Genomic DNA, 72,089 nt, shown 5'->3' with positions numbered 1-72,089 from the left:
TCTGACATCTCATTGATTTACCTACACTTAGTAAAAGACGTGATGTCGCGGATGTGTTATTAATTTTTCAGGTTATGAAATCTGGCTTAAGCTCTATCCGTATTTTAAATTAATATTCGAAAAAAACTTTTAAACAAAAGATTCGGTAAAAAAACTTTTGTTTAATGATAGTGTAACATTGTTTCCTTATACTTTAATCATTGTTTCATTGTGTTCTATAGTATCTAAGTTTTAATGAAGAAAATGCGAAAAAAGTATACTATGAGAAAGTACCATCCCAAATTAACAAATTATATGGAATACAAAAAATTAAGAATAACACCTTGACTAATTAGTGAAGAGCAATGGATATAGATTTACAATAGATCCATACCAAAAAGCTAAATTCTAAGTTTTTTGGTGAACAATCTAATATTATTCTCTAACCTGATGAAGTCAGTTAGCCTGTTAAAAACCCTAGAATCTAAATTATCATAAAAGCTTTCAAAATGAGAAGTAGAGGCTCTTGCAATCAAAACTAAATTCATAACATTTGACCTAAGGTTGCAATTTAAAATAAAACGCCGATCCAATGAAAATAGTTTGAGCGTTTTGTAACAGTACAAGTGCATGAAAGGCAATGTACCCAATTTTTTAAAAATTTCAAAGCTAGGACTACGACGAATTCTATGTACTATACTTTTAATAATATATATTTGCAAGTAGCAGAGGTTGGATTCTACTAAAATAAGTACCATCCCAACGTGTGATATACCATATTCCATTTCCCTACCAACTAGAGTGTTTAGACAAACCAAGCCTATTGTCTACAGCTAAACCTACCTATTTACAATTGATTACTGAATATTAAAAGATAAATTTTCACACGAAACTAGGTAATTGAATGATTAAATATTACAGTGCAGACTTGGCAGAATCGGAAATCTTGTACAATTTGGCGAATCATATTTAAAAGCATAATCAATAGAAAAATTCCCGGAAAGACTAAATAACATAAATTTAGTCTTCCCACTAATCTTCAATTAATGAGTAGAAAGCCATAACCTAATTAGTTCTAGAAAGCCATAACCTAATTGTTTAGGGGAAGTGAATTATACGAAAAGGTAGTGTCATCGGCAAAGCCATTTGATTTTTTCCTAAAATCTTGGTTAAAAAGAGAATTAATAAAAATAACGAAAAATACTGGTCCAAGCTCTGATCCCTGGGGCACCTTAATTCCAATGTTTAACAACCTACATGAAGAAACACAAATTTTTACAGTTTGTTACGAAAATCTGCATTGTAAAGTTTGTTCAGAAGTATGGTATGAGAAACGTTATCAAATGACTTTGTTTATTTTTTTATGTATGTATGTATATAAGTAAACAAAGAATCAAACATCCAAGGTTTTAATTTTCTTTTAGAACTATGAGAACCAGAATTTACGATACAATTATTAGAATCAAGGTTCAAAATGTTGCAAAAATTATTGTAAGTCGCAGAAGGATAATCAGAATTAATAACATCATCCCAAAATTCAGAGTTTGACCTATTTTTTAGTTATTAAGATCATAAGTAATGAAATGTGAGCAATAATTGCGACACTTATCGTCAAATGAACCTAAAGCAGGAAATCTCATAACAATCATACAGTGCAGCAGACATAAAAAAGTTTTTTATTAAATTTTTTGTTTACAAAATTTCTATTTTTCATTTTTAAAACTATTAGTACTTGAATATTTTATAATTTTCAATGAAGCTAATTATATTAAAAACTGAAAACTTAAAATTTTCCATTTTAAAAAACTGAAGAGTAAAAAATAAAAGTGAATTGTAAAGGTTAACTGAATAGAAATACAACACCCGTACATGTATATGTAATGATTATCTCTGCTAATGCTAATAATTTTTTTTTTTTTTATATTTAGCTATCAAAATGAAGACGGTTCAAAGCAAAGACAGGATGGTAACTATGGGGAAAAGCGTGGTTATTACACTTTTAAAGCGCCATTGCCTAATGGACAAACCTTTACGGTTTGTTATTACACAAAAAATGGATATCATGCAAAAACAACAATTATTGAAATAGATGACATTGAGTCTTATTGCGATATGATTATTGAGCAAATAGGCAACATCAAAACTGAGCGCAAACCAGTAAATGGTATACTTTTAAAATTCAAATCTAATGAAAATCATAAAGAAAACATTGAAATACAGTCAACACTTGAAGATTCGGAAACTAAATTGTCACGAAAGAATGGAACACTAAATATGAGCTTCACAAATAAATCTCTTACACAAAAAGAAAGATCCCTCTTTTCTTACAGTAAAACACCAAATTTAAGCCGTTCCAACTCATTTACGGTCTTCGGAACTCAGACTCCCGACGTAAAAACCAAGTTAAGTTTATTAAGAAATAGAACAATTGAAAATCAGACTAATTCAAAAGATTTTGAAATAACATTACCAAGCCCTCTTCAAATTCCAAACGAATTACAGAAAAATTCAACTTCTCTTACAACAGAAACATCATTAAGAAAAAAACTTATTACTTCAATAGATGAATCTAACTCTACAAAAATATCTTCTAATTTAAATAATACGAAGATTACAGATACTAAAAACAATATTGATAAATTTTCGTTACCTAATGAGCAATATTTAAATAAGAATTTATTTATGTTATTTAATATTTCAGATTTTCAAATACCAATTGAAAAAAACTATGAGATATTTTGTAACAAGACAATGATTAAAAATAATAATCAGAATAGTGGCTGTAATATCAATGCATTTCCAAATCCAATGCCAAATAAAACTAAAGTTGAAATGCTATTGGCAGAAATTCCCAAATATGGATTAAGAAAAAATGCAGTTGATAAAAATAATACTGAAATTCTTCAACCCTCAAAATTGTTTTTACCACCATACGTTGATGATGACATGGACGTACCGCCTTTTCTTGATTTAATATCGTCGATTAATAATGAAAAAGAAATTGCTCGGGTAAAAGAAAATATTTCTAAGAATTTAAAGAGCGAAGCGCGGTCGCAGTCTTTATTTTTTCAAACAATTACAACCATACCCACACCAGCCGTGATAGTTGAAAAAGAAAGCTTTATTTCACATGAAAACAAAACTGGCAATAGAAAACTTATACCACCTTCTACAAAAGTTCCAGCGGCAGAGACCCTAACCAAAACAAAAACTGTACCATTTTCCAGAAATATATCTTCAAAATTTACAGCTAGCACAAAAATAACAAGAAATCCTAATTTTTCCACAAAAAATTTTATCTCTGAAAATCATTTCAATTTACTTAAAATTAATCGTACAAAAGCAACAGACTACAAAATTAATGACAGCAGTATTAAAAGACCAAGTTTAGATTTAATTCCATTTGACCAACCTAGTTTCAATTTGCTTCCACCACTTGAAAAATTGACAGATAATATTGGAGATATTCCTGCAAACAGAGTTTCAAGATCAGTTCCCAGTGTTTCAAATTTGGAAACAGATTGTAAATATAGTGCGCTTCATACTGATACTACAGGCAAATTTGAATATATAAAACTTTTGAAGAAATTAAAGGGATTCAAAATTTAATAAAGGTTTATGGTTGCAAAAATGTAAAAAACATTTAGATGTGAAATCAATTAAAACTTGTAAGGAATTTCTATTGTCAACTCAATTAATATCAAAATCTTGTAGACTGTATGTCATTGAAATTAACACAAATCGAAAAATGTTATACAGGAATTGAATGCATTGAAGAAAATAAATAAAGGTTTAAGTTGCTACAAAAACTTAAAAGTGCATTCCAAGACTGTTTTTTTAAATGTATTTGTCTTTTTTTACATTAAAAATATTTTGATAATTGATAATTATATGTATGTATGTATAACTAAAATCACTTTAATTTTTTTGTTCGTACACGTTAACTAGTTTTAGTTATCAAAGTTTTAATACTTTTCAAAAGCTAAATTTGTATAATTAGAAGAAAAAGCCTTCGTGCATAAACGATTTTTTAAATATTGCGATATTCGTTTTAATACTAACGCTGTGGTATCAATATTTATAAATTGATATGGCGGAGAAGGTATTTATACTTTATTTTTTTTTTAATTTTCAGTCAATGAAAGTACGTTTTCTCACAGAAATTCGGATTCTTTTTGGAACCTTTTAGTTACCATCTACCGCAATACGGTGTTGCATTTATTTCAAATATCAAAATTCAGATAAAATGTTTATATTTGTAATATTAGTTATAATTGAATTATGGGTTTGATATCTATTACTTCCAAAAAAATTTTAATAAAAACTGCTTTTTCTTCTAAACAAATTTCTTTAAATATATTGCGAAAGTATTTTAATTTTAGCCATTATTTAGCAAGTATTTTCAGATGTAAATATTTTTATGATTAAGTTTGATAGCAACATATATACATAAGAAAAAATAAATTTTATATAAAAAAATTTAAAAAATATATTATAAAAATTTCTTCTTGATTGCCTTAACTTATATATGAATATCTTGACTTTAAAAAATATGGTTTTCTTACAGAAATAAGTATCGAGGGTTATTAATCGAGTGATTCTTACGTTAAGTATAGGTGAATAGAATGAACTATATTTTTAAATCTTTTGCAACTTTTGGCTCCTGTAAAAAAAGTACAAAACAAAAAGGAAAATTTTTTTATGGTTCACATTCACTCCAAATGAAATTTCTGTCAAAGTAGAAATTTCGTCACATACAAAGCGGATATATCTAGCGAAGCTTATTCCAAAAATTTTGATGGTTCGGGTAATTTGAAACTTGACGACGTTGCTTTTTTTTACTTGGTTTTCTAAAAAAAAATTTAAAGTACAGCAAGAGAGGTTATCGTTGGCCAGAACCTTTATTGTCATCTATTAAATTGCTATGTCAACAAAATATAAATGACGGTGTACAATTTCTGTCCACAAACGAGAATAGATATAGTTTACAGTGCCAACTCTGCGAATAAATTATTTTCAATGTCGAAGATAACTGGCATACAGTTTCATACAACCTCTTGCTTTTTATATGTCTAGTGCTATTTTATGTATATGTGACACAATGTAAAATACAATATAAAAAAATCTGATGTGGTCAGCACATAACCGACCGCAATGTGTATTGTCTAGTAAAGTGAGAGTGTTACAGAATATTATAAAAATACCTGTTAAATACTTTTTTTCCAATTTTTAGGGCATTAGTAAGCTTATAGTTAACATACCTTGAAAGGCTCTTAGTAGAGTTTCGCTTTGTGCTACTCCAATTCCCTGAAATGCTCGCCAGTTAGTTTCAGTAACAACCAGAACTCATGTATCAAACTGCAAGATATTTCATCAATTCGTTCCGTCAATATGGTAGAAAATGTAAAATCGGCCCTCAGATCAGTTTCCGAGCCCCTATATTTTCAAAAAATTAATATGTTCATTGTTTTAGTACGGAAAATTTAAATATTAAATTTCAATGAAATCGGTTGATTATTTCTCTTTATATTGGTTTTGCGGACGGTCGAGCGAAGCTTATATATGAAATTTCAAGTGAATCTGTTAAATATTTTTTTCATAATGATCAAAAATGTAAAACAGGCCCGCTAAAAAGTGCAGTTCCCGAGGCCTGATATGCCCCAAAAGTTGATCGTTCCATGCCATAGTCGAAATAAACTTACATATAAAATTTCATCAAAATCGGTTCAATCGAACTTGAGATACACGCGTGCATACACAGACCGAAAGGAAGAGGTACGTTCCAACGGGAAACTCGATATGCAAAATTTGTTGCCATCACATAACCTACCTATTATATACACAATGCGGTCGGTAATAAAGGTGGGTCAAACCAATGGTGTGTAATGTAGCATTTTTCCCTTCAACAAGCGAAAATACTGCTTTTAAAAGCAATTTAAGTTTTCCAAGTATTTAAAAGTTATTTAAGTATATTATTGTACACCATTTTAAGTGTTTGAAGTTATGAAGTGACATTTTATGAAGTGTCAAATAAAAATTCATTCATAATTTTAACATCCATATACAGTTTTACACTTAGTCCTCATTATTATTAAGTTAGAGTCTCCTACATTTAATCCCTAACTTTGTTCCAATACGTATCACATTCCAACACTTATTCTAACCATTGGGGCCATCACTCACACTTTTTAATAAAATGAACAATTTGTATAGAAAATATTATGACATTACAAAAACATTACGACGGGGACTCTTCTTTTTTAACTGTCTGCCACTCACATGAATAAATATACAAAACAACCGACCACATTGCATAAGATTAGGGAGATTAAGTGATGGCACCAAATTTCTTTCGTATGTCAAGTTTTCGGTGAGATCGCACTTCTCTTTAGTAGGGAGTCAACTAACGTCAAGAAACTCTAAGCGTCAACAAACTATTTTAAGAGATAAATCGGTTTGTCGGTCTGTCTGCCTATTTTCTGTACGTCTGTGTGTGCATGCGTATATTTTGAGTTCGGCTGAATCGATTTGTAAGTTTATTTTGGCTATGTCACGGCTTGATCAACTTTTAGAATGTATCAGGATCTTGGGAACTAGACCTTTTCCGGACCGTTTTTACATTTTTGTGCATATGATGTCTCTTGAAATTTAATATTTGAGTTCTAGTTGCTCCCATCAAATTCTTATTTGTATGCAGAGTTTCGGTATTTGAGATAACACAATTTTCTACTACTTACAAAAACAACGACTTATGTACATACTTATATAAGCAAGTACATTTTAGAAAACATTTTGTATCTTTTCACAAAATTTTCTAATAGCTATAAAACGTAAATTATATATACGTTAGACGGCAAAAGCTTTCTGTTGCTTTGTTTTGTAATTTTAACTGTGGCTTAAACTTATATTTAGCGCACCTGAAAATATTTTTTAATAAAAACCATATTTAAATGAATTACGATTTTAAAAACTTTATTTTCAAGATAAAAATAAACAGTTTATATTTCAAATTTTACATAATTTCAATAAAATAATTATTTTAAAGATAATTTACTTAAGACAAGTTTATTTTCCATTTTTTTTTTGAATTTTTTTTTTTTATTTTTTGAATTTTTATTGAATTTTATCAAAATATGCCTTAAAAAATTGTTTTTTTTTTTATTTTAAATTTTTATTCCATTTTTCTTTGTTTAAATTTTTTGTTTTTAATTTAAGTATTTTTTTCCCTTGTATGATTTAATTTTTTTTTGTTTTTATAATTTTGTTGTTATCTGAACCTTTCAATTTTGAAACATATAAGTGGAATTAAAATCAAAAATTAAGTAGTTTTTATTTTCTGTTTTAATCAAATACAAGCATATTATAAATAATGAAATGAATAAAAATAAAATTGTTAAATAACAAATTTTTTAAAAATAATATTTATTAATTATATTAATAAGATAAATATTTTTTTACCATAAAACTAAACATGTTTTTCTTTGCTTTTAGCTTTTAAATATGTGAAATAAACTAGATCGTGACCTTTTTTGCGTCGCAAAAGTTTTTGTACAAAGTTTCCATTGAAAAATCAAATTATGTTTTCAAAAAATTTCTAAATTGATCGAGCAGCATCTCTTTCGGTTATTTTTTTATCTAATTAAAAAAACAAAAAAATTATTAAAACGAAAAAAAATTTATATTATACAAAAAGTATAACTAATTTTTTTTAATTCATTTTTACTATTAATCTTAATTTTCATAAAAATTTTTTTGATAATTATTTACACCGAAAATTTCATATACATATATTTTTTCAAAATTTTATTTTTCCTAAACAAAAATTTAGTTTAAAATTTTAACTCCAAAAGTTTTTTTTAATTTTTTTTAGCTAAAGTTCCAAACATTTTTTTTCAATTTTCTTTTTTCAAAAATAGAATAATAACATTATAATTTCAATATTTATGTAATGGGAAAATAATTTAAAGACATAACAACAAAATTTTCTTATAACTAAAAAAAAAAGGATAATGAATCATTTTTTTTGCAAGTAAAATTATTTTTTAAAAACTCAACACTGTAAAAAGTAAACGATAAAAATAAGTTTAATTTTTTGGATTTAATTTTTTAGTATGATTTTTCCGTTTTATGATTTTTTTTTCTGTGGAAAGTACGAAAGAAAAAAAACAAAAAAATTATTTATAAGTTGGCTTGTGACTTCTTTTTCAGCCATAAAATACTTGTGTGCAAATATTGATTTGTTTTACAAGAATAAAATTATTGAAAAAAGATTAAAGAAATTAAAATTTGATCAGACGAAAGCTTACAATTTTTTTACAATTTCGTGTTTTATGAATAATAATTTTTTTAATGTTTTTTTTAATAATTAATTGTTTTGTATTATTTAATTATGCTTTATTTTTTTTCTTCTGTAATTAGATAAATTACATTTAATTATTTATGTGTTTTCTGTTTTATTTTCTATTGATAGTTTTGATATATTCCGCGGGTTACTTTTTTTTTGGATTTGGTTGCTTTTTTATGTTGTAATTAACTTTCTCGTAATTTCAATATTTTTATTTTATATTATGTTATGTTTTTTTTTGGCTTTTGTTTTTAAATTGTAACATAAAATCTGTTTTATTATTTTTTCTTATTAATTATTACATATTTTATGTGATATTTTGTTTTTTTTTGTTTTTATATTTATGCGTATACACTATTATAATTTACTTTTATTTTTTAAATTTATATATTTATATTTTTTTGGATTTTTTTGAGGTTAATATAACATATAATTATGTTGTATATGATGAGAGACAAGTTTTCCTTTAATTTTCGTTTTAAATAAAAATTTATATACAATTTTATTCTTATATATTTTGGTTTATTATTATTTCTGGTGATACAAAAATGATAAAATATTTAGAAATTCTTTTCTAAATATTAAATAAAATATTTTCTATAACCTATAATATAATAAAATATTTAAAATAAAAAAAACAAATCTTTAACGGAAGCTACAGTAAGTGAACATTTAAATAATAACGAGAAATTAACTCATAAAATGCTTGATTATAAATATATACATAATAATGAATAATAAAACTTTTAATAAAATAACAAACTTTTAATACATATGTATGTATGTATGTACCTAATGTTGTTATGAATTCGAAAGCTTCATTCTCTTTTGGGTTTGCATTTATTAAATTTTTTAATTAACGTATTTTTTTATTTTAAATGTAGTTTTTATATAATATATTAAAATAATGTAAATATAAATACTTGTTGTTGTTATAGTATTTTTACTATTTCAAAATATATACATATAGACTTACACATATTGCTTTAAAAAGTTTGTTACATTAGAAGTTAAATAAATGCAAGTTACATATGTATGTATTATTTATAGTAGATAAATTAAAAAAGCTCATCCATTTTATATTTTAAAAAATTTCCTTACGTTGTAAAATTTAAAATATCTGAATGCTTAAGGAATTCAAACACATATATGAAATAACACGTAGATATGTACATACGTATATGTATGCAAAAATCTTTAAATTTATACTTTTTTTGTATTGCAACTGACTTAACAAATGTTTTCATCAATGATCAATATACTTTATTTTTAATCCCTTCAGTTTCATTAGGCCAAAAAAAATTACAAAATACTTTATAAACTTTTATTGTGACAATCTTAATATATATATTGTAGATGAAATATATAAAAGGTGAAATTAAAGGCTCCAATTATTATATATTATGTATGAATGTATTTATATTACCATTTAAATTAAGAGGTTTTCAATTTCTTAAGATACAAATTATTTTCTTTTGAGATAAAAATTTTTATTTCCTGAGACAGCTTTTTATGAATGCAACGAATGAATAAAAGCTTCTATTGAAATTACAAATTTATCAAGATCGATGAACGATAATTTTGAGATATAGAAAGAAATGAAAATTACAAAGTTAAAATTGCAATTTTTCCTATAAGTACCAATAATATTAAAAAATAATGGTGAGTGTTATATTAATAAGAAGCCTTGGTAGCCTTAAGTTTGAATATCAATTTGACGGATGTTGTAAATAATTGGTTTTACATTCCTTTTCTTTGTCTGCAATTTTTTAAACACAACATAAAATTTAAGAATTTATTTATTTATAAATTTATACCATATGTAAATTAATTAAGTATAATTTTTTAGTTTTTGCTTTTTATTTTATAAACGTATTTGAATATTAAATACATAATTACTTGTACATATTATAAATATATATGGATGTACAATGTTAATTACAGAAAACTTATTTATTATGGCTTCGTTTAAATTTTAATGTTTTTAAAGTTTGCTTTTAATAACTTTGTTAATCAAATAAAAAATTAACATAGATATGTAACGGTTTGCATGTAAAATTGCCAATAATAATAACAAAATATTACAACTTTTAAATCAAATTTTACAACAATTAAATTTTATTTTATAATTATTTTTTGTATTTTTTTGTATTTTCTTTTATTTGAATGATATTTGAATTCATCAAAATTAAATTATATTTAATGAATATTCCCTAAATTATTCATTTAACATTCGTTTTTTCAACTTTTTTAAGAAATTTTTTATTTTATTATCAGCTATAAATTACATACGGTATTAATATTTTATTAATTAGCGGTATTAATAATGTAATATTGATTTCAATTTTACATTAATTTTGTTTTGGGAACATATTGTCGACATTTTTCTTGATCTACCGTCAAATTATCTTGCATAACTAATAATTGACCATTATTTTTAAAATACTTAATTTGACTACTCAGAATTTCATAATTTTGTAAATCGAAATCAATTTAAAACACATTTTAAACAGCAAACATCATTGTTCAAACAACATTTTGTAATATATAAAAAAAGAATTTTTAAAATTGGCACTAAGCAGCAGTAATTCTACTAATTTTTGAAATAGCAAATTTACGAATATTAAAAAATGTAAAATTTTATCAACATTATTAATGAAGTGTCATGTATAAGCTGAGCAAACTTATCAAAGTAAACAATACTTAGTAATCATGTGGATTACAGTACAAAGTAATGTGAAGAACTTTTCGTCAGCAATTTTCTCATACCTCTGTAGCTCAGTTGGTAGAGCGTCCGCATAGAAAGCGGTAGATTACTGGTTCGAGTCCAGATATAGGAGAAAAATTTTTGAATTTTTCTGCCTTTAACTTGTTCCTTTTATTACAATATCCATCTGTTCTGCAGTTGTATGAAGAAATTTCCATTAAGTTAATGTCATGTATATTATGAATTTTACTAATACAACATCATAGTTGCGAAATGCCATGTATATGTAAAATTTAGATATTAAACGTTAAGAAGTTAGTGCTCACTGAATCTTGCAGTATTTTTTGTGACGCTATGCATTATTTTAAGCAATTTTAATTATATTAACGTGATATAGCATGTTAGAGCAGCTCCATAATAATAATGTTTAAATTCCATTAAATAAATCGAAATATTTTTCAACTGCATTGTAATATAGCTTTGTTCTATGCAATTAAATTAAAATGTAAGATGTTTTTTAATTTCTTGTAACTACAATACATTTAAATTGCTTGGGTTATTGTTCATTAAAATCTTACTAAACATACGTAAACAAGATAACAAATTGATATGTTAATCGAGAAAAAAAACAACTTAAATTTTTCCACAAATTACTAAATTTTTCGAAATTGTATTATAGCTCTAACAATATCACAGTTAGAATAATTTTTGTTAAAAAAACTATTTAATAATAAATTTGTATGTAAGTAATTTTTAATAATTGCAATTTTGTCATTTCATTTTGTACAAATGATCTGCCATTTTACAATTTCTAGTGATGCAACTTCTATTTAATTATTTACCTTTTATGCATATATGTATGAATGTATATATTTATTTTAAATTTATTTAAAAACTGCATTTAAAATAATTATAAATTAGCTTTTAAGGTAATATTCGTTTTTAGTTTTTAATAAATTTCTATGCCATAATATATTTAATTATGTAATTTTACAATTTTGTGTATTTGTGTAAATCGTTTTCAATATAAATATTTCAAGTTCAAACTTATAAATAAGTAAATATAGCATGAATCGTATACCATATATGTAATATAAGTAGACTGTAATGTCTCAAAAAATAACAGAATGAAAATATAATTTTGTTTACAAATTTCTGTACTGCCCGAAGAAGATTTTTGTTGGTTGTAAGGTTTTTCTTGTTTACAAATAATTTGTTTTAAATTCAGGTTTAGTTATAAATTATTGAAATTTTTAATAGGTCCGATTCCGCCTTTGCATAATTTAAAATAATCTTTTTTCCAATTTTTAATTTTTAAGTATGTATTTTTTTCTGTTTATTTTCTAACTCTATGACCATTTGTTTTATTTTTAATTTATTATTGATAATTTAGATAATTTATTTAGTTTTGGATCTCTGAATAAAATAAATAAAGTCGATTTTTTTTATTTTTAGCTCTTCCTTTTGGTATAGAGTTGCGATTAATTTAATTGTATGTATGTACATATGTACTTATGTATACGTAGTATGTATATTGTTCCTACATGCTAGAAATCATATTACAATCCTCAGTTTAAATTTTAGAGGGTTTAATTACTTTAATTTGATTTTCTTTTTTTATTATTTTAATTATATGTATAATTAATTATTTGACAAATTTTAAATGCTTTTCAATGATTTTATTAAGATTTAAGTCAAATTATATATACGTATATTCATATGTATGTAGTGTGATATATGTATGTAATACAATTTAGTTTAAGAAAGTAAAACATTTTTTTTAAAAGAAGAGCTAATTAGAAAATTTGAAAACATAAAAACAAATATAGTTAACTGTATAAAATTGATATTCCAAAAAGTTGAAATTTTCGGATATAGATTAAAAATTTAATTAGAAATAACGAAAAATGGAAAACTTTTATTATATACCTAGGAATATTAAAAATAATATAATTTTAATTTAATAATTTAAATTCTCCTCTTTAAATATAATTTTGTTCTTAATCTAAAGTTTTTATGCATTTTGAATGTTTTTTTTTTGTTTTTCTTTTATTTTTGTAAAGACTTATATTAACAATTTTATTTAATTTTTATTTTATTTTTAATTTTATGTAGAAATTGAATATGAAATTGAACTTTATGTGATCGCATTTGTTAAAAAAAAATATTAAGAGAAAACTTTGGCAAGATGAGTGTGGTATTTCTACTTCAATGTAATATAAGCTATATATCGTTTTATTTAGTTGTTATTGCATTGTCATATATACATACTTTTTGTATGTTATATTACATGCATATTGAATACAGATTAAGTATATTTATTATTAAGTATACATTATTAAGTATATTTTAAGTAGTATCTTAATGAAGGTGTCGTATTATAATGTGAATAGCAAGATTCCTCAAATTTACGAAAGTTTTCACTTAATTTATATTATACCAAAAGTAAAACATTGGTTTTTATGAAACTAAATAGAACAACATTGGAAAATTTCACGAATAAATTGTGCCTTTGGGGAGGCAGTAAGTCTATTAAGGGCCCATAGTTTTTTTTGTAGAAACTTTTTTTGTAATTTTTTTTTTCTTGTAAAAAATCAACATATTTTTTTTGTATTCATTTAATTTTTTTTTTAAATTTTTGAAGGCACTTTTGATCGGACGTTTTGGCCCAAGTGTAATTGTGTTTGAGTGTTTGATTGCATTTTTTCATTTTTAAAATTGTCTAGTTTTATTGTTTTATTTTTCATTTATTTTCTTTTTGCAAAAGAATTGTCAACCAGAAAGTGTGATCGTTTGTAGAAAATCTTATCTAATAAAATAACAAATATTTTTATTTATTAACATTTATCATTTTATTAGCTATATATTTTCGTTTTCGAAAACCGGTTATTTTGCCGAAAAAAAATTAAATAATAATATGAATCTATAATATATATTGTAATTTTTTTCCGCATCAAACAAAAATGTTCGAAAAATTTTCCTGTATATTTTTTGTGTTGCCTTCATAACTATTGCGAATTTATCGGATTTGGATGTATGTGGTTAAAGATATTTATGGCTATTTCAGATTTTGAGAGACACTATTTTTTCGTGAATTTTCACAAATTATATGTGTGTTGCGATTTCAAGTTGTATGACAATAAACTTTATTTTGAACCCAACTTCATGTTCATTTAGAAATATATTATGTATATTTATATATACATATATGTTAGTTTATATATTTCATAGGGAAATTTTTAAAAATTTTTGTAGAACTGAAGTATAATTTGAAACAAAAAAAAGTGTTTTTAAAATCAAAACAACATGCACATTTTAGATGAATGGTTAAGTTATCATAACCATATAAAATTTTTTAAATAATTTGAAAATTATTTCTTATTAAATAATTATATTAATTAATCCTAATTTAAATATTTTTCTTTAGAATCAAAATTGCGAAATGGGGTTAAGTAACAAAATAAAATCATTATGCCATATACTTGATTTTTTACAAAAAGTCTAAAATTATATATTTATTTATATAAAAATTTATAAAATATAAATCTAAATAATATTTTATTCGTAAATATTTTTGCTAGATCATATTATTTTTATTGCAAGTGCTTGTAACGAAAGTAAATGTTTTTCAATTTTAAGAGTATTTTGTTATCATATTATTTACGTATTTGTAAAGTACTTCTGGGCTATTGTAGTTTTATATAATATGTAATAATTATGATTTTTTGTTTTCCTTATTCACTCCTAGAAGGAGCATAGGGCTATGGATATCATTCACTAGTTTCATAGCGTCATACAGTTAACTAGGTAGGTGATTAGCCTGCCGTAGTTTCATTTATATTACAATTAGTTGAGGTTATTAATATTTACTGTTTATTTTTCTTAGTTTTTTTTTAATATCGAATATTATGAATATTTGAAAATTACAAATATTCAAAAAATTGTATAATATTTATAAGTATTGTATATTAAGTTATAATAATATTGAATATAGTTTTTAAAGTGACCTGAAATCCTTTAAAGGACCGGTGCCATAACCACTGCACCAATGGTCAGATCAATATTTATGATTTATTGCTGTTTATTTTGATCGATTTTAATTTGCATTTGAATTCTTTGTCCAAATAAAAACAATTTTACCAAGGATAAAAACAGTGTTAACAAAAAAATTGAAATATTATGTTAGGTAAATTAAAAGAGTACCTTACAATTCAAAGTGAATTTATTGAAATTCCACTTTTTCTTTGTTTGCATAAATTATTATTATAATAATTGTCATTATTATAAAATTTTGAATAATAGGATTTAGCAATATTCATGACTTCCTGCAACTTAAGTAAATTAAAATACGACCGGTTCAAAAACTTTTTAATTAACAAAAAACCATGTTTTTTTAAATTCAATATTAATAAATTTAAAATTTCATATTGTAACTTTTTACATTCGATTCTTTATTTTACAACGAAAGCATTGTTTTGTTTTAGTTTTTTCGTCTTTTTGTTAAATAGTTCAGTATTTCAAGGTTTTATTCAATATCATATTCTTAATCTGTGAGTTATAAAGTTTTACTTGAATCCAACAGAATTTTTTTTGTTTACACTTTTTTTTATACATATATCTTAAATTTTTAAAATTTTTATTTAAAATTTTATATTATTATTTTTTATAATTTTAGTTTTGTCTTAATCTTAATTATTTATGTTCTACAATCCATATTAAAAGAATAATACAATTAATTTTCAATGTTGTTTTTATTTTAAATTTTCCCATAAATTTTAATATTTAATTTTGTTAAATTTTTCATAATTTCTTTTTCTTTCTTAAAAATTATAATATTTATAATTATAAATTTTAAACATGTCTCAATTAAGTATTTTCTGCTCCTTAATATTTTTTACGAATACAAAACGTATATTTTTTAAGTAAGGAGAGGAAGTGAAAGCAAAACAAAATTTAAAATTTATTTAGCTATTTTTAAATAGAATTTTTTCGGGTTTATTTTTTAGCTGTTATTGAATTAAAATGCTACTAAAACATAATTAACATTTTTATATACGTTTTTCATGTAAAAATTAAGCAGGCTACAGGAAAAACTAAATATTTTTTTACAAAAAAAGAACAATTCCTTTAATTAATTAAATAATTAATTATAATAATATAATCAATAAAAATGAAAGATTCCGTAACAAATTGTTAAGTTAGTTTTGATATTTGCTTCAGATTGGCTGCAATATTTTAAGTTACTGCTAAAAGTATTTCTAAATTTAAATTTAAAAAAAAATTATTTAAAAATTTTATTTTAATTAAATTTAAGAGAAATAATTTTACAAATGTATTTCACAATTTAATAATTATGTAACTTGATTTTTTTGGTTTTATTGTAGTTTAATTTTATTGTAATAACGTAGAATACACTTTTATTTATTTTTTATCAATTATTTTCTCGCTTCTTCGTGTTCTTCATTTGTAAATGTTTAATATTAATTATTTGAAATTATAAAATTATACGAAAATTTTTAGAATACAAAACAAAAAACTGTTAAACACATATTTTTATGATATTAATGATACATAAACTTTTTACATTTAAATTAAAATTATTATTTTTCATTCTTTTTTTTAGTATCATAGACTAACACATTATTTTCGTCAAAAAATTTCTATTCATTTCATTGAAAAATGCTTTAATATTTTTGATCAACTGTTTTAATTGAAATAATTTCTGCTCATTTCCGAATTTAATGATACATAATGTAAATTAAAAACTTAAATTGCGCATAATATATTTTTTGTTTAATGATTTTTTAATTAAATGAAAGTTAGGGTGAAAAGTATGTAAGTAATGTAATATATGTTTACATATTTATATAAAATTTATATATATAAATACATATAATAACACATGTATAATAATGAATAATATTTTATAATATAATATAAGTATTCTTATATATATATAAATAATATATATATATATAATATATATACTTATATTAAATTTTAATATAATAAATAATATATATAAATATTATATATTAAAATATATATTAAATATTAGTTTATATGTATATTAAATTTTAATATATATTATAATATGCAAAAATGAGTAATATTATAAATTTTTCAATCATTATTTAAGTATGTAAAATACAATGTCGCGTTAGTAGGTTAGGTTTCATTGTAAATAGCTAATACATATATGTATCGTATATTATGATTTGACTTGTATATTATTACGTATGATACGTAGAGGTTAATGTATATATTAAAATAAATTGCTCAAGGGTATGATATTCTAAAAATTAATATAATGTAAAATTGCATTGATCTGATTCTTTTACATTTTTTAGCAAGATACTTACGTCATTTTTTTCTAATAAATACAATATTACATTTGGTAATGCCACAATTTGCGGAGCTTTCTATTTTTTAATTGAAAATTTGGTAATTTGTGAAATTCGCTTTTTTAATAAAATGAATAAAAATTTTTACTTTATAATGTTTAAAAATAAATATAAAATTTTTGATAAAATATATACATAAAATACATAAATGTGAAATAAAATAATTTTTGAATTTGCCATAACACTTATTGTGTATTATTTTTTTTTGCATTTTTGTTTTTGTGTTTTTGGTAAAGAAATCAATTTATAAAATTATGATGCAAAGCTGGTTGGTTGTTTTCTGTTTTATTTTTAAATATTTAATTGAAAGATTGATATTTTATTAAAAAGTCGACACACAAAGTTTGTTTAATTTTATTTTATTGTTTTATATATTAAATATATTTATTAATATTTCGATTGTTGTGGTAGGCGGCTTGTGATTTACTTGTAATGTGGTGAACTGAAAAGAAAAACTTAAAGAAAGTGGGAAAAATATTTTTGGAATGATTATTTTTAATTTTATGTTTTGCTCTAAAATTTGTTCTAATCAAATTGAAAAATTTTTAAAATTTTTTACCATATTTTGTATTTTTGATAAATTTATGTTTACTTAATTGTTTTCATTTTTTTAAAAATTAATTTTACATTTTTAAATTTTTGTTATTTTTTAAATTTTTTACTTTCTTAAAGATAAGGCGCGAAGGTGCTTTAAATAAGCTTGTACTTTTTTCGTGATATATTTTTTTTAATATATATTTTTTCTTTTAATTTTGTATTATATTTTTGTTCAGTTTCTTTTGGTTTTATTAAATTAATTTACCTTTTTTTGTTTTTTTAGTTATTAAAATTTTCGTATTATTTTCAATAAGATCTAAAATAAGTCCGAGACATGGCCAAAACGTCAATTTTTTATTTTTCATTTGCTTTTAAATATTTGCAACACGATATTTTTTTATCTTCTCTTTTCAAATAGTACAAAGTTTTAGTTTTCATTTTAATCAAACTGAAATAACGAAAAATGGATATGGAAAAATTATAATTGTAAAGAAGTATTTTGGAAAAAATATTTGACTTTTAAGTCAATTGGGTGGGAGAGCGGGGCTACAATCTGATTTGTAAACAAAAATTGTTTAAAATACATTTTTTTTGGATAGTTTTTATTAGACTTTTATGTTAAATGACTTTGACTTTTTAACATGGTTAAAATTTGCTGCCTCTTCTTTGTAAAATTAGTAAAAATTTTATTGATTTTTGTTGGGAATACTCTTATGCAACTGAAGTCATTTTTTAGCCTTTTCTTATGTGATATGTAATGCTTTTTGATTGTTAATTTATAATATGTTTCACTCATTATTTTTTTTGATATATATTTTTTAATAAAATTTATATATTTAATTATTTAAAAATATTTATATAATTGTTAGTATTATTTACTAGATTTTTAAGTACACATATGCATGTAGGTATATTTAAATATATATATATATATTTATATATGTTAATTACATATATGTTTACGTATATATGCGTATATATTTACATTTACTTATTTTTGATTCTCTTTAGATTTATATTTTTGTATGAATGTATATGGAGATATAAGTTTTACATACATATGATTATGCTACATTTATTATACAAATTATTTATGTATATATCAGATTGATTTAATTGTTTTTTTTACATTGAATTATTTCGTAAATTATTTAGCCTAAAGTTAGGAACAATACCGAAAAATTTATCCGAAAAAATATAAATATGTATGTGTGTTTTTTCCTTAATTTTTTTTTGTGTTTTTCACGTATTTTTTTTTCTTGAAAACTTTACAATTTATACAAAAGTTTTTTTTGAAAAAAATTAAAATTAACAATCAAAAGACATTTCCTATATCTACAATACATATAATATTAAAATTTCTCACTTTTTATTTATTTTTTATTATTCATTTGTGTGTGTATGTGTGTATTCCTTCAAGAGCGATTAAATGTACATATAATTTTAATTATGTACTTTATTTGTCATTTTATACTATTTTTTAATAAAAATACGATTAAATAATTGTGTTTTTGGTTCTAAAAATTTAATTATGTTATTTACATATACATATATATATATATATATATAATTTATATACTTATGCATAAATTTTTTTTTGAATAAACGATATTTTCCTTATTTTTTTAACTTTAATAATTTGTAATTAAATACAAATTTATCCGCTTGCTTTGTGTTTTTTTAATAACTTGATACATCTCTGTCTAAAAATGTACAATTCCAAAGTCATGTCCAAAGATTCATAATACATAACTATATAAACATTCAAAACCATACCTATCATGAATTTAACTCTCAAATATAAGTAGTATAAAGTAATTTATTTTTGAAAACTATCGAAATTGCTTCCACATATAACATTTTTATTTATTATTCTGTTATATATTGTCATAATAATACGAGTATAATATTGTAGTGTATTATTAATATTAAATTAACTCAATACTCTCAATTTAAATTAAATATTTTTTAGAAAATACAAAGTGAATTTAAAGTATAACAAATAAAATTAAATAATAACTAGTCATTGTTTTATTTTAATATGGTTTTTATCTATGATTGTTACCATGTTTTGGTGATATTCTTTTGCTTTTTATTACCAATTTGTGCATTCTAGGTTATTGCTTTTAAAAAAAAATCAAATCAATTATTATAAAAGTTACATTGTATTTTGAAGTTTTTAATATACATATAATATTTTATAATAAAATTTTAATATATCAGTAAATTATTTAATATATAAAAATTTATATTTAATATGTTTAATATATTTAAATTATTTAATATATCAAAATTTGGGAAAAAAATTTTTAAAAATCAAACTCATATAACAAGATAACTGGGTAAGAGCAGTTTTAATCTAAATAGAAAGATCAGAAGATTCTTTAGGTTTTCTTTTTGAAATAAGAAATTGTAAATTTTATACAATTGGAAAGTAATGAAGAAGACTTCATCACTTCTTCTTCATAAATCAGACTTCTTTTCATAAATTCCATAAATTATAATATTCTGAGATGAGAAAAATAATGACATTTTTTTTAGCTTTTATTCGAAATTTTTAAAATGTACAGGTATTTTTTGCCGAATTAAATTTCCAATTTTTTTAATATTTTCCATTTATTATTTAAATAGGAATACGCAATCTATTTTTTTATTTTATATATTTTTTTTCAATTTTTTCGTTATGCTTTTTATACACTAAATTATTATTTCTTAAAAATTTGCTTAAAAAAATACTATTGATTATAAGTTCAGACACATTGTTGTAGTTCTCTGGCTGTTTACGAAATTAAAAAATAATTACATAAAGCAAATAAAAAAAATCAAAAATACAAATAAAAAAAATAAAAAAATTAATAAAAAAATATGTGAAATGTTGTGTAAAAAAATTGATTTTATTCTAAAATTGTATCCAGATAGGAAATCCAAGTGCCTGTTAAATAGTTTTTGTAATTATCTTTATATTTTATTTTTGTTTTTTATTTTGAGAGAAGGAAAAAAAAATATTTTTATTTCTTATGGTTTATACACTGTAATTTAGTATGGATTATAGGTATAAAGGACTCTTTATTTCTTATCAATGATTATTATTTTTTCATTTTCTTTATATTATTTTTTGCTGAAGGTTTTAATTTTTGTTATAAATTATAATTTTTTTTCTTGTTTATATTAATTTTCTGTTCTCCTTTAATTACATACTTCATTTCGGTGTGCTTGTATTATTAAAAAAAATTATTTTATTTATATTTGTTTATAAATAAATGTATTTTTTTTTCTTATTTCGTTTTAGTTTTTAATCAATACACTTCATAGTTGAAAGTTGTTTTAAATCATTTTGTGCAAAATTTTTTTGTAAATTATTTTGCATTTATTCGTATGTTCTAATCAATACGATTCTATTTCAAATGATGAACACATTTTCCAGAAATTTGATGAAATATTTAGATATTTCAATTGAATATACTTATAAATGCACTCTAAGAAGTGGTGACGATATAAAACTATAGAATTTTTAAAAACGTTAAATTTTGTACTTTTAAACTTTCAATTTTTTTTTTGAAATTAAAAAATGTACAAAGTTATACTTTTTTAAGAAATTCAAATTATTATGAGCTTTTTAAAGTTAATGTCAAAAAAATATGATATTCATATTTTTGAAATTCAAATGCGAAAGCTTTCCATTTTAAAAGAAGAGTCTTTATTTTCAGTTAAAAAGCATTTATTTCAATGCTTTTATTTTGGTTTTTCTATTATTTTATTTACAGAAATATGGTTTTCCCTCGGCTGTTTTGCTTACTTATTAAATATTATTTTATTCAAATATATATTTGGCTTTTAAAAATTTACGATATTCCAATTACTTTTTTTTACATTTTATTTTTATTTTGTTAAGTGTTTTAATTTAATTTCAATTTGCGAAAAGAGAATTTATTAGAAATGTTGTAATGATAATTTTTCATCTTTAACATGCTTATTAAAGATAAAAAAATTTTCATTAGTTTCTACTTCTTTAGAGTATCGGTTTAATTTTTCTTCTTAAATAATTTTTATATTTTTACTTTACATACACACTAACTTTAAAAATTATTTTCTAAAATATTTCTAAAACTCTCGTTTTTACGTTGAGTCGCAGTGCAAAAACTATTGTGGACAATCTCTATTCAATTGTATACTTCGTGATTTCAGAAATATTTTATTTTGTTTTTTTTATATTTTCGATTTTAGTTTAAATATATGTATATATATTTATATGTTATGTATTTATATATATATATATATATATATGTATATATATATACGTATATATATATATATATATATATTTATCTGGTATTACCAAATATATCATTATATACATGTAAATAATGATTTTTCATATTTATAAGATAAATTTTAATTTATATACTATACTATTGTATTTTAAATAATGTTGCATTTATATATAGAAATTTTGAATTTTCATAAATACTGCTTAAATAACATTTAAAATCAATAAAATTAAAAGTAATCAGCATTAAATTTTTTTTGCATATAATTTTAATATCTTACAGTAAATATTACAAAACTGATTTCTTCAAACATTTAAGTTATATTTCCCTTAAGTAGTTTGAAGTTGGAATCCCGGATGGTAAAGTTGCATAACATATTTTTTTTTTTTCTTTTTTTTTATACATTTTTTTTGCAAAATTCTTATGTGTTTCATTTTATTATTTTTTTTTTTTTTTAATCTACTATTTATTAATTTTTCTTTTAATGTTAAATTGTTTGTTTTTTCTTAATTTTTTCATATATTGTTATTTATAAACATATACATTTATAATTTAACTTATAATATGTATACTTTCTGGCACTATTGTTGAAAATAAGGATTTTTGTTAAAACAAATTACAAAAAAAAATGTTTAAAAATTATATATTTTAAGAATCTATATTTCTAGGGCGAATTCAATATTCAGAATAATCATTATAGTTGAATGTCAAACGAAAGAATTTCTATAAATTGATAGAAATTTAATTTTCAAAGCTACATATATTAATTATAAATTTGATATTATGAAATGATTTTAAATTTGTATAAAAAGTTACCTGTTGAAATTTTTGACTAAGTTAGTTATAGAAATATTTTTCAATTTTCATTTTTTGTTATATTATTAGATTAAACATATCTAGGTATAATGGTTTTTTATTGTAATTTACAATTGTACAATAAATTTATTGATAATGTGAAAATTTCACTTGGAGTAATAAAAAATTTAGCAAAATGTTTTCAAAAGAATTTGAATTGTTTTTTTGATTTTTTTTTTGTAATTAAACTTAAAAATTGGTACTATATAATGATATTAAATTCGCCGGGCAAAATATATTTTGAGTTTATAAAAAAATTTTACAAAATTATATTAGAAAAAACTTGTTTTTTTTTCTCTGTTCATATGTATAAGATTTCTTATTTCTTATCAATTTGATGGTTATTTATTATATTAAATAATTTTTTTTGGCTTTTAAATTAAATTTACTCCTTTTTGTGCAAAAAGTTGAATATTCAATGCACACGTTTAACATATTAAAAATTTTTTCTTTAAAACTAAATTCGCACATAATTTGTTGTATTTGATAATAACATTGCTATGAAATGAAACCTTTTGTATATAAATATAAAAAAAATATTTTTAAATATCTTTTATTTTCTTTTTAACTAAGGATTGTAGTTGTTTTTTTGTATTTTTTTTTATAAAAAAAAATTTTTATAGATAACATAGAGAACCCCGAAGTATAATTTTTCAAATACAAATTATTTGGTACCTTTATAATATTTTTAAGATTCTGCAATTATAAAGTTATAGCACGAATTAGTATTTGATACTAATTTTATATAACCGCAGTTTTTGAAATAACGGACCAAATTACAGTACTTATACTTCAAAAACAAAGCGGGTAAATTTCCAGCAAACCAATAATAATATTGTCGTTCAGGTATGGCTTGAGTAAATAAGACATTTCTTTAACATATTTTGAATTATTTATGATTAGACGTACCTCATAAAAATGAAAATTGATGTTAAAATAAGAAAGGTATTATTTAAAGATAGTTGATATAAGATTTAATACATACAAATATGTATAATGTAATAACTTTTATAAAACGAACGAATTACCGTTGACGATATTTCATAATACGAGTGTTCTTTAAAGTTTTAATGTGTATTGACTTATAGCAATATATAAAAAGGTACTTTTTGTATTAAAAACTTTATACAATTCAGAATTTTCGTTCGGGTTGTGCTTATTAATATTTTTGGTGAACAACTTTTGAGAAATATTTTTACAGATATAAAAACAAAAAATTAATTTTTATGTTATTACTAATTAAAATTATTAAATATTAATATTTATAATTACATATTATTTCTTATTTCACTCTTATAATTATTTATATTTCAATTATTAATATCATTTCACCTTATAATTTAAAAAAATACAATCATTTATAAGTAAGGATATTGTATATACAGTATAAATTATCAATATGATGAGGTTCTAAAATTTTCAAAAATTGGGCACTTCAAAAAAGTTTATTCACCAAAATAAAAATCTGGTACTATTGCAAATTATCTGGCATAACTTTAAAATTATTCCGGTTCTATGTATATATATATATTTTATTTTTAAATTACTGGTTTGATTGTTTTTTTTTAACTTTTTTTTGTAATTTTAAAAATTTTTTATTACTTCCATAAATGTAAATATAAAAAAGTTTTGTTTTGATATATATATAAATACGTATTTGTTTATTAATGAATTTGCAAACAATTAAAAGTATTTGCAGTATAGAAATTTGTTTTATTTAACATTTATGAAAAATTTTAAAATTTACTATTTTGTATTAATTAAGATTTTTTTTTAATATTTAGATTTTTGTTATACTTTTTTTTCTAATAAACTTCTTTTGATTATTTATTTCTTGTGTGTTAATTTCTTCATTAAAGTTTTATTTATTTTGTAAAATATATATATTTCATTTTCTATTGTAAAATAAAAAATTTGATTTTTAAATATTTGCAGTCCTATATAATATTCTCCTTTTTGCTTATATTTATTTATTTTTTAAATATTTTGTGTATATATATAAATGTATCTTTTCTTTTAAAATATTTTTTTTTTATTTAGTTTAAGTTTTTAACTAAAGATTTAATAAGAAAATTAATATCAGTTTTAAAAATAGCCGAATATTTTAATCGTTCATTCAAATAAAATCTCCAAATTTACTAAATTAAGTGAAATTTTTTTTCTAATTATAAAAATTTAGAAACTGAAATAAATAAATTTTTTATCGTTTTGATTAAACGCGAAGTACGTTATATATATAATCAAAAATTTTAAGTTTAAAAATAGTGTTTAAAAATAAATTTTATTTGAAAGAAAAATGTTGAAAAAAACAAAACTAATTTTTAATTGTAGTATTTGTCATTTAAATTTACTTTATTTTTTTAAATATATTTTAACTTCATTTTATTTAATCTTTTTTTGTTTCTTCTTTTTTAGTTATTTATAAATTGCATTTTACTTTTTTTTCATTTTTCTAATTTAAATATAAGGTTTAATAATATTATAATATAATAGTATCTGATCACATTTCATTGCAGTCTATTTTATTTAATTTTATTTTAAATTATATTTTTTGTTTTCTTTTTCTATAATTTGCTTTATTTAGATTTTTTGTTATTAAGTTTCTATTACAATTTTATTATTAAAGTGAAATTGGGTTTTATCATAAATTTCTGATATCTTTGTTTTTCATTTCTTAAAATTTAATTTAATTCTCATTTCTTTTTCTTGAATTTCAATGCGTTTATTTGTTTGTTCTTTATTTCATAATATTTTCAATTGCGCTTTTTTGCAGGCGTTTTTACGTATTTACTATTTAATTTGATTTTAGATTTTAATTTGAAAAATCGAAAGTAATTTTTTGAAATTTTAAAAATATTTGCAAATTTTTTCTTTTAAAATATTTTTAGTATTATTTTTCTTTTAAAATATAATGTTCTGCTTTATTAAAATCATTCATTATTTAAAAATTGTTTGTAGTCGCTGTATATAAATTATGTCGCACTGACATTTGTTAAAAAAAAGTTTAAATATTTATTTGGGCTATTGCAGATTTATTAAATTTTTTATTCATTTTCAATTTTATATTATGTGTGGTAAAAAAATTATTACATATTTTTTTTTGAATGATTTTTTTTTCCAGATACATTATGTATTAAAGAACAACATTATAAAAACTATTGACGAAAAAATTTACAATTATTTTAAATAATAATATTTATTTTCTCTTACAAAGTCTCATGATAAATCTTTACAAAAACTTTCATTTGTAAGCAAGCTTTCATATTAAAATGAACAAGAAAATTTATTTTTTCTCTTTTTATATTTTTAATAATATTGTAATAAAATTTGGTTCTATTGTGTTTGTGAAAAATTGTTTGTACATTTGTAAATATATAAAAATAAAATTTAAAAAATATGTTCGGGCTATTGCTTTGTTAACAAATTCTATTGCTTTTTAAATATAAAGATTTATTTATAATTTAATATATTTGTGGTTTACTATTTTTGTATTTTTTAGTATTTATTAAATATCTATTTCTTATTTTTTTTATTTATTTTTTTTTCATTTTTTTTGAAAAGTTCTTGCTCATTTTTAAAGAGGTTTTAGAGTGTTTTTGTAAGAAAAATAATCATAATTTCTATACAACAGTTATAAAAATAGAAATTTTCAAAAAATTACTATAAAATCACGCATTTCTTTATTGTTTTAATTTGTATTTGATTAATTGTTTTTGTGTTTGAATAATTTGCTTATATTTATTCGCTAATTTTACCAAATTAGTATTAGTATTTTATGTATTTATGTAGTCGTCGTCATCGCGATCATTTTGCTGTCGAATCCTACCGTTTATGCGTAGTTGTTTGATGTTTCGGATGCTATATATGCATGTTTTTATTTGGTTTAAATTTGTTTTTTACTTTGATTTTTATCACTTATTTTGAAAATGTATACAGTAATTAGAATTATACCTTAATTTAAAAGTTAAAGAAAAAAATTATTTTTTTCATTTTTTAAATTTAAGTATAATTATAATTACATATGTACATATATGTATTTAACAAACATATAATATGATTGTAATCTTTGAAATGTTACTCAGTTGTTATTAGTTGTTGCTTTAATTTGAAGAGTATGTTCTTTTAAGTTACGTAAATAATAAATATGTGGGTAGTTAAAATTTTTAATATTTTTTTAAATTAAAAGAAATAATGAAATTAATATACTTTTTTCTAAAATAAGGATGTGTTACCGTCCAAAATTATTAGATTATTTGAAAATATTATTTAAAGTTTTGAATTATTTTTATAAATTTCTTCTGCGCTTAAACCTTTCGGATATGCACTTGTATCTTTCTATCAAGCACTGATTTGCGCACAATATGCTTTTACATTTTGTGAATTTCTTGAATTCTTTAAAGATACTTTTGGATGTAGTATCACATATTACTCGTTCAAGATGTTTTGAATTAAAATTTTTTTTAACCTTAATTTTTTTTAATTCATTTTTTTTATTAGTAAAAATGATTTTTGAACGTTTTTTAGTTGTTTATTAAATGATATTTAAGATTTCTTTTATTAATTAGTTTTTAAGCACAACTGCTTTTTAATTTATTTTCTTTCCTATTAATGTTTTTTTTTTGTATAAAAATATAAAGATTTTTATAAAATATTTTAAATTGTTATATTTATTTGAATGTATGTATATGTATATAATGTACACTTATATTTATATATATATATATGAATAATAAATTGTTTTATTTTGGTATTGGCATTGTACTATAAATTATCCCGGTTTTTTTTGGAAATCAGTCGACATTCAAATAAAGTAATTATGAAAACAGTTAATTTTTTCCCCATAGAAAAAACTTTATTTAAGAGGAAAAAAGTAAATGTTTTCTTTTCACTTTTTTGTTATGTGACCAGTTTCCGACTATTGCAAATTAAATGGTTGTAAATATGTATGTGGAAAATAAAAAAATAAATATTGTTCTTACAAATATATATGTAGTTGTATAAATACTGTTATATTTATTTTATTTGAATAAAATTTGTTCATTTTTATAAAAAATGTTTTAAATCTATAAAAACTTTTGAATTCTCATATTTGTTATATTTTATTTGCTGCTGTTGCATGTGGTTGTTATTGTTTTTATTTTTACTTATATAATGTGTATACAGACGATAAAATCACTTGGAAATATATTTAAAAAAAATATAAATTATTTACCGTTTCAGCGTATTTTTTATGATTTTGTTATAATTTTTTGTCTCTGTAATATTGTTATTATAATGTATTAATTATTTATTTTTTTTAATAAACGTTTTTTTTTAAATATATTTTGGTTTTTTTCTATATATATTTAATATTTCTTTTTATAAAAAATAAACTCAGGATGTTAAATTAAAAAGTAAATTTTGTTTTATATTTCGTATTGTCATAATTATTTAAATTACTACATATTAAATACATACTTTCATACTATGTATATATTATAATATATTAAATTATAAGTACTGATACATATTTGTATATAGAGGTATATGTATACATTTTTCTATATAAATGTTTGTGTATATATTTAATTTGAGTGAGTGTATTTCCTTCTTTAATTTTCTAATTTGTTATATATAATATAATGTGTACTAATTATTTATTTAGAATAATTAAAATTATAAATTTTAAATCCCTCAAATTGTATTGTGTGTGCAATAACAATTTGAAGGCTTTATCCTGGCTATTGCTGTGCTAAAATAAAAATAAATGGATTTTATTTGCTATATTTAAAGTGGAACTTTAATATTATTAATCAATTATATTAAAAGTTTCAAGTTTATATATTATTTTGTTGAGTTATTTACTAAAAATAAAAAAAGAATTTTCTGTTATTTTTTTATTTATATTTTTTTTTATTAAAATTTGATTGAGTTTATTTATATAATTTACACCTACTATTTGTATATTAATTTTAATTTATTTCCTTATATGAGCTCATATTTAAATTTTTTTTGGCATTTACTTGAAGTTATTTTTAATTTAAATTTATTTTGTTGTCGTTTTTTACTTATTGATTTCTTTTGATTCACATTTTTTTTGTGGTTTATGCAACCATTTTCTTAGATGGCAAATATACCACTTCTTGAGTAATCTTTAATTATACATCACTGTAAAATTTGGAATTTAGAATGTCTCGAAACAATTATTTTTGTGTTTGACTAGAGCGGGGAATTTTATAAGAAAAATTTACTTTATTCGAACATTTTTCTGAATTTTGAAAAGATTTTAATTCGTTTTCGATTTTTATTTCGTTTTATGTTATTTACAAAGAAAAAAGATGCTTTAAATTGAAATATATATATAAGTCACAAAAATTTCGAAAGTTATTATTTCACAATTATTTTTATTTATATTTGTCATTTTTGCTTTTATATTTCAAATTATGTTTTTGTTATTATTTACTTTTTGATAATAAAAACTTAGTCCGGTTGTTGATAGATCATCTTATACTAAAAGTGAAAATTTTTCAATTTTAGTTATATAACAAAATATATGCTAAAAATTTGTAAAAAAAATCGAGTTTTTTAAAAATGATAATAGAAACTACAATTTGAATTAGATTTTTTTTTAACTTAAAACAATATTGAATAGTTATAAAATATTAAAATTCAAAGAAAATTTCTTTCGATTTTTTTTTATAAATTTACTAATAAAAAAAAATTATGAAAAAATCATAAAATCTTTTTTTGTTATTTTTTCTATGGTTTCTTAGAAGAAGAGTTCTTAAATTAAAGAATAATAATAAGAAGATATAAAATAAATCCTGAAATTAAAGAATTTCGAGTAATATCTATCTGAAAGAATATTTTCAACGTTTTTGTTAGATTTAAGATAAATGTTTTTCCTTAAATTTGAGTATTCAATTAAAATTACGTTATCGTTTATATCATCATAATGTCGAATTTTAAAATTTCATTTATAATAATAAATTTATTTTGAAGTTGGGAATTAAGTGATTTCTATAAATCATAATATTTTAATAATGTCATATAACTTTACTCTTGAAAAATTTTCATATTAACGAACTTATATTCCAGATCAGGGTATCTTAATCCCTTAGTATCATATCTCCCAAAGGAAATATTAGCAAAAGATGGTTGGAGAGGTGCGAGATTTATTTAAAATTTGGTTGAGTATAAAATTTTAATTTATTAAGAAGAAATAACTTTAAGGATCTTAAAGATTTTTTAACATTTTGATGCACAAGATTATAACAACATTTTCAATAAAAAATGACGAAGATTCTTTCTTCGCCGAAAATTATTGTATTATAAAACAAAGATTGATTTATATTAAAGAAAAACCAAATTAACCAAATTTATTTAATGTTCACTTTCACGCCACTACTATTGGAGATGCAAATTCAAAAAGGCAAAGAGCCCCTGATCTAGATCCAATGTGTGATTTATGTATTTAAGAAGATACGATCAACTCTATTGCTATTGAACAAAAAATGATTATAAGATCCCTTTTTAAATATTATTTATATTATGGGTTTTTTTTGTTATGTTCTTGACGCTTGCGGGAAAATAAGTGACAAATAGTTTTTTGATTTTCTTTATGTGTGGGTGTGTGATATTAATTTATTTTTGTTTTTTTTTTTTGTGTAAAAATTTTGAAAATTTTGAAATTTTGAATTTTTTTATCTCAACATGCCGTTAAAAACGCAATTTTGGTTTTAAATTGTTCCTGAAACATGAATTTCTAATACATTTTTTTTTTGGTTTTTTTCGTTATTTTACAAAAGTTTAACATATTTTTAAGTGGTATTCGAAAAATTTGTTTTGGTTTTTTTATTTTACTTTTCGAAATTTTAATTTTATTTTTGTTACTATTTTTGAATGTTAATATAAATTTCCTTGGTTATGTTTAATATATGTATTACGTTTTTCCTAAATTTTGATATTATATATATAATTTGTGATCAGCTTTTCAAAATTTTACAAAAAAAGGATGATTTAAAAAATCAATTTATTATTTTGGTTATTATATTTTGCTACAATAATCAATATATGTATGTATGTATGTTATTAATTTTTGTTTTTATTTTAAATTTTCTTAAGTGTGACATTTATGTTTAGTATTTTGTTTTTTTACTCTCAAAAATATTTTTGATATTAAATGAAATATTTACTATCGAAATACAAAGGTGATGAATAATATCGATATACTTAAGATTTATTGCATATTGTTTATTTTTGTTTTAATTTATTCGGGAATTCCATTTCAATTTCAGTTTCGTAATAAAAAAAAATTAATTTGAAAAAATAATTAAATTTAACTCCCTGCCCAATATTTCCAATTTAACAAAAATGTTTAAATTAAGTTTTTCTTTCTTTAAAAAACTTAATTTTTTGTTTTATATTTTATTAAAAAATTTTACAATAAATTTATTTAAGTTTTTACAACTTTTTTTGTAATTTTTAATTTATATGAGATTTTTTGAACTTGGCTTATATTACAAATTGAATTTTTTTTAATTATAATATTGGTTTTTGTTTTTTTAAACTGATTTACAATATGTTTATGCTTTTTTATTGTTTTTAAGATATGAAGAGCTAAGTAACTTTTTGTTTTATCTTATTATATTTTTTAAATATATTTAATTGTTTTTCTTGCTTTTTAAATGAAAAAATGACTTTTATTAAGATGGAAAACTTCCAGCAAAACTAGTTTTATTTCTTTTGCTTGGTTGAACAATTTATTTAAAATTTTTGCTTTTAAATAGTTTTCTGACTGTTGTATTTATGTAGTAAATGTAAAATATGATTTTTTATAATATAAATTTATTGATTTTATATATTCTATGTTCAGTATATATCATTTTATCCTATTCTTTTGCAATATTGCTTGCATTTTCATTCTTGTATTTGTCGATTCTCAAATTTTTTATTGGTTCTCAATAATTGTGTAAATGAAATTGTAATACGCAGTTGCAGTGCATTATTGATAATTTTGACTTTTTGTTTGCCTCTTGTTAATAATTTTCAAATCTATTTGTGTAAAATATTTGTTTTTAATAATTTTTGGTTTTTGTTTTGGATTATGTACTTTTTTTATTTGGTTGGTTATATTTTCGCTGTGTTATTGCTTTGATACTATTTTCCAGAGTAATTATTATTTTTTGCTATGGTTTTTATTTTTGGTTTTTGGATTTGTTTATGTTGTGCATATATTAGTTTGCTTGTTTTTTTTTTTGAAATTTGAACAGTTTACTTATTTATTTTTCATCTGATTTAGTTTTGCGGAGCTTTACATATGTGTATTTTCGGTGTTTTAAAATATATTTTTGGTTACCTAATTTCATATCATAAAATTCAAAACATAAATTACAAAATCACCAAACGTTCCAAAAATTTTATTTTATTGTCTTATTTTTTTTTGTCGAAAAAAATTTTTGTTCATTATTTGGTTTTTCTTTTAAAAAAAATACTTTGTGTAGAATGTATTTTTAAATGGTTAGAAAAAAAATTTTAAATTTTGAGATAGTTCCGGGATGAGCAAATGAAAATAATCGAACAAAGGTATAATATGCATAATTATATTTTATCACATTATAGTGTGTCATAATATAATATTGTTTTTTTCGTAAAAGTTTAACAAAATATAAGATTCTGACTTCAAATTTATACGTTATAGATATAATCGATAAAATTCAAAATTTTTAACAAAACTTAACTATTTCTTTTTTTATTTTGTGTAAATGTGTAACTTGTGTTTTTTATAGTTTGCTGTGGTATACATATGTAAAGTACTTTATATAATCACCTCAAAAAATTCGCCATATTGATAAAATTTGTTTTTTTTTTATTTGAAATTCGTATTTATATGAAAGAACTTTAAAAACGACAAAAAATATTAAAAAATTTTACCGAAATTTACAACAGCAATTAGTTGAAAATTACTAATCATTGTATTAATAAGCTTTTCCGATATTTTAGCCCTTATTTAGAGTGTAGAATTTTCCAAATTTCTTTATTTTAAAAATATTTATAAATTTTTTTCATAAATTTTTCTCAGATTTTTTTGTCCAATGCTTATAGGCAGCTTATAGGCTCTTAAAATTTTAATACAAAAAAAAAGTTAATTTGGATTTTGTCTTTTCGGAATAAGCAATTATTGCCATATCAGATTAAAGAAAATTTAATCTACTACCTGCTGTATAAACCACTAAGATTTAATAAAATTTCTTTATAAGCTTAAGTTACAGTTATTAACTATTTTGAAAGTAATTTTGCTTCACTTTATAATACATATACATATATTGATTTTGTGAAACATTTTTTTTTAATTTTCGGGCTATTGCAGATCAATTTTTGTTGAAATTCTAAAAACCGTTTCTGGTAAAAAAACTGAAATGGGTGCTTTTGTAATTGTAAAAATAATTGTAAAAGTTTTCTTAAATAATAATTATCTATTTTTTAAAATGTATTTAGACTGATACCTTATGTATTAAGCTAATGTAATAAGTATAATAATATATAAAAAAAATGGTCTTTTATAATAATATTTAATTGCCTCTTTAAAAATTATTTCAGACTTTTCTTACTGTAAATTACAATCTTTGAAATTGAAATAGATATATGATTATATATACTCAATTCGGATTTCTCCAAAATGATTTACAGTAAAAAAATCTTAAAATTAAAAGCATTTAAAATTATTTGGGCTATTATAAAAAATTTAAAATCCGTGAAGTTAAATTGGTTTTCTTTATATTGTGTAAATAAAATCGTTATGTACGTAAATGTATTCTTTTGATATCGAAAATGCTATGGATGAGGCTATAAATACATTATAAAAAGTTCATTAAGTCTTACTTATACCTCTTTAGTTTGCTTGTAATCCAGAAATATATAGTTCACACGGTAAAAAAAGGGTACATTTTTGTTATTTGTTTCAAAAATTTAATTTAAGTTTTAATATTAAAGCAAATTTTTCTATTTTGTTATTGTTGTAATTGCTTATTATTTTAGATTTAGTGATAAATTTTTTCGATTTAAAGTATCAACCTAATATTAAGCAATTATTTTCCATGTAGTTAACATTATTATAAACTGTTTTCTTTTTTTATATTTACATAAAAAATTGGTATAATTTCGATTCCAAATTTTAAAATACCAAAATTTTTTTCATGATCTTTTAAAACTGGAAAATGCCCTATTTTAGAATTTGTTTTGATAAATAAATTGTTGAAAATTACGATTTTATTCTTTTCAAAACTGGAATATTCTTTATGGTTCGAAATGTCCAAAATTTTCTTTCTGGTTTTTTACTGGTTGAAAATTTTGAAATAAATAAAAGAAAACAATTTATGTCCCTCTTTACCCTCCCGTAATCCACAGACAATATGGCATTTATCGAAGATTTGTTTTGTTGTAAAACGATTCATTTTGCGGGAAAAATTCTCAAAAAGTTTTTTATAGAATTTTGATTTTGGATTTTTGAAGGAATATTTTTAATTTTTATTGTATTCTGAATTTTTACTTTATATGTAAGTCGGTGAAACCTATTTTAGTACAAGCAACTGGTTTGGAAAATGTTTTGTTTATGAATATAAAATTAAATGTTTTAAGAATAAATGATTTTTGGGTAAATTGTGATATTCAAATTAAAATGAAATTATATAAATAATATTTTAAAATTTTTGTTTATTAAATGAAAGAAAATAATAAGTTAAAAGAAAACAAAGTTTTTTTTTTAAATTAATTCTTAGCAATATATTTTGATTATCTAAAAATTATATAATAAAATTATTTAATCGATAAAAATACTAATAATAATTAAAAAAATACTAAATTAAATTAACAAAAAAAAACTTTTGAGAATTTAAAATTAAATTTGTTAATATAGACTAGTTGGGAACGTGTAATTTTTATTTAAAAAAATGTAAAAGACAAAAACCTTTGGTACAATTGTGTTGTTTAATTATATATGTTCTATATAATATAGTATGTAAATGTATAAATGTATACATATATATAAATGTTTATAAACTTTTATCTTATAGTATGTTATTGTTTAATATTTTGTGTGGATGTGTGTGGAGCTTTCATATTTATAAAAATATTTTTATTGTAAAATTATTATTTTTTAATAATATACTACTAAGTTTTAATTTCATTACTAATTTTGTATATTATGAAAAGGTTAAAATTATGTGTAATTGGGAAAAATGTTGTACTTTATTAAATTAATAATTGTGTAATTTTATTCCTTTTTATTTCCGAAAATAAAAATTCAACTAACAAGAATTTATGTACAAAAAAAAAAATTATTATTTAAAAGATATTTTAAATTAAAATTAATATATTTATAAAAATAATATATTTTTTGCTACAATTCTTTGTTTTGTATTATTACGGTACAAATATAAGTCTCTACACATACTTTCTTTTTTAATTATCTACTAAAAATCTAAATTTTATTTTATTCGAAAAAATATATTCACTTTTAATAAAATAACTTATTTCTTCGTCACAACTTTAACTGCCAATAAAATTATTTGATATATATTATTTAAAATCAACTACAATGTGTATTTAGGCCCATGTGGTATTATTATCATATTTACCAAATATCATAGGTATTATATTTAATGAAATTTAATAATGTATATGAACATATTATTTTTTAATTTAAATGTAAAATCTTTGACAAAATAAAAAAATCATTTTAAGCATTATTCATAAAGAATGATTGCTGATTTAACTGGTCTTTATAAAAACATTTAAAAATGTGGAGTCTGTGAATTAATTATGAATTTTGTTTCGTTTGTTAAAAATTGCAAATTAAATAATAAACTAATTATGAATTTGATTCACAAATTTTTTCGATTAAAAAAAAAAAAAAAATTCAAACAAAAAGTTAAAAAAATTTCAAATAAAGAAGAGAAAAAATTATTTTACTAAAGTGAATTCCAAAACAACAAACTTCTCACTAGAATGAGAATTCTCATTTTAATAAGTTGATTCTTTTTTTATGTTTTTCTTTGCAATTTAACTAGTTATTGATATTTTAGGTTATTATGATATTTTAAGTTATTAATTGAAGTTATTGCGAGAGAAACTTGCTTTTGAGCTTTTCAGTAGGATATTAGTTATTGAGACGAAATAATACAGTCCACACAAATTTTTGTTTTACAAGAAAAACCAAAAATGTTTTTTTGTTTTTAAATCTATCCATAAAGATTATTTATAATATTTGTTTCTTTTTTTGGTTTCTTCTTGTTTTTTGTAGTTTTTTTACTTTTTTTGTCGCACTTGTAATCATTTTAATTTTTTTTGTCCTTTATTTCCTAAACGAAAAAGAAAAAAAAATTATCACGAAAATATTTTCCTTTGATTTCATTACTTTTGAATTTTTTTTTAAATTTTTAATATGGTATAATTGTTTTTGGTTCAACTTTAATTCTGTTTTAAATATTATTTATTTTATATTTTTTCAATTGTGGTTGTGGTTTGCACTAGTTCTTCTATTTTTTCAGAGAACCGGTGATTATCCTATTGCAGTTTCGGTTGTAAAAACAAAAAGTAAAAAATTTTTATTTTTGTTTGTTTCTTTGGATTCCTTATGTTTTAAAATATAACAGTAAGATTTCTTTTGCATATATATATCTAATTTGAAAAGACATTTATTTTTGAAATACTAATGTGTGATCATAATCAAATGAAAAGTTATTAAAACATTAAAGAAAGAGTTTCAAATTCTTAGGGTCATAAATGGTTTTTACGAGAAAAAATTTTTTAGAAAAACAAGTATAAAAAAGGGAATTGAGAACCTCGACATATAAATTGAATACGCAAGAGGATTTTAATTCTTTTAGATTTGAACATAAACATAAATTATAGAAAATTGTTGTTGTAAATTTTTGACTAAGTTTTGAAATTTAAATATTAGTGTTTTTTTTCGTTTTTGGTTTGTAAAATTCCTATTTGAAGTAAGAAAAAGAAAATTTGATATTATAAAACAATAAATATTATGACGATTTATTGTAAAATAAATTTTTATTTTAAATTTTAAAATTTTGTCGTTTATCAAAACTTTTAATATTTTAATTTTTATTTTCTTTTAAATTTAGTTTTTTTGTGTTTCTTTTTTATTTTCATCTAAAATTTATTTAAATATTTAAACTTTTTTTATTTTCTTCAATTTTTTTGTTTTTTTTTTCTTTTTTCTATTTTTGAAATGAAGGCCTAAACGCGAGTATCGTCGATAAATTGCAGTCGCTTTAATTTTTTCGGTTTTTTTTTTAATTACAACTTTTTAAAATTTATTAAATTGTGTATTGTTTTTTTTGTTTTTGTTATGTTTTGAAACGATTCCCTGACATTTCATTATATGACACTTTCCAGTTAGAAGAATTTGTAATCATCTCAAAAACACTAATAATGCAATTTCATTTTGAGAGAAAAAAAGGATTTTTAATAAAAGTTGACTGAGATTTTTCATATTTATCAAATTGTATAAAATATTATATTAATTTTTAAGTCACTTATACTCGTATTATTTATTTATTCTACATGGATTTTTTAAAAACTATATTGTAAAAATTGTATGACATTTTTTGGTTCATGAGCTCTTTTAACGTGGTTTAAACGATAATGTCAAGTTTATAGTTCCATAAATGTAATTAGTTCTAATAATTTTTCGAATTAAAAAATTGCTTGATAGTTTATTTAACATTTAAATAATGAGAATTCTTTGTTAAGTGGAATGTAGTCAAATAATGAATGAGCCTTCTTAAACATTTCTTAATTAGGATGATATGTCATAAATTCTTTATTGAAGTTGTCATGTAATCAAATGTCATGCTTTAAAATGGTGAGGGGGGGAGCACGTTCTGAAACAGATACAAAACCTTTCTTAAATTTTTAAATATGTGTTCTTTATATTTTTCTTTTTTTTTGGTTTACTTAAAAATTTTTTACGTTTTAAAATGTTTTGTTTAATTTAATTTTTTTTTTAAATTTTTTTATTTTTTTTTTTTGGACGTAAGCACACTACATTATAGGAACCACAAATGTTGTTGAATTTATATATTTTTTAATTATTTAAATTTTTATTAAGTTTTTTTTTCTTTTTCGTGTAACATAGTTTTAGTTTAATTTTAATTTTTAATTTTTTATATTTTTACATAAAATACAAATTTTGGTTAATATTTTTATTGTGTTTTCTAAAATTTAATTTTTTTTTGTGTAAAATAAAAGTTATGTGTCTTGACTTAATTTACAATTTTATTTTTTTCTAATTTTATAAATTGTTTGGTTTTCTAATTATAATTATATGTCCGCTTTTTCCTATATATTTTTCTTTATAAGTTTGTTTATTTTCTCCAATTTCGATTTTTAATCAATTAATACTAAATATTGGTAAATGTTTTAAATTTCATTTGATCTTTCTTTTTTTAGAAGATGAAGAAAAAGATGATTTATTTGACACCTTCTTCTTTTTTATTTTGGTATATGTTATTATAAGCTTATGTTAAGTATTTGTATCATTATCATTTTGATTATTAAGTAAATCCTATTCCAATTGTTCCAAAAAATTTGGCGATTTAAAATACTCTGGTACTGGATCATCTAATCTCGATATAATTTTATAAATTGATTTCTTCCATGATTGTTCGGTATCTTTTCCACTTTGGATAGCTCGGAAAAATTCACGTAGCGTTTGCTCAACAACATACCGAAAATTGACAGGAACCTATAATATTTTGGTTTGTTTTTTTATATAAGTGAAATAAAAAAATAATAATTGGTGATATACAAAATAGACGAAATAATACATATATATATAATATGTAATATATACGTATGTGCATAAAAATATGAATAATATATGTTTATTTTAATTTACCTCAATGTGATTATTACGATTATAATGCAAATTTAGAACTCTATATAATTCACTATCACCACTGACATGTAAATCATCGGCACCTTTAACGCCTTCTGTAACAGCTTGTCGAGCATATTTCTCCATTTGAATATAATAAAATTCACTGAAAAAGTTTAATTTAAGAAATTACTTATTGCTTAATAATGATAAAAAAAGAATGAAATAATTGCTTATTATTGTAATTTTACTTTATGTTACATTGTAATTGTAATACTGACGGTCACTTGCCACAAAAACATCATTCGTTTTTGTGATTTAGAATTTCAATTCCTATTAAAATTGAACAAAATTGAACATTGTTCATAACGGCGAATTTGTTATTTAAATTATAATTAGACCAGTTAAAACAACCTTTAGACGAGTTTAATAGTTAATTGAATCTACTTTTTAAATGAAAAGGACGCTAAATAAATAATATTACGCTTCACTTTCTTACATATACATATTTACAACTGATATTTAATATTCAAAGTGAAATTTTTTGTTCCATTTTCGGTTAATCCTTTTCGACAATGTTATTGGTTATTGGCTTGTCCCCAATTGCACACCAGCTTAGATTAGAGGACGTGGGGCGTTTTTTTAAGGTATTATAGCCAAAAGGCCTAATCCATTATTATGTACAAAAGAAAATTAAAATAAAATGAAAAAAGTGGTTAAAAATTGCGTATGTAAATAAAAAGTATGAGCCAAAATTAATGATATTAGTTAAAGTTTTAAGAACTTATCAACTACCGATTTTTGTAATATCATTGTGTATACAGTTTATAGTGAAATGCAAAAGACAATTTTTTATAGTTTGAAGACAGAAATTCGTTTGAATTTCACTACTAATTGAATTTATGTTTGCATTTTATGTGCATAATGAAAATAAAATTGTAACATCGTACCCATTAATTATAAATCGTACAGTAACTTTTGAATCATTGAATAATAACTTTTATATTATATTTTATAAGTATGGTTAATTATTAACAAAAAGAATTTAATTTTATAGAGAGCAGATTTATACAGATATATACATATAAAATATGTATTTTATTCATATAGGGTGTTCATAACAATATGACATGAACATTGTAGAAAAAGATAAAGGAGAAATTAAAAAGAGATATTAACAATAATTTTTGTAACGATATTTCTATCTTTCTATTTATTATTGATTTTTCATTGGCTGCTCCATATATAAAAATATAATGAGTATTAAATATGGAGTAATCACTCTTTTAATTTTCTTTTAAAAAGAACTATTCACATAATACTATAAATAAAATATAAGTCTAGAAAGAAAATCATTTCTTTTCTTATATTTTTAGAAGAATAAAATTTATACTATAGCGACATGACGTCAAGTTTTTGAAAAAAAACTTTATCATTTGAATGTCAAAATTTGTTTATTGGATATTAATAGTGAATTTTTTCATTTATATAATACATATACATACATATTCTTTTACATTGTTGTTAGAATATTATTATTTCAAATTTATAATTTTTTTAATCATAAACAAAGGGGTAAATTCTTGTTTACTATTTACCACCTTATGATTTTTAGAAGATTTTAATTGCCTAACTCCTATAATAGTTCTAGAGGAAAATATATTTATCTCTTCTAAAGAAAAATCAATTGCAAAAATGTTATTCAATTCCTACAAAGTTGAAATTTAAATGGTGAAGCTGAAAACAACGAATTGTGTTTTTGTGGGAAGTGATCGTCAATCATCCAATCAAGACCGCCAATCAACTAAAATAACGAAAATGCAGTCGCTTAAAAATATGCTATTATTTTGATACTTGTGACGTTTCAATAAAATGTGTTTCAATGATAACTGTGTTTCAATTAAACGACTTAAACTACTCTAATTACTAGCCTACTAAATAGAAAATTCCCTTTTATTCAATTTCATTTTGTATTGCAAATTAGAAATTATTTAATTCACTTAAAAAATATAATCTGTACGGTGTTTACGAAATTAAAAAATTTATGTATTTAATACATTATATAAAAAAACTCATGTTTTATTTTATACTTTTAATTTATTATTAAAAAATAAACTTTCTTATTTATTATAAGAAATTATGAAAATTATAGCCATTTAAAAAAGTGTTTTCTTTTCCTTTTGATCCTTAAACTCAATTAAGACACTAGCATGTAATCGAGTTAGTTCCATGTATTGTATGCTGCATTAGCAAAGAAATTTACATAATAAATTTTATATGTGCATGAATGTTTCATTTAAATGTAGGTACATAATGTAATGTACATTAAAAATTATAAAAGAAAACCCGAAAAGTTCAGGAGCATTTTCTTGTACTTTGATTTTTTGTTCTTTTTTCTCGTTTTCCATTTTTTAATGAATATAAATTCATTTCCTTACGTAGGGTTTTTAGAATGAATTTATTTCGCTTCTCTTTCTTTTTATGTTTTTTTTGTTATTATTTTTTTGTCTTTTTGTTTTTTTTTTATTGTTGGTGTTGCTATTCTTGTTAAATTGTTTGTTTTCTATTTAGTATTCTTAAAACTAGTCTTTTTTCGCTTCTTATATAAATTGAGAGCTGCTTGAATCTTTTGAGTGTGAAAAAATTGTAAAACTTAATAAGTTTTTTTTTCTTCTGTCTTGTCTCTCTTCTTTCTTGTTTGTATATATTTTTTTTGTGTATAAATTTATATATATACCTATGTTAGATTTTTTTATATATGTACATATTACATATAACAAAACTCCTATTATAATATTGCGATAAAGAATTTTAAGTTGTTATATTGCTGTGTTCAGACAAATTTATGCCCCAGAAATGTTCATACGAGTATAAATGTGTTTGTGCAAGTAATTTATGCATTATATAGAGTTATAGATAAAAGTGAGAAAAGTAAGTGCATTATTTACAGTTTTTTCAAGCTGAAAAGCTCTTGTTTAATATTTGTGTATATGAGAAGTGTATAAAGTGTTATAAAAAATTTTTTTTATTTGTTGCTATTTTAGTAGGGTTTAAATAGGTGTAAAATACATTAATTATGCAAGTATACATATAAAACATAATAGAATAATTTGCTTATCTTGGAAGAAATAACTTTTAAAGAAAAAAAAACGTTTGTGGAAATGCGAGCGTTTTCATATAAGGATTATGTAAATTATTATTTGCAGCAAAATTCTTCGATGAAATTTTCCTATGAAATAGTTTTTCAACTTTTTTACAAAACCTTAAATAATTCACGATATTTGTTGCTTTTTCCAAAACAGCATAAAAATAAGTATCAAACCAGGATATATCATTGTCCCTACAAACTACAACCTTTAATATATTTAAGAGCGTAATACACAACATGCATTGAATGAAAATTGGCTAAAAAAGATGATTGAAAAAGATGGCCGTCACTTGCCACAGAAACACCATTCGTTGTATTCACCGTTCAGATTGAAACTTTGCAGGAATTGAATGACATTGTTTCAATTAACAAGAGAGATAACTGATTTTTTTTTTCATTTTTTTTCTTTTTTGTTAATATTTTCCTCTTGAACTATGTGATAGGAACTACGGAATTGAAATCTTCTAAAAATAATAAAGCATTGTAATTAGGGAGCAGGAATTTAACCCTATCTTTTTGCATGATTATAAATTTGAGATGATAATTTTTGCATGATTATAAATTTGAGATGATAATATTATAACAAAATGTAAATGAATACGTGTTTTCAATATATGAATAGAAAATACATCTATCTATCATGACTGGTTAGTAAGAGAAAATTATCATTATTAATATCCTATTAACAAACTTTAACAAACAAATGGGGAGGTTTTTTTTTGTTTTAAAAAAGTTGGGTCAAACCAATGGTTTGTAATGTAGCACTTTTCCCTTCAACAAGTGAAAATACTGCTATTAAAAACAATCTATGTATGTATTCATTAGTAAAATTACTTTTATTCATATAGGAATATATTACAAAAATTGCATACATTTAAGATGAACATTGCATGCCTTCTTTGAAATACAACAAAAAAAAAAATTAAAGAAGCGTTAATATAATACTCGAGTATAAGAGTTGATTGCGTGGGTTAAGAAAAATAATTATATTTTTTAATGGCATGGAAATTACTGTTAGCTTTCTGCATTTATAAAAATTTGGAAAAGCTTACACTTTTGGAAATATAAGGTGCCAAAATTGATAGATGCGATTTTATATTTAAGTTCCCGTTATTACCGAAACTAACTGGCTAGCATTTCAGGAAATTGGAGTAGCACAAAGCGAAACTCTACTAAAAGCCAAATTTACACTTTCAAGGTATGTTAACTATAAACTTACTAATGCCCTAAAAACTGGAAAGAAGTATTCAACAGACATTTTTATAATATTCTGCAACACTTTCACTTAGCTAGACAATACAATTGCGGTCGGTTATGTGCTGACCACATCAAATTTTTTTTAGATGCAAATGACTTAAAACATAAAAGGACGTTAAAATTTTTTTTCCTTTATAAAGGAAAAAGTTGGTTTCCCTACACGGTGGCCTTCTATTGAAGGTAATGAAGTTGGTTAAAGTTTTGAATAAAGAAAATTTGTTTTTTTTTAAAGTTGAGTTAAATTATTTGTAAGTTTAAAAATATAGACAATATAATAATAGTCATAATAACGAAAAAAGAAACAAGGAAAAACAATTATATTTATTGTTTTTTCTTGTTTCTTAACAAAGAAATTATATTTTACCTCTATAAGTAATGAAAATTCTTTTGTATTGAATAATTCGTATATAAGCTCACAGTCATTCGCTTATTTACACATTTATGCACATAAACATTTATATTTGTATGTTTTTATGTATGTAATTATATACATACTATGCTAATTAGATATATATTCGCGAACACAATATTTTAAACCAGTGGTCGCAATAAGATTTTATGTATCGTGCCAAAAAAGATGTGTTTTTTCAAACCAATAATTCGGCGTGCCGAATCTATTCCATAAAATTTTTGCAATTATATTTTTGTTGAAAAAAAAATTAAAAATAAGAAAATTGTGTTTTGGAAAGTAACAAAATAAATAAAAAAACTTTTTAAAAAAAAAATTTAGTTTTAAATACTTATTTATGTGCCAAGATTGGCACGCGTACCACGTAATTGCGATCATTGTTTTAAACATTTAACATACGATGGGATTTCTTTTAGGTAATTATAATTTTTGTTTTATTGTATTAATATTTTTTTAAAGGAACGACTTTGAGAATTTTTTATCGGACCTTTGAGAATGCAATTTGTGGTGAATTTCTATGTATTTTTTATTTAAAAGATATTAACGTATATGAAAAAATGAGGTTTTTTACGTAATTATGATGACAGTGTTGTTTGTTATCTTCTTTTTGTATTATTATATGCATATCCTTATGTACATATACTGCTTTTTTGTGAGCTAAATTAAATATACTAGCCTAGATAAATTATGTCTAGATATAAAAACACAGTTGTGATACTAATAAAATTCTTGCCTTTTGTTTTTAAACTGTTTACATTAGCACACTTCTTGCTATTATAATTTTTATTTTTTTTTGGTTTTTTTTTTTGTACACACGTATTCTTTCAATAAAAACTTATTATCAACTTTTGAGCAAACAAAAAGAAAATTCTTATAATATAGAAAATTCAATGTAAAATATATACTAATACACATATCTCATAATACTGATTCATTATATTTTTAATTAGAAGTAATTACTGAATGGTGTATACATGATGGACGCATACATATACAATAAGCAAATGCACAAAATCGAAATATCAAAGACAAAATAACAAGGTAAGATATTATACAGACAAGTTAATTCCGAAGAGAAAATTAATTGATTATTAAACGAAAAGGAAAAAAAATCAAGGATTCACTTTGACTATTTGCAAAAAAACCACTATAGATAAAGCAATTTTTTTGTTAAAAGTGAAGTAAAAAAATTCTTAGGAGACAACTATTTTTTGTATAAGCATAGGTATGAATTATTCAAAGACAAAATTAATTTAGAGCAAGTAGTTCTCTAGTGAAAAGGGAAAGAAAAATATTGCTTTATTATTATAAAATAATTAGAAATTTCAAATAGAATATAGATGTGATAAAAATATTTATTTCATAGCTTAAATTGGCTAAAACAATCATAACAAAAAAACCAAACACATAAAAAAAACTATTAAGTATTTTAATGATATAATGGTAGATTATGATATATACATATATATACATATCATTTTGAAAATTTACATTCATATTCTGATAACACAAATTGTTTCAATCAAAAATTAAGTAATGAAAACCTTTGAGTTGACATACTTATGAAGTTGTGGATAGTAAAAAAAATTACATTATTACATTATACCTCATTACTCATTAATATCATAAAATGATGAATTGCACATTTTTAAGAAAAAAGACAAATATCAAATTGTATCACTTTATAATTATGAAATCACATGATCAACTTGATAAATAATTACTGATGCGAGGATTAATCTGGATTTTAATTTGAAACTGAAGATGGAGAATTTTGTAATTTTATTCTAACAAAGTATTATAAATTTATTAATAATTAGACGTTTTAAATTTCAAACTGTTTTACAATTCACCGTATAAAGTCTAAACAACGTTAAAGTTGGGTTCAATAAAACGGTTAACTTGAACAACAATCTTGAAACATAATTTTGACGTTTGAATTTGCTACTTTATCTCATCACAAAAATTAAAAGAAGAAAACAAAAAAAAAATAGAAAAAATATAGTTGATGTCTATCAAGGTAAACATATGCAGTGTATTTTTATTGACATTTAGATAGATAATTAAAAATTCACGTGACATAATATTATCTCCCAATTCGATTTGAAATTTTAAATCAACATTAATACAAAAGACTAAAAAATTGAATTTTTTTGGTGAGAAAGCAAAAGGAAAAAATTGTAGTGCTGTAGCAAATGATATTATATTGCAGCAAAACGACAGCACTGTATTGAACTACACAAATGGTTTTTAATTTCCCTAATTATACTCCTTATTAATTCTTATTTATATTCATATATTATGTCACATATATTATTTTGTACCGATATGTATATATCAGTATATACTATATGTATATTAATAAGTATATTCTTAGCAAATAAATTATTTTATTTCAATTAAGTAGTATAGAAAATATCAAGAATCTCTCAAGTGACGATTTTATTTCTCCAATCATTTTCCAATACATAAAAATAGGAAGGTTATACAAATGAAAAAAAAAGATTACTTTAAAATTATAAAAACAAATAAAACCTTGATACTTCATACAGCATAAAAACCTCATCATAATCATTGTAATAATCATGATTATTATCCATATCAACAATATTTTTAATGGTAGTCATTACCGTAAATGTTAATGTTTTTTCTTCAATTCTATTATTCTTGTAATAAAGTGACAAGTGAAGGCGCAATTCATTTTACATTATAGGCGATAATAGGCGTTATTTATTAAGAAAATGAATGTCAAAGCTTCACAAAAAATATTCTTTTTTTTATTACACTCGACTTCATTTACAATTCATTTTTATGAAGCTCTTCTTTATTTGTGTGTGAAAAAATGTGAGTACCGTATAAAACAACATTGAATAAAAACGTGGATTCCTTAAAGGATTAATATATCAGAATAGAAAACAGTTTTGAATGAATAAAGAAAGAAATCAAAACAAGGAAGAAAAATATTTGCAGATTTTTTGTAAACTCGTAATTTTCTTGTTATATTATTTTTTATATTTTTTTTCAACATAAATAATGCCTCGGGCCTTTTAAGTTAACTGATTTTTTTGTGCTTTTATTCAGTAGCGGTTCCCTGTATTTTTCACACAGAAATTAAATGTTTTCGTTTCTAAAGTGTATAAGAAATAATAGAAACAAAAAAACAATAAGGAAAATTATAACAAGAAAATCAATTTTTCAAATATAGGGTTTTAAAATGTACAGGGATGTTTTATTATAATGAAAAACCACATTCATTTTAATGTTGTAGTGAGAAGTGACAACTTACAAGTTGGGTTTGTTAAATTGTGTAGCAATTTTCAATTCAAAACACTTCATTGTATTTTCAAAACACTATTACTGTAATTTTGAAGTTAGAGTATGTTGCTTTCTTGAATTTAAATGTCCAAAATGAGATGTTGATTTTGATTTATGTGTAGGTATTTTATTAGCTTTTATCTATCGAATCGTTGCATTAAATTTGTCCACAAAGTCTAATTTGGAATCTGAATACAAATTGCTTTTATAAGAAAATTTATTTTTTATTTTTTTAAACGATCATCCATGCTACATTTTACTATAATTTCTTCTAGCTTTCTAACACGAATTCTTTTCTCTTGTATAATAAAACGATAATAAATTGAATAAATATTTGCAAACCCTGATACAATTAACATGCGTATTAACTGTACACTAGCTATAAATACATTTGTTATTATATTTTAGGTATCATTACATTCACAATAATACTTTAAATATAATAATAATGCTTTAAATATATACATGTCTGAATATTAGCTATAATATTTCACATTTTTGTAATTACTCAAAAATATTTTAGATTGTATTTTCTAACGTAGTTCTTATAATTTTTTTTTTATACACGTAGAAAAATAGGGGCTTCAATGATTTGTGATATGATAGGGGCGTGTTTATTTAAAGCCCTTTACTAGGCCTTTCGGAAACTGATTTTTGAAGCCACTAAAATACGTGCATCTCTTGAGAGAAAACCCTTGAGATTTCGCACCTACTCCGGAATAAAAGTTTTACTAATTTCCGACCCTCTAACCAATGGTATATGTTGTTGTATAACTTTCTGAACCACCCTGTGTAGTAAAAAAATAGTAAAAAAATATATAAAAATGTATACTCGTATATACATATGTGTAATTTTGTAAAGAAATGTTGCAAAACTATGTGGAAATTGAGGAAAAAAATTTTTTCTTTTTTTATTCTTGAAAGCATCTTTGGAGAATTATTTATACTCTAGAATATGGTGCTGAGAATAATTAGAATTTAAAGGGGACTGTAAGTAATTTAGTGAAGGAAATATACGACAAAATAATGTTCATGTTAAAATCATAATAAACGTCAAGAATTTTCACTATTTTGAAATGTTCAATTCATTTTATTTTTATTTATTTAATTTTTTGTCATTTGCCCACAGAATTGGGTTTAAATAGTTTTTGATTTTTTGAAAATCGACAAACCAAAAACAGAGATGAGTATAAGTTAAAAATTCAAAAAATATGGAATTTATAAGAAAAACAACGTGTACAATAAGAAAATTTAGAACGCATTCATATGCGTGATGTATTGCTACCATTGATTTAAAACACAGATAAATTTGAATGTAGAAAATATTAAATAAAAAATGGAATAGTTCTTTTACTAAGTTTCAAATTGATATTTGAATTTTGCAAAAAAACAGCTCAAATTTATGCAAACCTTATATTTTTGTTTGCAACTGATATTTGGAATGTGTGAAAAATTCAACGAAGAATGTGTGGTAATCCCTATCTTTATCCCTATCTTTTAATCTATAATTATCTAAAATACAAATAAAATAAAATGAAAAACAATGATAAAAGATTCGTAGCTTCTTTATTTTGAAATCATCAATGAATCATAAGAAAAAATTTGTTAAACGTATTCAACAATTGTTTTACCAGGAAAATTAAGAATAACCATTCATTGAAAAAAACAAATATTACCTCACATTCCTTCTATTTTAATGTATCTATATTGGTTGAAGGGCCCATGTTACACATATTTACGTTTCTTAATTAATGTAATGAAAAAGTGACGTGGAATAAGTTTCAAATTGTTCGTTAAATGTAAACACCATATTTTATACATATTGATTTCTTGTATATGTTACGTATGAGGAATATAAGGTATAATCGAAAGCCTGATTTTTTGGAAGGCATTTAGACATTCATAGCACTAATAGAGTAACTATATATACTTGGCAATTTTAAAATTTCTGTTATAAAACTTGGGCAATTGGGAATGATCAAATGAATATCAAAAAGAACATTTTATTTAAAAAAGATATTTTCAATTTAAGATTATTTTATATGTACATATATTATACATTGTATATGTATAATATATGTACATATAAAATATTTACATCGAATAAAAAAATGGAAAATTTTTCTCAAAATTTTTACATACGATTGAGTGTGAGAAATTTTTTAAACGTACATACAAATACGTTTGAAAATGAATTATGAAACTCATCATTTTTATGAGTTTTTTTTACTAAAAATGAAAAACAGAGCAACATATGCATGTATCCTTTTTTTTCTAAAAATAACTGTTCGAATGTATTAGCGCTATGTATGTATAGCACTGATTTGACAATATCCTGTGTTCAAAATAATTCATGTAGAAATTGTAATTTTTTTTTTGTATAAAATATTGGAGATGATCTATTGATTTTGAAATATTTTTATAATAGAAATTTTTATTATCATCTTTATTTTACACATAAATGCAGATATACATTTACAAAAATGCAAATATTTGCAACTATTAAAACTGGGTACTACAAGGTAATGGGAAAGGAAATTATTAGCAAAATTAAAAAATGTTTGTTTTATTATTTTCTTTTAGTTTTTCTTAGATGACATGAAATAATTTTGTAATTGTATAGTTAAAGAAAACCTTAATATATCAGTTGTTTAATTGGAATAAAAAATAAATACATGTGATTAAAATATTTAAATATGAAAAGTAATATGTAGTGAATACTTGCAACTTGCATTTATATTTTTTAAAATTTGTTTGATAAATTCAATGTAGGTCTTTAATATTTTCTTGGATAGATCACTTTGTGCAACTAGAGCAGAAATATTGTTATTTTAAAAAATTTTTTTCAATGGTTGATAATTTTTCCGAAATATAATTCTTTTTTTTTATTGGTATGAAAAGAAAACTTCCTTTTATTCGGAATAAAATACTTTTTTTATGTTTTTTTGCTAATACATTTCGTGCGCTACATACGCACTTTATCAAAGCTGATTTCTATTTTATTTCGAATAAAAGGAAGTTTTCTTTTCATACCAATAAAAAAAAAAGAATTGTTATTTTAGTTTAATTTATCATTAAAAATTACGAAAATTCTAAAATGAAATAGATTTTGAAAATTTATATTGTTTAAACTTTTATCTTAGTTTTATATATCTATTGAAAATCACTATAAAAATGTTAAAATATTGAATTCAGTAATATTATAGCTGCCAGATATGTGGTGTAAACTCGCATACATATGTCTATATTGTGAGTTTTTCGTTCGGTAAAGTCTATAAGTTTTACGGCTTATTGGTCCAACAAAAAATTATATGTGGAAAAATAGAAAATACTGGGGTATTATATAAATGAACAGAATTTATAAAGAAAACATTATTTTTTTGAAGTTATTAAGCTTTCATATTTTTATTCGATTTTTTAAAAAATATTTCAAAATATTAAAAAGAAAACCGAAAATTTCATAACTCAAATGGAAAAACTTTTTGCCTTCTCCAATGAGAACTTATTTTTCAATATCAAAAATATTTGATTTTGAAAAACAATTTTATTATAACTAATTATATTTTTATAAATTTTCTAATATTTTCCATTATATTCAAAAATTACTTTCATTTTTTAAGATACTTAACTTAACTTATATTAAGGATGTTAGTTTTTGCTTTTCCAATTGTATAATGCAATAATTAGTTATAATATTACACTAATTAATACGAAAAAAACAAAAACCTTATATAAAGAAGGAATGAACTTGAAAAAAATTTTTTTTAAGTTATGATTATTAAAAAGTTCACACAAAGATTTTTGTTTTCACATAAAATTGAAAGAAGAAAAATCCCTACATTCTTTTAATTTGATGAGAACGTAGTGGATATTAAAGTGAATATCTAAAGGGTACTAGTTATAAAATTATATAATTTATTTATATTTCAACAGTTCTCTAATGAATACGAATGTGTTATATTATCTATATATATCTAATATAAATATATGCATAAATATGTAAACATAGAAATATATTTGTAATATCTATGTACGTTATGTACGCTTTCAGCTTGTAAATGTGAAGAGTTTAATTATATTTAATATTCTAACAAATTTATTGAAGCTGTTTCTCTTGTAAATTTATTTGTTATTCAATCTCAATAAATTAAAAACAACTCAAAAATTTATAAATAATTACTGAAATATAAATTCTTCTACTAATTAAATTAACCATACAACATCCCGTATATTAGATCTCTTTTAGATCAAATCAGAATCTCATTTGAATTTTATTTTTTAGAAAAATTGAAATAATAATTGATTGCTATTCGGGAAGTACACCGAAAGACATCTTGTGAGTACATACATGAAATTTATTATAAAACCAAAACGGAAATAGAACTTAAGTTTTTATTATAAATATAATTCTTTAGTTATATACATTTTTAGTCGAACCTAAGTTCATTCACATTCAAGTAATATTTCAAAATATTTGATAATTTATTTTTCCCTATATACTACATTTTTTTATGTGTCATTTGTAATTAAAATAAAACACCAAGTTTTCTTCTGAATATTAGCTATAATATTTCACATTTTTGTAATTACTCAAAAATATTTTAAATTGTATTTTTTATTGTAGTTCTTATTATTTTGTTCTTCTAGAACACCCTGTTTACCCATACCTAAGCGCACCTATATATATGTGTGTAAAAAGTTATACATATAGTATTTTTCTTTTTCACTTTATTTTTTTCTTTTTTTCTATTTTCGTTTTTAATTTGTTATTATAGTTTTATTATTATTTTTGTTCAAAGAGTTGAAAAATAAAAGATATTTTTTTTGCATTATTTCCATTTTTTAATTTTTTTGTACTGTTATTAAACCATTATATCTGGTATATTATTTGAATACTCTTATGTTCCCGATATAAGACTTTTTTATTATTTTCTTTGCAATAACCTAATTCTACAGATTGTATGAATGTGTGTACAAAAATTTTTATTTTCTATTTGTTCAATATTTGCAATACGTAATTTTTGTAATAATTTGTATTAATGTGTGTACATATATGGATATTTGAAATTTCAATATACAAACAAAAATAGAATTGTATAACACTTATGCGAATTGTAAAGATATAAAATCAAAAAAAAAAAAAAACAGAAAAAAGAAAAAGAAAATGTATTATTTTTTGTTTTTATTATTTTCCCTTGTTTTAACGATTTTATTCTTCTCTAGAATATTTATATGATAAGTCTAAAGGACTTATAAAACAAAATGCAAAAAAAGATTTGCAATTATTTTTGAGTTTTATATTTAAATCAAAATAAAACTAAAAAAAGGATAAGAACTCAGTTATAATAGTGTGTTATAAGGCAAAGGCGAGTAAGCAAATGTGACTATACAAAGCAACATAAGCATAGTTGAGAACTATAAAAAAATCATAATAATCATAAGAAAATAGAACAGTAAAGGAAAAAAAATAAATAAATATAAAAAAAGAGCGTCAACTTTGTGCTGTTCGCTGATCTTCTTTTTTACTTATTTTTATTTTAGATTTTTTCATATTAATAAACTTTTCATATTAATATATGTCTTCTTTCTTTTTATTTGTTTTTATCTGAATGCACTGAGAATAAATAAGCTAATCAAAATCATGCCACCATATATCGTATTACGAAACTATACGCTTCAAATATTTTATGATGACAAGACTACACTTTTGTAAATTTTCTGGTTTTATATAATTTTTAATACTTATTATGTTATTATTCATTTTCCTATGTGTACCTTTTTTTTTGATTTTTTGCTTATTTGCCTATTTACAGTCGAGTCTTTGCTTGATTATATGATGGTACTATAAAAAAATAAACTTACCAAGTGTGCAAAGGATACAGAAAAAAGTGTCGTATGAGATGTTGGGCAAAATAATAGTAGTAAAAGCTCTTTTCTATATAGTTTTCTACGTTTAAAAAGAAAGGAAATATCTGAGTGTTCTATATGATAAACAAGAAAATTATTTGATTTAAATTTTAATAATTTTAAAGAAAGCGCAAAAGATACCCAACATAACCTAAGTAGTTAATAAATTAAATAGTTAAAAAATTTTATAAAAAAATCATATTATCTGGAAAACTTTAAAGTTTTATTTCAACTTTATTTCTAATATATGACAACGTCATTCCAGAAGTCATAATTTTATTTCAAAATATGATAAAAATCTAAAATTTCTTAAATTTAAATAAGAAATTAATGAGTTTAAAAAATAGGGTTTTTACTGTATGTCCTTGCTATCATAAATATCGTTTTCGTTATCGTAATCGTTATCACTCCCATTATTAAAATATCATAAGTGCAAAATACACGTATACATTAATGCATATGAAATATATTTGTTGTTGCAGAAAAAAAATAAAATCGTGAGAAAAGCGCGAGTTACGGAAAAATTTAAAAAGAAAAATAAAATAATATAAATATCAAAAATGAAAAAAAAACGAAAAAAATATTAAAGGATATTAGCTTTCCTTTTGCTTTTTTTTGTTTCTATTTTTAGCACTTCAACTATAATATTTTTATTGCAGGAATACTTACATTTCCATATTTATATTCACATATATTTAATGTCGATATAAATTTACTTATATTTTATGTAATAATAGCATAGCAGAGTTTGTAATCGCATCCACTTGTAATTTTACAAAGAGTGTCATCAATTTTTTACAGATTGCATTGAATAAAAATGGGAGGTTATGTGATGGCATCAAATTTCGCTTGTCGAGTTTTCGAAGAAAATACCTCGTTCCGCGCTAGAGAAGCGTATTTGAGCTATTTTACAGATATTGCTGTATTACAATATCACTATGAATCGATTTCCGCAAAAATTTGTAAGTAACCTGTAAGTTTACTTTGAGGATGCGATGTTTTAGTAAATTTTGAGATATGTCACATTTAAGGAACTAGACCTTTACTAGGGTTGATTTTACGTGTTTGACTGTTTTTAAGAAAATGAGCAAGTTTTCTGGAAATTTTATATAAAAGTTTTTTTGGTAATATAAAAAATTCAACTGACATTTTGAAGAAATCAGGTGTCAGCAAGTGGCTTTATACTACGAGCAGAATTTACATTTTTGTATATACATATACTAAGAAAAAATCAATCAGTTTTAAGACAGTGAATCATTAAAGTTTTCGGAATGATAGGGTTCAGAAACAGAACTTCCACTGCATAAATTAAAGGCTACTTTCTACCTTTCATAGATTTTGAGATAAATGCTTAACATAAAATAAAGAACATTAAGCATTGACTTACACAACACCTTACCAACGCGTCATTTAAATACTGTTCACGTCAAATTTTTTTTCTTTTGCTTTAAAAAAAATCTTTATTTTTTTCTATTACGAAAAATATGTTTTTTTTTTATATTTTAATTCTTTTTTTCACAAATCGATATTCTATTAGTATTTTTTTTACATACATACATATTATGCATTTTTTTATTTTTGCTTTATAATACATATAGGATATGTAATTTCGAATTGTAATCGTAGATTTATAAAAAGAAGTACCAATTAAAAAGCAAATACTGTATAGCTGTATACATATTGTGAAGTATATTTTTAAAAGTATTCTGATTTCTGAAGACTATCCTCTTTTTTAATAAATGTACAATATGTATATATACATATAAACAGTTTTTTAATAATATATCATATATTTTGAAATAAAAGGAACATCATAAAATTTTAAACTACTTAGAAAAATGCAATATTGAATTCAGAATATATATTTTTTTATAACACGTTTTCATAAAATGAATGCAATTTATATTTTTGTTTTTTAGAAGTGATTTACAAGAAAATGAATTTCATGTAAATTACAAATATAATGCGCCTTCATTAAACCCCACATGAGTAAATTTTTATAGAAATTTTTATATTATCATCGCACCATAATCATAAATGTTAGCATCATTATTTGCATCATCGAAATCAACATCATTAACAAGTATTCTTATATTTTATCAACATATTTTATTATCATAAGTGAGAGAAAAAACACTTGCAAAAGATGTGATGCAAATTTTTTAAGTAATATTTTATTAATAATACGAGTATAAGGCATACATGCATACATGTACATTACCATTTATATCAGCTCTTAATATTACGTATATGTACGTATATATGAATGTACGTAGGAAAAACAAGTATGTAGATGTGAGAAGTGTAAATCTTTTTTTCACTTTTTTTGGGAAAAAGGAAATTTATGAAATGTTAAATAAACAAAGTGGGGACAAACCAATGCTTTGTAGTGTAGCAATTTTTCCTTTAACAAGTGAAACTGCTAACTGCTTTTAAAAACAATCTAGATGTACCTGCTATACTATTTAAATTCATGATCTCACTATTTCAAATTCATTCATGAACGAAATTATTTCAAGGATTCCATACATTTAGAATGAACGATTTATGCAGTCTTTAAAGTAAAGCAAAAATAGATTTAAAGAGGTGTTAACATAATGCTCGATTTTAAGGGTTAATTGCGTAAGTTAAGAGCAATAATTATATTTTTTAATTGCATGGAATTTACCGTTAGCTTTCTGTTTTTATAGAAATTTGAAGAAGCTTACAGTTTCAGAAATATAAAGCGCCAAAAATTCAAACTTTGCAAATTTCGAAAGGCGATAATTTGAGACGGTGTGAAGGTGGGAAAAAATTTTTTTCTAACGAAATGAACTAATTATTAGTGTCTAAAAGCTGTTAAAATTTCAGACTTTCACAGCCTGGGGTCTACAAGAAAGACGGCATCAAAATTTTGGAAGAAACGAATTTTAGATAATGGTAAATTTTAATGGCCATTTTGTTTTTTGAAAGTTCAAATATGGTATGCCGCGATAGAAGAAGTCAATAACTATATTTCTTCGTTTGCAAAATTTGAGAAATGCTTTTGGTTTCACTGCAATAAATGCAGTTAAAAAATGCAGTTTTTAGGGATTTAGATGGGTATAACTTTTAGAGCAGGAGATTGGCAAAAGTTTTCTTCTATGGAAATAAGTTACTAGTAAAGATCTATGTACATTTAAAATTTCAGCTTTCTATCTCAAAGGTTGTAGAAGTTTTATAAACATGTCCACGGATGGGCGGACGGGCAGAGTAAAAATAATAAACACTTTTTTTCAAAATTTTTTTTGGAAATGTGCTAAAAAAGGATAATTGCAATAATGAAATAATAACTAGAGAATGATAAAAAAAATTATGGTTATGAAAAAAAATATTTTCAAAATATATTTATAACACTTAATTCTAAAATAAAATAATATTATTAATCTTTTAAACCAAAGTTAAAATGAATCAGTAAAAAATAGTAACAACTGAAAGCTACAATTGTGCAGAATATTACTAATAATACAAACACAAAGTTATGAACAAAGTTATTGTAGCCAAAAAATTTCAACATGATCATTAGAAGCGTCAAAAACTATAATAAAAATATAAAAGTAACAAAAAATATTATGACAATTGAAAGTGCCTTAAACATTATAACTTTTTTCGGAATTTCAATAAAAATAATGAGTAATATGCAAAGCAGAAGTAGGTATTTTAATTTTTTCTTTAAAAATTTTTATTATTCATTTTTAAGCTCGTTTTTGTTAAAAAAATATGTTTCTTTCAGTATTTTGGTATGAGTATTCAGTATTTTATGAGTAGAGCAAATTACTTCCGTTCCGTGATTGGATACGCTTATCTACCTATAATAGTATCATGTGCAAAGAATTAATGCAAAAAATAACAAAAAAATTTTTTAATACTCGTATATATATACGAGTACATTCATATTAAAAATGTATTAAAATAACTTTTTACATTCTTAGTATATAATATAAATAAGGTTGTCAGCATGATACAGAACAAAATTTGAAAAAGTCACATGTTGCAAAACACGTGTTCAAAGATAAAATTAATAAAACATTGAAAAAAGAGTTAATATAAAGAGAACACTTAAAATTAGGATATCTTCGTAGAGTTTCAAATGAGTTTTTGAGTCATGCAATTTTTCAATAAATATATTATATTTTTTTAAACATCCACTTTTGTTCAAAAATGTCTTGGACATGAATTGGAAATTCCTCTCTTATAAATCTCCAATAAATAATTTAAGAAGCCGATATTTTATAAATTAAACAACTTTGCTTAATGTGTTTTTTACTTGTATCAAAAGATTGCTTTTTTTAATTTTATTCGAGAACAATTTAAAATACGTATTTGCTAAAATTACTATACTGGGAAAAAGCCTTGTTATAAGTATGTAATATTTAAATTTGTTTAAAAACTTTAATCACAAAATATCTCAAACCTCATGTTGTAAACTATTTTTTTTCATCGAATGCAGATATTTGTGTAATAAAATATTTGTTTTTTCGTAAACGTTGTGATTTTGTTATTTGCATTTTAAAGTATTACTCATAGGTAAAATTGAATTTTAGACGTAGATAAAATTAAATTTTTCGCATTGAAAACATGTGATCATAATGTGAGAGGAGATTCTATTCTTACTATGTTTTAGGTCATTCATGGGGCAAAAATTAAACACATTTTATGGTGAAGTATTTATAATGTGGTAACTCTAACTAAGTGACTATTATGTATTTTGTGTTATTTAAATAAACTGAAAAATTTATCAGTTATGCAATCTGCACATAGTATATAGAGTATAAATATATTTTTTGTTGCTTTATTGTTATTGTTGTTTAGTAATTTTTGTTTTTCGTGCACAGTTTTGTGTATTTCCCTTTCGTATACTCGCTGTTTATGAATGTATGTGCACATGTGTTATGTTTCTATTTTTCTTTTTTGATGCATTTTTTATTTTCTTTTGAGCTTTTTATTTCTTTCATATTATCTTTTTCCATTTTTTTAAATTAAATTGCTTTTATTTTTAAGTATTTCCTTTAAGTAGATGAATAAAACTAAAAGAAAAAAAAAAACAAAACAAAATAAAAAAATGAGCAGCAGAGAAAGAAAATTTACGTGTGATGCTGGTGTAGACAGAAATATATTCACATATGCATACCACAATTTTTTTAAAGAAGTTCAATTTATAATAATAAAAAGAAAAAACAAAATATAAAAAGGAATAGAAATTGTAAAATAACAACGAAATTGCTAATTAGGATAACTAAATTTCCTGTGCAGAAACACTCAATTCAGAAAAAAGAAAATTAAAACAATTTAAAAAAATCATTTTTACCGTTTCTACTACTTCGCTATTGTTGTGGATGTTGCAGGTTTTGTGAAGGATTTAATAATACTGTCATGAAAATTTTTAACGATTTATAAAAGGTGAGCATTTTCGTTTAGAAATATTACAAAAATGGATATTAAAATATTAAAAGAATTTAAAAAGGTTAATCAAAATAAAAGATATACAGTTAAAAAAGATTCATAAAAATTTGTAACAAAAAAGAAGAAAAGTACCTAACTCATATCACTTTCTTTTTTTTATTTTGCCATTCATATTTCTTTTTTTTAATTTATGTTTTTAATATTAAGTATTAGGCATTTTTATAAACACAATTCTGCAAAACAATAATATGCTACCTACGCAATATATTTTTTACAGTTGTATAAAAACTTTTGCCATTTTGAATTTGTAATGTTGTGTTCATATAGTACAAATAGTACAAAATTCAATTTCAGAAAATATAAAAATTAAGAAAATTTTATTGAAATTACTTTATTAAATTGGCTACTTGGTGCAGAGGTTTTATTCTAATTACAACCTTAGAGTTAATAATATGAATATGACAATTGTTCCAAGAGCTAGACTATCTCATTTTTCACATTTTTATATATTACTTGCTCCCAAATTATTTAATTTGTTGCCAGTAGATCTCAGGAGTGTTCGAATTTTATCCGTTTTTGTGAAGTCTCTTAAAAAATGGTTATTTGGTTTCGACCATAACGATATTGAATTTTTATTGAATAATAGATTAATTTGATGCATATTCCAAAATTTCTATATAGCTTTAAATTTATAAATTTATATGTGATTTTTAATAAATTATACATGTTTGTTATATAACGTAAGTTTTGAATTGAATTAACATGAATTTTATAAATTGAATTCAGATTATTAAATTTTAAGAATTTATTCACTATTATGTAATTTTTACTTATATTTGTTTTTATAAATATTTGAATTTTTTGTTATTTCTTTTTTGTTAAATATAACTTGAATTCTGCTTAGCTTTAATTGTGATCCCCACCACAAACGAATTTTTGTAATAATTTAAAATTTTTTCTGATATAATGGCCCTTCGTTACTTGCCCTTATAGTGGCAATAGTTGGGACCATCCTTATTTTTTATTTTTAAGTAATTTTTTATACATATTAAATTGTAACTATTTTTAGTTTTGAATTTTGTAACTTTAAAATAAGGAAAATAAATAAATAATAATAATAATAATAAAATAATTATGTTTTCTTACCTTAATTAACTTTCAATCTGATCAGAGTCAGACATTTTAAAAATGTAAAATAAAATTGCAAAAACTAGTAAAAAAAGTACAGCTGATTTAACTGAGATACTCGTAGCCATGATAGTGTAAATATTTTTGCGATATTGTTAGTAATATTTATGAATAAACTTGATTAGCAACATTTGTTTGTGAACATAAATAAAGCGCAGTTTTCACTATATATCGCAATATACTGTGCTTATGAAAAGGCCTATTATTTCTGGTTTTTTGTATATTTTGTAATTTCTTATTTAAATTTAATTATTTACACCTGAAAATTTTTGCTTTCTTTGGCTAAAATTTTTATAGTTTGTCGAGACTTGAATTTTTTTTCTAAAATATTCTTTAACATTACATAGGTATTTGTTTTCTGAATTATAAATGAAATTATTATTATTTTAAATAAGAAAATCGATTAAAGATCAAAAAATTTTATTTAAAAAACAAAATAATGCAAGTTTGATAGGTTAACGAGATTAAATTATTTGATATCTTTACAAAAACTGTTAAATGCATAAACTTATCAAAAATAAAGTTGAGTCAAACCAATGGTTTGTATTGTAGCACTTTTCCCTTCAACAAGTGAAAATTCTGCTTTTAAATACAGTCTATGTATACCTATCACACTATTAAAATTATTTTCATTCATATACAAAACTATTTCTAGGATTGCATATATTTAGGATGAACGATTTATGCAGTTAATATAAAGTAGGGTTACATAATGCTCGATTTTAAGGTTTAATTGTGTGAGTTAAGAAAAATAATTATATTTTTTAATTTCATGGAATTTACTGTTAGCTTTTCGTGTTTATAGAAATTTGAAAAAGCTTGTGGTTTCGGAAATATAAAGTGTCAAAAATTCAAATTTTACAAATTTCAAGAGGTGATAACTTTAGAGAGGGTGGAGATGGAAAAAAATTTTCTTCAAACGAAATTAACTATTCGTTAATGTCTAAAAGCCCCTTAAATTTTAGGCTTCTACAGGCTGGGATGTAGAATAAAAACCAAATCAAAAATTTGGAAAAAAAAGACTTTAGATAAAGGTAAATTTGAACGGCCATTTTGTTTTTCTAAAGTTTAACTATAGTATACCGCGCTAGGGAAAGCAAGCCGCTGCCTTTCTGCGTTTACAAAATTTCAAAAATGCTTATGGTTTCATTGCAACAAATAGTTACAAAAGGCCATTTTTAGGGTTTTGGGAATGTATAACTTCTAGAGGGGGGGGAGATAGGTAAAAATTTTGTTCTACGGAAATAATTTTCTAGTAAATATCTATGTACATACAAAATTTCAGCTTTCTATCTTTAAGGATGTAGAAGTTTTGTAAACAGACACACGGACAGACGGACGGAAGGACGGACGGACGGACAGAGTGAAACTAATAAGCACTTTTTTTCAAATTTTTTTTGGAAAAGTGCTAATAAAAGCATACGTCATTGACTTAACATGAAAATTGAATTAAGCTATTTAAAAAATTTATTTAACTATTTCAACATATAAATTTAGCAAAATGTAAAATATTCTTCTAAATATTCGAGAGGATATTTTGTCCTTTATTATTTTCGCAATTATTTTTTATAACACATAAATATATTTTTTGATTATAAAATTAATTTGTTGTATAAGGTTTAATTTGTAATTTATACATTGTCGATTTAGAATAATTTTTTATTGCTTTTATTTATAATTTGAGTCAATTGTACTTATAAATTTTACTTAATTATATCATTATTGTATTGTATCAATATAAATACATATAAGATAATTTCCTGTACATATGTTTATGTACATATTTAAAATCAAATTTAACATTTTTTTTATTCCCAACACGATTTATAAAATATAAAACAAAGTTTTTTCCAATTGTTGAAAAAATTTTCATGATTTCGTAGTGCAATTATTATTATAAAAAAGCCATAAATATAGTTATAGAGTACTATAATAAATTTTTTTTATAGTACATTTAAATTTTAAGTTAATTTTTTAACTTCCTTTTCGACACTTTTATCAAACACCTGAAACGCCCCAATAACAAATAAGTAAACTTAACATAAAAACTCCCACGAAAGTATGTTTAAAAATCAGTTAAGTGATAATAAAGTGTTGTTATCTAATATAAGAAGGAAGGAAATAGGAAAATATTAAGGAAATACAAATTTGTTTATTTTTTTTGTTTTTTTCTTTTTTGTTTTTGCTTATAGTACACGCAACGTACGTCATCAATACTTTAAAATATTTATGTAAACATTACATGTACCTGCCGTCTACAAAATATTGTACACATACATACGTATACCTATGGATAAGTGATTTATTGTAATACTAAGTAATTTTTTTATGATAATTTGAATACATTTAGTGCGACCAATGTGACTTACACAATCAAATTATGAACAAATCATTTTTTATTTCAATATCTTTTGAAATTTCATTTTGCGAAATTTTCTTAGATTTTTCGTAAAAAACCAAAAAATAAGAAAAAGAAAATACAAAATTGGTTTTTAAAAAATTAAATGTTAAAAAATCAATTTTCTGTCATTATTTTGTATATAAAAATAAATCAAAAACTCCTTATATCTTAAAATTAGAATTTATGCAAATTAATCAATATTTTGATATTATATTTAATGTTATATTGGCATTTGAAATATTAAATATCAGAACTTGAATATACTTTATATTTAATATTTTGAAGTATTGACAATATGAATGAAAAAATTAACAATTGTACGTTTTTAACGAATTTGTACTAAAATCAGAAAAATTTTATTGCCTTATATGTAACCTATAAGGATTAAACTTACAATTAAAACGTTAAAGTATTTACTATAGATTGAATGTATAATTAAAAAGTCTTCAACAAACTATTTTCAATTACTATTTTGGTTGGAAAAAAAAGTGTTTTGGCAGAAGGTCAATCAAATTATGTAATCTAAACTTTTCAAAAAGGGTAAAAGGTTGGAGATATTTTGTAAGTATACCATAATATGTTCAATGAAAAAAAACAAATTCTGCAGTTTATGTACTACTTAGTTAGGCGTATAATAATAATAATAATATTTAAATTAATGTTATAATTTTTGTTATAAAGATAATTTCAATTTAATAGTACTTACCGAAAATTTGAAAACCATTTCACTAGTTGAGCCGTATTATTTTTATTAAATTTAATATCAGGAAAGTACATTTTAAGAACTGCCGAACTAGGATATCGTACCCAAAAGAACATTAATTTTGCTTTCCTCAGATGCATCGGCGTTAATGTTGATGAGTGCAGGGGTGTTAAAGACTCGTTACTGCAAATATATTTTTATTTAAACAATAGAAAAGAAATAAAAAACATGGAAATCAGAGTATATTATTAATTGTTTTATTTTATTAATGTTATCAGTTTGTATATACAGAGTATATATGCGAAATATTCCATTTCAATGGCAAAATATTTCCTCAAATTACAATTTTTTATTTAATATCTTTATGAATTTTGAATTTTAAAAGCAAAAAGAATTAGCTTTTGCCTATATACATACATTTATACTATCGTAAATTAAGAAATTTATCTAAATGAAAATTCAACAGGAACGTCAGTACTTTGTATATTATAAATGAAGTCCAAGTATGTATAATTAAGTTATTATTAAATTATAAGAAAAATAATAAAAAAAATCCACGTAAAAGTGTAACCAACTTTAAAACACTTTTTTGGTTTCTATCAGAATTTTATTTTATAAAAATACTTTCATAAGAAATCAAAGCATGAGGGGGAAACATTACAAGTTAGCATTTAATTTTTTTCAATTTTTTTTTGGATTTTAAAATAAGAAATATTTACTAGTTCATTTTATTGTAAGAGCTTAAATATTTTGTAATGTGTTTTTGATATTTTTTTTTTTTCAAATTCAAGACACTGACGGGATTTTAATTCAATTTTCTTTTTAATTATTTTGTTGAACATTAAATTTTGTTTATATATATACATGTGTATATTTATGTGTATATTTTTTTGTATGTATTTTTGTTTGAGGATTTTGATTTTCTTTCAATGCATCTATATTTTAATGAAGTAAAGATAAACGTGCAATTTAATCTGTCTGTATTAGACTTTTAATTTGTTATTTAATCGATATAAGAAAATTGAAATAATCAGCAATAAGAACAAAAAGTCGATATAAAATTACGAAGTTATGAGTATTATAAAATTCAATATGATGCGAATATATGTAAGTATGTATATGATACAAACCGATATGAGTTAAAATAATATCTGAGAAAATAAAGATAGAAAGAACATACTTGAAATATTTTCGTTTGGAAAAAGAAATTGTAGGTTGAATTCCATCAAATGATATGTCTCCAGAATTACAATCTGAATTACGGTCACTTGTTTCCATTGAACCTCGTAAATGACCATAATCAGGCGAATTTCCATGATGCGCTGCAGCCAAAAGCGCTGGGTGTAGCATTGTTTGTGGATGAGGTAATGGTGGTGAATCTCTAGTTTCCATCATATTGCTTAAACCAGGCGGACTCGATGACATTTTCATTTCCATTTTCATATGATGTAATTGTGATGGTTGCGGAGGTCCGGGGGGTCCACCATGTGGTCCATGTGGTCCATGTGGGTTAAAAAATGGACTGTACGGCGAAAATACCTGCGATTCATGCAATGAAGGATTCGGTATAGCAACTGATGTCGGCAGCGAAACTGGTATCATAGGCTGTTGCGTTGGTGGCGGTGGATAGTTCGATCTAGGTGAAGGACTTTCCGATGGCGTAGTTGGTGTAGGTCCATTCGATGCAGGTGGTGTTGTAAACTTTGTTTGGTTAAGATTACTATTATTATTGTTATTATTATTGCTAATATTTGTCCCTGGCTGTTGCTGTTGCGTCGGCTGTGGCTGGGGTTGCTGTTGCTCCAATGCCTGATTCTGGTTTGGTTGTTGTGGCACAATTCCATCTTGAGCTAATATCCTGCTAACAGTGCGGGGCGTTATTCTTGTATCAGTTACTTTATGCCGTTTCTTTTTTGGTGTAACCACCAAGCTAAGCGCTTCATTTTGCTCTTGATTTTGTTCTCGGGTTTCCGGTAGACAGAAAGGATTAACTTGATTAGTTGAATGTCCACCAAGCGCACTCATTGAATTATACAAAGCTGCTGCTGCAACTGGATTTAATGTTTGAGGTGGTTTTGGTGGTTGGAACATAGCTGATGGAGCTGAAGGTCGAACATGAGGTGGTAAATTATTAACGAGTGATTCAGGGTTCGGATGGGGTCCATTAATGCCGGCATGAATGGGTAAAGCCATCCCAGACGAAAAATTGCTGGTGCCGCTCATTCGTGGGACTCCACCGTTATTATTTATATTATTGTTATTGGTATTAGTATTAGTATTATTACTGACATTTAAATTTAAATTATTACTATTAGGATTAATATTTAACATTGTGCTACCAGGATGATTAATGTTATTACTACTATTGTTAAGATGTTGATTGTTAGTAATTGAGTTATTTGGAGCATTACCTGACTGATTGGCGGACGGTATTGTTGTTGCATTAACAGTTGAGATATTACTTTTAGTTGAAGCTGTTGATCTTTCTGCAACTTTTGTTCTAGGTGATTTTCTGTCGAGAAGTTGTGAAGCCATTAAGAGATCTTTATTTAACTGTTCAGCAGCTGCGGCCGCAGCTTCTGATTGTTTTCCTATAAATCTTCTTTGATGCACAAAACGAGTTAAAATAGAATCTACTAAAGTCGAAAGTGAGGCTGTTATTTCCGATTTTAGTATGTCAGCAAGTCCTTCTAAATCTAACCCGGATATAGGCCCTACAGAACTATTTCCTGTACGTATCATACTGATTTTTTCTGAAATATCTGATTGCATTGAAGACAATTTTGGAGCCTGAGGATGTGTCATTTGCGTACTTTGGTTTACTTGAGAAATTGGAGGGTTTGCTATTCTGGCAGCTTGATCTACCAGTTGCTCCCTTTGCCTCTGTTGTTCTACCTGTTGTTGCTGTAACTGTTGTTGCAATTGTTGCTGCTGTTGTTGCTGTTGTTGAACTTCTTGTTGTTGTTGTTGCACTTGTTGCTGTTGTTGAGCTTGCTGCTGCAACTGTTGCTGTTGTTGAAGCTGTTGTTGTTGGTGTAGTTGTTGCTGTCTTTCTTGTTGTTCAACGGCTTCTTTTGCCATTCGCGCTTCTTGTTCAAGAAAGAATTTTTGTCCTAAATACATTGCTGCTGCATTACTAATTGCATGGTGATTCATATGTGTATTCGAAATTGGTAAGTCACTTGGTAAACTGTTGTGCTGCATATGCTGCAGTAAAGGATGCGATCCATTAAAAGATTGGGCTAAATTTGGAGGAGCTGTTAATGGATACTTATTGGTCATCATTTTAGTCATCATTTGCGACAGCATGTGAGGTGTAGTCGCAGAAGTTACATTATTAGTTTTAGACGTCAAATCTTTTAGTGTTATATTCGGAGGATGGGATTTTTCTATTCCTGATACTTGAGACGATGGTGAATCATCCCTTGGGTTATCTTCTTGGTCAAAACTATCACTGGCTGATTGATCATCTAATTCTTGGCATTCCGACTCTTGTTCCATTCTAGAACATAATTGCACATACTTTTGTTGCATTTCTGCCAACTGTTCCTGCATTGATCTAAGCTGAGATTTTAGAGCATTTTTTTCTACTCTTTTTTGTTGAATTTGAGGTGACTCTATTTCTTCTTCATCGTCATCAGCTAACATTAAATTATGGATATTTAAGCCTAAATTTAATCCCGCAGCAACAGCAGCATATCTTTCCATAGCACTATTGTCGTGTTGTTGAGGTTGATACAACTTCCGTTTTTTACACCCATTCACTTGGATTTGAGAATTCAATGAAGGGCTTGATCTCATACTAGACACGATGTTTTCAACTCTTGCCCTTTTCATATCTAATGGTATTTGTTGTATTTTTTCTTGATTAGCTAACAATGCTGTACTTAAAGGGTTTGCTTGTGATGTTAAATCTTTTTCTAATTCATCATCAAGCTCTTCTTTACTATCCATTATACAATCATTATCATCGGAAGCAGGTGATCCTAATGATTCTAAACCTGAACGCGTACTCATTGCCATGATTTCCTCTTCATCTAATAAATCTTCAGCCTCTTTTTTTGTAACGCATTCTACCGGTAAAGGCGATACATTCTGTTGGTCTGAATTTTGTGTAGTAAGTTTCAAATGTTCCAAATTAACAACTGATTCTAAATTTTCTTCGTTATTATTTGTCGTGTTACTGTCTTTTTTATTGTTGCTATTAATGATATTACACTTTGAATTGGTTAAAGAACTGTCTTGTTTTTTATTATTTTTGTTACCATTATTTATCACTAAAATTCCGCTATTAATTCCATTATTCGGCTCACTTTTAATAACAATATTTTCTGTTTTGCAAACATTGTTCACATTGGAGGTATTTTTTAAATTACTGTTACTACTATTGTTACTACTATTATTGTTGTCATTATTAATACTATTACTATTATTTGTTGCACTTGTATTTATATTATTATTCTTATTTAAACAGTTATTATTATCTGGTGATGATCCTTCATGATCTATTATGCTATTTATAGCACTATTTAAACCATTTTGGTTATTAATTGCTGATCTTAATTCTTGGTCTAAAGCTATTAAATCTTTTTTACCTTGCAATATATTTCTTAACATATGATGGGCTAGTTCAGCATTTTGCTGTTGATGATCACGTTGTTGTTGTTGATTTGGTGATGTTATACCATCACTATCGAGATCAATTCCTGTGCTGCTTGTTCCTCTCGCTACTGGTGAGCAATTTGTTTCAAGTAAATTTCCGCCACTACTAGCTCCATTATTGTTATTATTATTATTATTACTATTGCTGTTATTATTATTTTTATGATTATTATTATTATTGCTATTTGTATTATTATTATTATTAATATTATTATTATTATTATTATTTTTATTGTTATTATTAGTATTACTATTATTATTGTTATTATTACTTATTAAATTATTGTTATTGTTACTGTTATTATTATTGTTTAAAATTTTATTATTTGAATTTGTGTTTAAATTATTTCCATCAATATTATTTCCACTTAAATCCGTACTAGCCGCTGATTCAATTATCGCCAGCATGCTATTTTCTGAAGGCCCGGTAGCGTCTTGCGCTTGTTTTACTTGTCGACCGAATAATTCATTTAACATTTTTGCTGAACCGAAACCGTTTGGTCCAAATAAACCACCAAATTGAGATTGGGATTGAGTTAACAAAGTCCCATATAAACTACTTCCACTACTCATGAATGATGGTCGTGAACTAAAATTTGGTATCGAAGAATATGTATTTCTTGGTTCACCCGCGTCAACACGTTGTCTGTTTCGTTTTATAGACGATAATGTTTTCTTTAAAAATAACTTTTCACTATACAACCCAAAACACTCTAGGCTGTCCTCTTCTGATGACATCATAAGATGCCAGAGCGATAAAAAATATTATTCGCCCTCTGAAGCCCACTTTCGTCGTGTGAGTAGTGGGGAGATTAAAAAATCTCCCTCTTTTTCTTCAACCAATTCGTCGTGTTGTATTTTTATATTACTTATATATGGTAAAGATACTTTTAAGTTATTCTCAATTTTGTATAATAATAATAACAAAAATATTTCTCCTGCGGAATTCGCTGCTATTTCAAATGTGTGAGTAGAAGTGTTACAAATATTTCCTTCATACATCAGAATTATTTCTTTTTAAAAATATTTTTAACTCTCTTCTACCCTTAGTTTGTATTGTGTTTTTTGTTCAAATTTTTTCCTACATTATTCTGTTCTTTCTCTTTTGTATTTTCATTTTGCTGTTATTGTGTTTTTAATTTTTATTTCCAACTTCTCATTTATATTTTTCTGCATAAATATGTATAGCTATATGGTATATAATGTTTACATGTATATAGATTTAAAGGTAAACGTGTATTAATGATTTTGATACAATTCCCAATTATTATACTTATGTTTATAGCTTTAAAATTTTTCTTGTTTTTTTCGTATGCAAGTGGTAATTCTTCATATCTAAACTTTTTAGATATCGTTGATATATACACGGATAAATTTTTTTACTTTAAAATAAAATTTTATATTTGTGTTCGTTTTTTTACTTTTATTTTTTTTTTTTCTTATTTTTATGTTTTTCTTGTTCATTTCTCACATAATCTCTTTACTAACCTTTTTACTTTAGGAATTTATTTTCTCTTTCAAATTTCTTTTGGATGTACTATGCGCACACACATACGCACAGGTACATGCAAAAGAAGTTAAGGCGAGAAAAAATAAATTTTGTAGATTTTCCCCTTCTTTCGCCTTTTAATTTTAAGGCGAAAAATAATGAATATTTGTTCTTGCTTTTTTGTCGATTGCTGGTGAATTTTGGTATTTTGCGTTTGTGACAATCTTATTCTCGGAGTGGATAATTTGAATGTATTAATGTGCAGTTGCTATGTTTGAAAATGCTTGAAATGTTCTCAGTTTTAACTTTCATCAATATAATAAATATACAATATATTTTATGTACATATGCCTAGATGTTAATACGAGTATAAAAAACAATCATATTTTTCTACTTCTACCAAGTTTTTTTCTAAATTTTGTTGCTATTCCTTTTCATTCTGTTTTTCTCTTTTAGTAATTATTATTAATTTCGAATCGTTTGCGAACTTTTCAAATTTTAAATTTCTCATGATTGGTTAAATTTAAACTGTAAATATAAAAAAATAAAATAGATTAAATAATATAATAAACAATATGCTAAATTGGACATTGTAATGAAATGTTTTTACTTAAATTTTGATGCAAATGCACGTGCGTTATAAATAGGCAGTGACTTACCAAAGCATTTAGTACTACAATTAAAAAAAATTTCTTAAAATAACTTAAATTATCATCGAGAGATATAAAAACCAATGGAGTAAATGATTTTGGATTTGGAATAACATGAATGCAGAGGTTGTGTTACTTACATATGTATCTATGTGGTGCTCTTCTGCTTTTTTTAATAAATAAAAACATGTATTTTTATTATTTAATCAAAATATGTAAGTTCGATGCAGTAGGATAATTTTTCAATGGCATGTTTAAATAAAATATTTAAAATAACTAGTCATGCGTGTACAATATAAGTTAGTTAGTTGTGATAATATATTAAATTGTCGTTAGGAGGTCAGAGAAGTTGCAAAAGAGTATTTTTTTCCTCATATCCAAGCAAATTACATTATGTGGACATAAATATTGATTGGTTGGTACATAATACCAAAAATAATCTTTTCCTCATTTACTTAATGATGAAGTCTTTCAAAGATAAATCTCAAATTAGGAAATTGTAAAATAAGTGCAGAATTAAATAGTAAACTTTCCCGAACACATAGATTATAATGTATAAAAAAAGTATACACGAGTAAAACGATTTTAAAAATTTCGATAAAAACTGTGTATACATATTACAAAAGTTTGTGTTACCTTTAGCAACAACGCATACGTATTCTTTATGTCAGTATTGTCCTTTTTTCATGCATCTTTCAAGGTAAAAATAAAATTTATTGTTTATATACATATTTTTAATACTAAATCGAACAACATAAAAATCTCACAATACATTTTAGACTTTTCGTCTGAAGCAACGTTATGTTATTTCTCTTCTCTCAATATTAAAATAGTTAAACTTTTTTGAATGATAGCAATATAATTATTTCACACATGCATATTAGAATTCATCTATGATGTTTAAACAGAAAACATATTGCACCCTATACCTTTACTGTATTTTGTGCATAAGTAGGGGTAAATTATACCTTAATTCACCTTTAAGATATACAAGGTTCTAGTTAAATATAACGTAAAAATAAGCATAATGTTATGTATGTATATATGTACTTCTGAATGGTCTCTTTGTGCGTTCTGTATTTAAAGCGCTAAATTTTGAACACCTGGCTTCTACAAGTTTCTTATGTATTGAATTTTTAGATATGTGTGTGACTGCAAAAAAATAAGGAAAGATTAGTTTAATGTAGAAAAGGTAAGGTATAGAAGCTAGAAATTTTTTTTGTGGTTTGTTTTCTCTAAAGAAAAAAAGATTTTTTTTTTAAATTGTTGTTTTTTAAAGATATTATAAAACTATATTTGGGGCACTGATTTGACGTTAAATTATTACGTATTGAGTTTTAAACAGACTATCTAAAATTTTCCGTGATAAAAATGTGTCAAATAATCATTTTTAGAAAAATGCCTGTTAGCATTCATTTGTGAATCGCCGTTTCTGCTAGATGGATATGTATGTAAATTTTATGTCTAGGCTTAATTTCTATCACTGCTGAAGTTTTTTTTAAAGAAATTGCCCCTAACTTAAATTTCAACCGCGATTGATTTTATTTTTTTGATTTTGTCTTAGAAATTTAAATAACGGGTTGTCAACTCAACGGAACTGAGTGATAACCTTAAAAAAGTCTAGTTTTAGGAATTAAACCTCTACTAAGAATCAAAATTTAGAGTTTTGAGGGTATATTAAATGTTTAGAAGGAATACTTCACCTTCAATATTTGTTCTGCAAGTCTTTTAACAAAGTAATCAGAATAAAATTACTAAATGAGTAAACTTTATTACAAAAGAAAAGTAATGCGATTCTACATGAAATCTGAAAATTGGTTCTAAATAAAATCTGAAAATTTTTTAACATTGCATGACACAAGATCTTGCTTTGGCAACATTTTATATATAATGTATGTAAAAATATATTTAGTGGGATTCAAATTAATACTTATGTAAGGGTACATTAACTTCTTTTAGGTTTTTAAAAAAACTCTCAGAAATTAAACAGCAGCTTTAATATATTTTCAAACTGCTCTACAACTTCTTTACTTAGCACATTATTTTAATGTTAGTCAATGCAAGTAATTCGTCACAACTATATTAACACAAATGAAAAACTTTTCAAATAAAGTCTCTATTTTAATTTTGTGACTTTCTTATTTAAATGACATGGTTAACTCCTTTTTCAAATATGCTATTGTTTTTCATTCCGTCAGTTAAAAATTTTGAAATAAAGAATTTGTAATTTTTTATTCAAAAAACAAAAAACATTTTTTTTAGAGTAAAGGTAACTGAATTAACTAAAGATTTTAATAAAACGATAATAATAACACTTCTTTTGATAGTTTTTTGTTGTTTTCTTTCCTGTAAATTCTTTCATAGTATAGCACGCGTTAGTTCCCATATGGTTTCCGTTGCGTTATATATTTATTTTCAAGGTGCAGTGACTTTGGTAGAATTTATTATATATTGTATAAGACTATATATACTATATAGGCTTATACATTTATATAATATGTTTATATGTACATAAACAAATAACGATGCCTTCAAATTAAAAAACCAAAAAAAGAAGTAAAAAAATCC

General features: G+C 23.0%; 1 protein-coding gene across 2 annotated transcripts; it reads right to left on the bottom strand.

Annotated features, from left to right (window-relative positions):
• Positions 1–36,292: 36,292 nt before the first annotated feature.
• LOC129616198 (homeobox protein prospero) lies at positions 36,293–69,396 on the bottom strand. 2 transcript variants are annotated; one of them, XM_055531702.1, is made up of 5 exons: positions 65,132–69,396; positions 63,901–64,822; positions 62,724–62,903; positions 38,993–39,137; positions 36,293–38,839 (listed from the first exon to the last, which is right to left on the bottom strand). In XM_055531702.1, the coding sequence occupies exons 1-5, from the start codon at positions 68,121–68,123 to the stop codon at positions 38,660–38,662; spliced, it is 4,419 nt and encodes a 1,472-aa protein (XP_055387677.1). In that variant the 5' UTR covers positions 68,124–69,396; the 3' UTR covers positions 36,293–38,659. The 2 variants fall into 2 exon arrangements, with proteins under 2 accessions (XP_055387677.1, XP_055387676.1); XM_055531701.1 differs by having other exon boundaries at positions 63,901–69,396.
• Between the last annotated feature and the right edge of the window lie 2,693 nt (positions 69,397–72,089).

The sequence above is a fragment of the Condylostylus longicornis genome, unplaced genomic scaffold, assembly GCF_029603195.1.
Source record: "Condylostylus longicornis isolate FDR11 unplaced genomic scaffold, ASM2960319v2 ptg000163l, whole genome shotgun sequence".
NCBI lineage: Eukaryota > Metazoa > Arthropoda > Insecta > Diptera > Dolichopodidae > Condylostylus > Condylostylus longicornis.
Note: the sequence above shows the minus strand (reverse complement) of the source record. Positions and strands in the feature narration are given on the sequence as shown.

Bases quoted from the DNA above. Each gene is read 5' to 3' on its own strand.
- LOC129616198 (XM_055531701.1), bottom strand. From the start codon at position 68,123: ATGATGTCATCAGAAGAGGACAGCCTAGAGTGTTTTGGGTTGTATAGT. The intron at 39,138-62,723 runs GTAAGTACTATT...AAACTTTTTCAG, and splicing joins AAATGGTTTTCAAATTTTCG to TGAATTTTATTATATTCAAA. The intron at 38,840-38,992 runs GTAAATTAAAAT...AAAATATTATAG, and splicing joins ATCGTAATAATCACATTGAG to GTTCCTGTCAATTTTCGGTA.